The sequence below is a fragment of the Bubalus bubalis genome, chromosome 2 (genome assembly GCF_019923935.1).
Source record: "Bubalus bubalis isolate 160015118507 breed Murrah chromosome 2, NDDB_SH_1, whole genome shotgun sequence".
NCBI classification, from domain to species: Eukaryota; Metazoa; Chordata; class Mammalia; order Artiodactyla; family Bovidae; genus Bubalus; species Bubalus bubalis.
Genome location: NC_059158.1, coordinates 50,158,966 through 50,231,054, shown reverse-complemented (window position 1 = coordinate 50,231,054; position 72,089 = coordinate 50,158,966).

Here is a 72,089-nt window from a genome sequence, read left to right as displayed (position 1 = left end):
CAAAAAACTTTCTAAAACTTTTACTCATTAGTACAATATCAGATTTAATTTCAAGAAGAATTTATATTTCAAAAGAGATTTACTGGAGTAATAGCAGCAGCATAGTGGAGTAGGAAGCCTCAGGCCCACATTTCCCTATAGAAACACTGACTTCACAACAATATATGCCCATAGTGCCTTCATGAGAACCCAGAAGCCAGCTAAGTGGCTGCAGCACCCCAGGTGAGTGTAAAGCCAGAGAGAACTGAACAGAATCCAGTAAGGGGTTCCTGGCATTTGCCCACCTGGTCCTGCACAGTATAGACTGATGTAGAGAAAGCTCCTACATTCCAGGCTCCTCTCCCTACTCAAGAGGGAAGGAGAAGGGTCAGCTGTGAGCCTATTGCTCTGGCTTTCAGAGGGCTGCCCAAGGAAAAGATTTCGTCCAGCCTGACTCTGAGCACCAAGCATGGACTTGATTGGCAGTTAGGTGCCAGACTGAGGGTTTCTGTGACACCATCAAAGAGACTATCTTATTGCAGAAAGACCCAAGGCAGAGAAAAAGTTTACAGGACCCAGAGGAAGGGGTGAACTTTCACTGGGAAATTACTTGCACAAGCCCAGAAAAAATATAGCTTTAGAAGGCTTTAAACACTCCCCAAATCTCCAGCTGGGCTCATTAGTGAACATTTTCCTAGTATAAAAGTAGTAAAGGCTGAGAGGTGTGACTGTTTTATTTGTTTGTAATTGAAAAAAAACAAAAATTTAAATATTTTTATTTCTTTTAGAGCAGATTTAGGTTCACAGCAAAATTGAAGGGAAAGTGGAGAGATTCCCCAGATTGCTCCTCTCCTGAAAATGCACAGCCTCCCCTATCATTCACATCCCCTACCAGAGGGGCACATTTATTAAAACTGATGAACCTATATTGAGAAATCATAGTCACTCAAAGTCCATTATTTACATTATAATTCACTCTGGCTGTTGTGTGGGCTTCCCTGGTGGCTCAGCTGGTAAAGAATCCTCCTCCAATGCAAGAGACCTGGGTTCAATCCCTGGGTTGGGAAGATCCTCTGGAGAAGGGAAAGGCTACCCACTCTAGTATTCTGGCCTGGAGAATTTCATGGACTGTATAGTCCCTGGGGTTGCAAAGAGTTGGACATGACTGAGTGACTTTCACTCACTTTTCACTCACTCTGGCTGTTGTACATTCAGTAGGTTTGGACAAATATATGACAAGTATGAATAACTACAGTATCCTACAGATATTTTCATTACCCTAAAAATTACCTGTGCTCTATCCGTCCTTTCCTCCAACCTATGAAAACCACTATTTTTTTTTTTTTTTGTCTCTGTAGCTTGCTTTTTCCAGAATGACATATAGGAATCTTATAGTACATAGCTGTTTCAGATTAGCTTCTTTAACTTATGAATATGCATTTAAAGTTCCTCCATGTCTCTTCATAGTTTGATAGCTCATTACTCATTAGTGCTGAATAATATTCTACTGTCTGGATATACCACAGTTTGTTTATCATTCAAGGACATCTTGGTTGCTTCCAAGTTTTAGCAATTATGAATAATACTTCCCTGGCTCAAATGGTAAAAGAATCTGCCTACAATGTGGGAGACCCGAGTTCGATCCCTGGGTAGGAAAGATCCCCTGGAGAAGGAGATGGCAATCCACTCCAGTACTCTTGCCTGGAAAATCCCATGGACTGAGAAGCCTGGTAGGCTACAGTCCGTGAGGTCACAAAGAGTCGGACACAAAGAGTCTGGATATACCACAGTTTGTTTATCATTCAAGGACATCTTGGTTGCTTCCAAGTTTTGGCAATTATGAATAAATATACTATAAATATCTTGGTGTGAGTTTTTGTGTGGACATAAGTTTTCACATCTTTTGGATAAATACCAAGAAGTGTGATTGCTTGATAATATGGTAAGAGTATGTTCATTTTTCTTAGAAACTACCAAATTGCCTCTAAAGTGACTGTACCATTTTGCAGTCCTACCAGTGGAGAATGAGAGTTCCTGATGCTTCACACCAATGTCAGCATTTAGTGTTGTCAGTGCTCTGGATTTGGGCCATTCTAATAGGTGCAGAATGATAGCTCATTATTTTGATTTGCACTTCCCTGATGACACATGACAGGCAGCATCCTTTCACATGCTTATTTTCCATTTGTATATCTTCTTTGGTGAGGTGTCTGCTAAATGCCTTGGCCCATTCTTTAATTGGTCTGTTTGTGTTCTTACTGGCTTTTAAGAGTTCTTTGAATATTTTGGATTACAGTCTTTTGTCAGAATGTCTTTGCAAATACTTTCTCCTGGTATATGGCCTATTTTCTCATTCTCTCAACATTGTCTTTCACAGAGCAGTTTCAATTTTAATGATATCCAACTTATCAGTTATTCATTTTATAGATAATGCCATAGACATTGTGTTGCCATACCCAAGGTCATTTATATTTTCTCATCTGTTATATTTAGAACTTTTATTTTATATTTGCATATTACAAGGGTTACTGTACATTTAGGACTATGATCCATTTTAAGTTATTTTTTGTGAAGGTTGTAAGGTCTAGATTCATTTTTTAAATTGTGGATGTCCAACTTTTCTAGCATCATTTGTTGAAAAGACTATCTTTTCTCAATGACCTTTGCTTCTTATTGAAGATCAGTTCACTATATTTATATGAATCTATTTCTGGGCTCTCTATTGTGTTCCATTGCTTTACTTATCTATTACTTTACCCATACTACACTGTCTTGATTACTATAGCCTTATAATAAGTCTCAAAGTCAAATAGCATCAGTCTCCCAACTTTATTTTTCTCCAATATTGTGTTAGTTATTCTGGATCTTATACCTCACCATATATATTTTAGAATCAATTTGTAAATAAAATAGCTTGCTGAGATTTTGATTGGAAGGAAGAACTAACATTTTGACAATACTGAGTTTTCCTATTCATTAATTTAGGTCTTTTTTGATTTATTTTATCAGTGTTTTATAGCTTTTCTCATCTAGATCTTATGTGTATATATATATATTTTGTTAGACTTGTAGCTAAGTATTTTATTTTGAGGATTGTAAATGTCAATGATACTGTGCTTTTAATTTCAAATTCTACTTGTTCATTGCTGATATACAGGAAAGAAATTGACTTTATTATATCAACCTTGTGTATTGCAACTTTGTTAAAATTACATTTTTTTTTTCAAATGCCCAAATATCAACAAAAGATCACAGGTACACAAAGAAACTGGGGAAATGGCCCAATCAAATTAACAAAATAAATGTCCAGAAACTGACCATAAGGAAGCAGAAATCTCTGAATACTTTACAATGAATTCAATTAAGTATCTTAAATGTGTTTAATATGTTAAGTAGAATATAGACAACTAAATAAAATCAGGATAGCAGTTTGTAAAAAATGGAAATATCAGAAGAGATATTTTACATAAAAGTCATTAAAAAGAACCAAATAGAAATTCCAGAGCTAAGGAATACAATAACTTAATTGGCATGTTCACTAGAGAAAGTCAGCAAGATTTTATCAAGCAGAACTTAAAAATAGATCACTTGAAATTAATGAATCAGAGATGCTAAAAGAAAACATGTATACCTGTGGCAGATTCATTTTGATATTTGGCAAAACTAATACAGTTATGTAAATTTAAAAATAAAATAAAATTAAAAAAAAAAAGAAAATAAATGAAGTCAAGAGAGCATAAGCACTATGAGATATCATCAGGGAAACCAATATATGCATTATACAAGTCTCAAGAGAAGAGAATTAGCAAGGAGCTGAAAGTCCATTGAATATATAATGATCAAAAACTTTACAAATTTGAGGAAGGAAGGACATGCAAATTCAAAAAGCTCTATGAATTTCCACTAATATAAATCTAAACAGACTCACACCAACACATTATAATCAAGCTGACAAATCACAGACAAATAGATAATATTGAAAACAGCAAGAGAAAAATGATTAATTACATACAAAGAGCATCTATAAGGTTATCAAAGTAGAAACTACAGAACAGAAGGGTATGCATTGATATATTCAAAATGCTGAGAGAAAAAACATAAAAACAAAAATTCCAACCAAGAATACTGTACTCAGCAAATTACTCTTCAAATATGAAGGATATTTGCATTTCCCTGGTGATTTGTGATGTTGAGCCCTTTTTCTATAACTGTTATCTATGTGTATGTCTTGTTTGGAGAAACGTCTGTTTAGGTACCTTGTTCATTATTAAATCAGATTATGTATTTATTTTTGTTATTGAGTTGTAAGCATTGCTTATATATTTGGATTGTAACATCTTATCAGATGAGGTGCTGTGTTTAGTCGCTCAGTCATGCCCCACTCTTTGTGACCCTATGGACTGTAACCCACCAGGCTCCTCTGTCCATGGAATTCTCAAGAAAAGAATACTAGAGTGGGTTGCCATACCCTCCTCCAGTGATCTTCCCCACACAGGGATTGAACCTACGCATCTTATGCCTCCTTCATTGGCAAGCAGGTTCTTTACCACTAGGGCTATCTGGGAAGCCCTTTTTACTGTAGAGAAGATTTTTAATTTGGTACAATGCCACTTGTTTATTTTTATCTTGTGGCATGTGTTTATGGGGTCATATAAAACATATATCATTGCCAAGATCAATGCCAAGAACCCTTTACTCAATGTTTTATTCTTGTAGTTTTACAGTTTCACATCTTATATTTAAGTTGCTAATCCATTTTGAGTTGATTTTTATAAGTGGTGTGAGATAAGGATCCAATGTGGGCTTCTCTGGTAGCACAGCTGGTAAAGAATAACCTGCAATGCAGGAGACCCTGGTTCTATTCCTGGGTTGGGAAGATCCCCTGGAGAAAAGAATGGTATTCTGGCCTGGAGAGTTCCATGGACCGTATAGTCAGATGGGGTCCCAAAGAGTTGGACATGACTGAGTGACTTTCACACAAGGATCCAATTTAATTGTTTTGCATGTAGTTTTGCCAACACTGTTTATTGAAAAGGCTATTCTTTTCTCATTGTATAGTCTTGGCAACCTTGTTAATGGCTATTATCAGAAAGACAAAAGATAACAAGTGTTAGTGAGGATTTACAGAAAAGGAAATCCTTGTACCCTGTTGATAGGAAAGTAAATTGGTATAACAATTACAAAAGCAGAATGGAAGTTCTTTTAAAAAATTAAAAAGAGAACCTTCTGATCCAGCAATCTATTTTGGTTATATATATGTGTGTGTGTGTATATATATATATATATTTAATGAAATTATTATCTGAAGAGACATTTACACTCCCACTTTCAATCCAGCATTATTCACAATAGCTAAGGTATGGAAACAACCTAAATATGTATCAATGAACAAATCAATATTGATAAACAAATATCTGTTAATGGAGAAACACCTTTAATATATGTTGATGGAGGTTTATATTTACATCTCATATATATATATATAACTATATATATATGTACATGATATACACTCAGATAAATCCCATTCCGTCATAAAAAGAAGGAAATCTAGCCATTTGTGACAACATAGAAGAACCTGGAAGACATAATGCTAAGTGAAATACACCAAACACAGACAGACAAATACTGCATGATCTTAGTCATATCTGGAAACTAAAATAGTCAACGTCACAGAAGCAGAGACCAAAATTTGCCAGGGTCCAGGGAATGAAGGAAATAAGAAGATATAGATGAAAGGGTATAAAGTTTCAGTTATGCAGAATGAATAAGTTCTGAGCATCTAATGTAAAGCAATGTAACTATGGTTAACAATACTTTATTTTATACTTCACCAAACTGTTTTGCCAAAAGTTTTCATTTTCATCTCAAGTTCAAAGGATTTGTTAACAAAATAAGTAATACCAATATTTATTAGAGAATTATCTAGCAGGAGACCCTGGTTCAATTCCTGGATTGGGAAGATCTGCTGGAGAAGGGATAGGATACCCACTCCAGTATTCTTAGGCTTCCCTTGTGGCTCAGCTGGTAAAGAATCTGCCCACAATGCGGGTGACCTGGGTTCAGTCCCTGGGTTGGAAAGATCTCCTGGAGAAGGAGAAGGTTACCCACTCCAGTATTCTGGCCTGGAGAATTCCATAAACTGTATAGTCCATGGGGTCACAAAGAGTCAGAAATAACTGAGGGACTTTCACTTTCACTTTATTTAGCTTAGTTTCAATATACTAATGCTAAAAGAAACAGAAACAGAAAAGGACACATTACCAAATTGGGTTTTGACAAACATCCAGACTCAAATAGTGCTGGGAAGTCCCAGATCACAGCACTTCTGGAGTGCCAATTGGGAAAAGATCCCAGACGTCAATCACATGTGCTCTGTGGGTGAGACTTCGAGATCACAGAACTCAATATAATCCCAGGATGCAAACTGATATCATCATCAATCTGTGAGCAAATTGCAGCTCGGGCTTCATGGTAATGCTGTTTGCTTTGTCACATAAAATTTGGAATGTTATTAAGCCTGGGGTTTGGGTGGCCAGGTTCCCTCCAGGTCTGTTCAGTTCAGTTCAGTCACTCAGTCCTGTCCGACTCTTTGCGAACCCATGAATCACAGTACACCAGGCCTCCCTGTCCATCACAAACTCCCGGAGTTCACTCAGACTCACATCCATCGAGTCAGTGATGCCATCCAGCCATCTCATCCTCTTTCCCCTTCTCCTCCTACCCCCAATCCCTCCCAGCATCAGAGTCTTTTCCAATGAGTCAACTCTTCGCATGAGGTGGCCAAAGTACTGGAGTTTCAGCTTCAGCATCATTCCCTCCAAAGAAATCCCAGGGCTGATTTCCTTCAGAATGGACTGGTTGAATCTCCTTGCAGTCCAAGGGACTCTCAAGACTCCTATCCAACACCACAGTTCAAAAGCATCAATTATTTGGTGCTCAGCCTTCTTCACAGTCCAACTCTCACGTCCATACATGACAACAGGAAAAACCACAGCCTTGACTAGACGAACTTTTGTTGGCAAAGTAATGTCTCTGCTTTTGAATATGCTATCTAGGTTGGTCATAACTTTCCTTCCAAGGAGTAAGCGTCTTTTAATTTCATGGCTGCAGTCACCATCTGCAGTGATTTTGGAGCCCAAAACAAATAAAGTCTGACACTGTTTCCACTGTTTCCCCATCTATTTCCCATGAAGAGATGGGACGGGATACCATGATCTTCATTTTCTGAATGTTGAGCTTTAAGCTAACTTTTTCACTCTCCTCTTTCACTTTCATCAAGAGGCTTTTGAGTTCCTCTTCACTTTCTGCCATAAGGGTGGTGTCATCTGCACATCTGAGGTTATTGATATTTCTCTCGGTAATCTTGATTCCAGCTTGTGTTTCTTCCAGTCCAGCGTTTCTCATGATGTACTCTGCATATAAGTTAAATAAGCAGGGTGACAGTATACAGCCTTGACGTACTCCTTTTCCTATTTGGAACCAGTCTGTTGTTCCATGTCCATTGAGTTGGTGATGCCATCAAACCATCTCATCCTCTGTCATCCCCTTCTTCTCTTCCCTTCAATCTTGCCCAGCATCAGGGTCTTTTTGTAATGAGTCAGTTCTCCGCCTCAGGTGGCTACAGTATTGGACTTTCAGCTTCAGCATCAGTCCTTCCAATGAATATTCAGGATTGATTTCCTTTAGGATTGACTGGTTGGATCTTCTTGCAGTCCAAGGGACTCACAAGTGTCTTCTCCAACACCACAGTTCAAAAACATCAATTCTTCTGTGCTCAGCTCTCTTTGTAGTCCAACTCTCACATCCTTACATGACTCCTGGAAAAACCATAGCTTTGACTAGACAAACCTTTGTTGGCAATATAATGTCTCTGTTTTTTAATATGCTATCCAGGATGGTCATAGCTTTTCCTTCAAGGAGCAAGCATCTTTTAATTTCATGGCTGTAGGAACCATCTGCAGTGAATTTGAAGCCCCCAAATATAAATTCTGCCAATGTTTCCATCATTTCCCCATCTCTGCCATGAAGTGGTGGGACTGGATGCCATGATCTTAGTTTTTTGAATGTTGAGTTTTAAGCCAACTTTTTTACTTTCCTCTTTCACTTTCATCAAGAGTCTCTTTAGTTCTTCTTCACTTTCTGCCATAAGGTTGGTGTCATCTGCATATCTGAGGTTATTGATATTTCTCCTGGCAATCTTGATTCCAGCTTGTGCTTCATCCAGCCTGGCATTTCACATGATGTACTCTGCATATAAGTTAAATAAGCAGAGTGACAATATACAGCCTTGACATACTCCTTTCCTGATTTGAAACCAGTCTGTTGTTCCATGTCCACTTCTAGCTGTTGCTTCTTGATCTACACACAGATTTCTCAGGAGACAGGTAAGGTGCTCTGGTATTCCCATCTCTTTAAGTATTTTTCAAAGTTTGTTGTGATCCACACAGTCGAAGGCTTTGGTATAGTCAATAAAGCAGAGGTAGATGTTTTTCTGGAACTCTCTTGCTTTTTCAACAATCCAATGACCACAAGTCTTGCACTCACAGCAGACAGTAAACCACAGTCAGGGAGGTGTCCAGACACGTTAGATACAATGTTCTGCTCTACTCTGTCTCTGAAGCCAGAACTCTGTCTCTGAAGCCTAAACAAGACTATTTATTTAATTTCCCTCACACACACACACACACGTCCTGACCTGGGGGACTCATCTTTTGGTGGCATATCTTTTTGGCCTTTTAACCAGTTTATGAGGTTCTCATGACATGTATACTGGGGTGGTTTGCCATTCCCTCCCCAACTTGATCATGTTTTGTCAGAATTCTCTGCTATGACCCATCCATCTTGGGTGGCCCTGCATAGCCTGGCTCATAGTTTCCTTGAGTTACAGAAGCCCCTTCGCCTCAACAAGGCAGTGATCCATGAAGAAGAATACAGCATCAGAGATGAGATGGCTGTATGGCATCCCCAGTGTAACAGACATGAACTTGGGCAAACTTCAGTAGATGATGGGGGAAAGGGAGGCCTGGCATGCTGCAGTCCTCGGGGTTGCAAAGAGTCACATATGACTGGGTGACTGAACAACAGCAACACACACACCCTACAATGATAACTATGTAACATGAAGGACATATTTATTAACTTGAGTGTGGTGGTTATCTCACAATGTATATGTATGAATTTTACATGCTAAATACATACAATTTTTATTTGTCAGCTATAATAAAACTTGAAAAAAAATGAAAGATACATTAATACTTTCCCAGATAAACAAAAGCTGAGGTTATACATCTCCATATAAGGAGTTCCTTCAAGTAGGAACAAAAAGAAACTGGATAGCAACACGAAACATATGAAATTATAAGGTCATCTGGTAAAGATAAATATCTAGACAGGTGAATAATCCTGAAGTATTGTAATGTTGGTATTTAAATCATTCTTTATTCTGTATATAATTTAAAAGATAAAAACACAAAAGTCACCATCAATTTATGTTAATGCTATACAATATAAATAGATATAATTTATAAAATCAGTAAATAAAGCAGGGGGCAGAGAAATAAAAGGGAATAAAGTTTTTATGTCATCAAAGTTAAGTTGCTATCAATTTAAAATAGATTGTATAACTTTAAGATATTCTATGTAATCTTCACAGTAAACACAAAGAAAATACAGAACATGCAGCAAAGGAAATGGGAAAAGAATCAAAGCATTTTAAAAAATCAATGAATAGGGGAAAAAAATCAGAAAGAGAGGAAAATGAAGAACACAAAAATTACAGAAATAAAACAGAAACAAAATGGGATTAATGTAAATGGATAGACTCCCCTCGCCCCAATCAAAAGGCATAGAGACATAGATTGACTAAATTGATTAAAAACAGATAAAAAAACAAACCTAAAATAAAAATCCAGCTCCAACTATATACTGTCTAATAAAGAGGTTCACTTTAGATTCAAGGCCACACATAGGCTGAGAGTGATAGAATGGATAAAGATACGTCATGCAAATGATGTCCAAAAGATGAGGGATGGCTATATTACATCAGGTGAAATAGACTTTAAGTTGCAAGCTGTCACAAGAGAAAGAAAAGATCAATTCACAGGAGTCATCTGTGTTGTAACCTGTGATAGGATTTCTTTCTTTTTTAAAAGGCTGAATAAAATTACATTGTATATGCATACACATTTTGTTCATCCATTCACCTATGGATGAATATCTGGCTGGCTTCTACTCCCTCTTGACTATTGTGAGCAATGCTGTAATGAACGAGTGGACCAGTATCTCTTAGAGACCTTTTTAATTATTTTGGATATATATCTAGAAATGGGATTGCTGGATCTTGAGGTGATTCTGTCTTATAATTTTGGGAAATACCTTTACTGTTTTCCAAAGTGGCTATAAAATTTTACATTCCCACTTAAAATACACATGACTTCTAATTTCCCCACCTCTCCTCAACATTTGCCGTTTTGTTTATTTTTGGTAATAGCCATCTTCTCAATGGGTGTGAAGTAATACCTCACTGAAGTTTGAACTTGTTTTATCTAATAAAGAGTAATGTTTGGCATCATTTTACATGCTTTTTAGAAAATTGTACATATTCTTTAAGGAAATTCTGTCTATTCAAGCCTTTTGCCCATTATTTAATCAATTTATTTGGCTTTTGGTTGCTTAGTTGTAGGAGTTATTTATATATTCTAGATATCAACTCATCAGAAAAAATGTTTTTTGAATATTTCACACTGTAGCTTGCCTTTTCCTTTCTAGTCTGTTGACTGTTTTCTGTGATTCACATAAGCTTATGTAGTCCTATTTTTTTTTTTTTTTTTTTTTGCCTGTGCCTTATGTTTTACATTGGAGAAGGCAATGGCAACCCACTCCAATACTCTTGCCTGGAAAATCCCATGGACGGAGGAGCCTGGTAGGCTGCAGACCATGGGGTCGCTAAGAGTCGGACACGACCAAACGACTTCACTTTCACTTTTCATTTTCACACATTGGAGAAGGAAATGGCAACCGACTCCAGTGTTCTTGCCTTGAGAATCCCAGGGACTGGGGAGCCTGATGGGCTGCTGTCTATGGGGTCGCACAGAGTCAGACACGACTGAAGCGACTTAGCAGTAACAGCAGCAGTATGTTTTATATTCAAGAAATTGTCTTGAAAACCAACGTCCCATAGATGTTTACCTACATTTTCTTCTATAACTTTTATAGTTGTAGGCCTTTAACTAATGTTAATTTTTCTCTGGTGTAAGGTAAGATTCCAGCTTCCTTCTTGTGCATGTTGAAAATCCAGCTGCCTAGCAGGAGTTTTGCAAGATGAAAAAGTTCTAGAGATTTGTTGCATAACAATGTGAATATAGTTAATACCACTAAACTTTACTGAACTGTACAACTGAAAATGCATAAGATGATAAATTTTATGTGACATGTTTTTCATCACAATTTGTTAAAAAAAAAATTGAATATAGTTTTTGCTACAATGTTTACTATTCACTTTGGGCTTTCCTGGTGGCTCAGAGGATAAAAAACCTCCCTGCAATGCAGGAGACCCAGGTTTGACCCCTGGGTTGGGAACACCCCCTGGAGGTGGAAATGGCAGTCTACTTCAGTATTCTTGCCTGGAGAATTCCATGGACAGAGGAGTCTGGCAAGCCTCAGTCCATGGGCTTGCAAAGAGTCGGACATGGCTGAGTAACTAACACTTTCACTTCTGCTTCCATGAAGTCATATAATTTGCAGAATGATGTACCTACAGTGCTAATTCTATAAAATACATAGGGGTCCTTTTCAGAGGATCTGTGAGGTTAAAATTATTTTTGAGTATACTAAGATGTGATTTGTCTTTTATATTTTTTATTCTGTTTCAGGTACACAGTGAAGGCCACATAATGAATCCACAATTATTTGGAGAGATTATTAGAATATATTAATTTTTTCTAAATTACATATTTATACAAAACCAGAATTTCTTCATACACTTTCACCAAACAATATATTTTATTACAATGAATGCAAAGTTGATATGAGATTTTAACATCTCTTATTAAGCTAGACATTAAAGAAATGTCTAAAAAAATGTAAAACAATGCTACTTTTACTTTAATAGAACTTGGGGGAAATTGCTTTCACTTTTCAAAATAAATGAATACTTATTTTACATTAAAAACACATTGCTTATATCACCATGTATAGTATTTATTATTGTCATCTGAAATGAATTAATGTTATAAACACTGTGACTATAGTTAACAATAGTAAATTGCACATTCAAAAGTAGTTAAGACTGTAAATTTTATTTTGTGTATTTTACCACAGAAATAAATTAAAAAATGAGCTAATAAATATTTTAAAGTGAGTCAGTTTAAATTTCTAGTCGCATTATTGTTGTTCAGTCCCTAAATTGTGTCCAGCTCTTTGTGACACTATAGACTATAGCATGCCAGGCTCTTCTGTCCTACAATATGTCCTACAGAATTTGCTCAAATGCATGTCCTTTGAGCTGGTGATGCTATATAACCATCTGATCCTCTGCTACCCCCTTTTCTTTTGCCTTCAGTCTTTCTCAGCCCCAGGATATTTTCCAATGGATAGGTTCTTTGCATCAGATGGCCAAAGTGTCGGAGCTCCAGCTTCAACATCAGCCTTTACAATGAATATTCAGGGTGATTTTCTTTAGGATTGGCTGGTTTGATGTCCTTGCAGTCCAAGAGACTCTCAAGAGTCTTCTCCAGCACCAAATTCAAAAGCATCATTCTTCAACTCTCAGTCTTCTTTATGGTCCAACTCTCACAGCCTTACATGACTACTGGAAAAACCATGGCTTTGATTATATAGACTTTTGTCAGCAAAGTGATGCCTCTGCTTATTAACATACTGTCTAGGTTTGTCATAGCTTTCCTTCCAAGGAGCAAATATCTTTTCATTTCATGATTACAGTCACCATCCACAGTAATTTTGGATCCCAAGAAAAGAATATCTGTCGCTGCTTCCACTTTTCCCCCAATTATTTGCCATAACATGATGGAACCAGATGCCGTGATCTTAGCTTTTGGAACTTTGAGTTTTACGCCAGCTTCTTTACTCTTCTCTTTCACCTTCATCAAGTGGATTTTTAGTTCCTTTTCACTTTCTGCTGTTAGAGTGGTATCATCTGCATGCCTGAGGTTGATATTTCTCTGGGAAATCTGGATTCCAGTTTGTGATTCATCCAGCTTGGCAGTTTGCATGACATACTCAGCATATAAGCATGATGACAATATACAGCCTTTGTACATTTTCCCCAATTTTGAACCAGTTTCATGTCTGCTTCTGCTTCTTCTTGATCTGCCTACAGGTTTCTCAGAAGGCAGGTAAGGTGGTCTGGTATTCCCATCTTTTTCAGAATTTTCCAGTTTGTTGTGATCCACACAGTCAAAGGCTTTAGTGTAATCAATGAAGCAGAAGCAGATGCTTTTCTGGAACCCCCTTGCTTTCTCCATGATCCAATAAATGTTGGCAATTTAATCTTTTGTTTTTCTGTCTTTTCAAAATATGTGTATTTAGTAGCAAAAACATCAATAATAGATTTAATCCACATAAACAGAACACTCCTTGAAGCCTTCAGTAAGTTTTGAGTGGGAATGTGTCTAGAGATCACAAAGTCTGAGAAATGCTATTCTCAACTCCTGTGCTGTGCTGGCCTATTATTAAATTAGAATTAAATCTATTGAAAAAAATGAAAGGGGCATAATCCATTCAAAAATTTAGGAATAATTGTGTTGAAACAAGTGAAAATTGACTTTTTAAAAACTGATCAGTTCAGCTTTGTAAACAAAAGATGCAACAGCTGTGATAGCAGCAGCAACAATAGCTGGGATGTTCAGTGCCCAGAGTGAGCTCATCTATCACCACACTGCACAACTCAGGTCCTTCTCCTGGGTTTATAAGGTGTGATGCCATGGAGTTTCATGGATGAGACAGAAAGCTCTTCTCCAAAAGAGAGAAAATGGATATCCCCCTAAATAAATGCCACAAATTTCAGTCTCTAAATAAATAATAGTACATGTGGCATGTAATGACCTGAATTTCTCATCCAGTTTGCCTTTATGCTGTGATCTCAGGAAGCAGCAATTTTCTTTCACAGAGCTTCAAAACAATGTGATTATAATAAAAGTGGGTGACAATGAGACAATGACAGCAGCCTATTTCTTACTGCCTTGGTAAAAAAAATTATAGTTATTAACACTTGTTTGTTGTTTTGCTTACTAGTTGTATCTATATTAGTTCAGTGCATAAAAAGAAATATTTCTTTGCAAGGCAACAGCCAAAAACATTACTGCTATAGAATTTAGAAAAGAACAACTTTTTATTTGAAAAAAAGGGAATGCAACATTGAATGATAGCATGTTCAAATAAGCTCTCCATGAACAGTAGAGTTCACAGGCTGTTTGTTTCATGAGGCCCATGAGGTCTTGTTCTGCTGTATCTCTGCCCCTAACTCCTTCTCCCAGATTCATCTGTCCTCTACTCACAGACTATGTATTACCTTCCAGCTGTGCGGTTCCCATGCACAGCAGTGCTCTTAGAACAGGTAGGACAGACTTTTCATTAAAGGCCACACAGTAAATATATTTGACTTTGGGGCAGAGGCCATCTTTGCAGCAACTACTCAGCTCTGTCATTGTACTGTAAAGACAGCCATGTGGTACTGTGTATGTTTCCCTGTTACTATCTCGATTCATTCCCCGCCCCCCCCCCCTTCTTCCCCTTCTGTGTCCACAAGTCTGTTCTCTATGTCTGTGTCTCCACTGCTGGCCTGCAAATAGGTTCATCAGTACCATAAAATAGATCACCAGTGGGGATTTGCTATATGACACCAGGAGCTCAAACCAGTGCTTTGTGATGACCTAGATGGGTGGGATGGGGTGGGAGGTGGGAGGGAGGTTCAAGAGGGAAGGAACATATGTATACCTATGGCTGATTCATGTTGTAATGGCAGAAACCAATGCAATCTTGTAAAGCAATTATCCTCCAATTAAAAATAAATAACTTAAAAAAAAATTTAAAAACCAGCAACAACAGCAGCCATGTGCTCAGTTGCTAAGTCATGTCTGCCTCTTAGCAACCCCATAGATTATAATCCACCAGGGTCCTTTGTCCACGGGATTTCCCAGACAAGAATCCTAGAGTGGGCTGCCATTTCTTTCTCCAAGGGATCTTCCAGACCCAGGGATCAAACCCTTATTGAACCTGGATATCCTGAATCTCTGGCTTGGCAAGTGAATTCTTGTACCACTGAGCCTCCTAGGAAGCCCCCAAACAGCAGTAGGTACCCACAAATTATTGTGTATGGCTGAGTTTCAATAAAATTGTATTTATAGAAAGAGGCTGGAGGGGGATATATTTGGCTCATGAGCCATAGTTCAAGGACCCCAGACTTGGACTTGTGCTCCTATTCTGTCCCCGTCAGTAAGTTTATGTGTGAAGTAATTAAACCATTGGTGTTTCCATGCCAGAATGCATTCATCCCAGGCAGTGACAGCAACACATAAGTGTTGACATGAATTGACCACTAGAAATTCATTAAACATATTTGAAATTTTGTTGTTCTTTATCACTGTTCTTTGAACTCCCTTACTTGTAAATTTCTGATTTTGGCCCAGAAACATGAACATTTCCAGCTCACACTTTCAGGCTGATTTGAATTTCACTTAGTTTAAGCATGCACCAGCATTGACAACCAAAATTAATGGAGATAACTTTGTAAACCAGTCAAGGTTGTAAAGAATTTTTCTCCCATCTTCTATACTTGCTAAAGGTCACATATAGAAAACAGAATGTCCCAAATTCTCAACCCACCGAAAAGTATACCCTGTAGTCAGTGAGCCCCCCACAGTCATAAACACTGTTCTAGTCTTGCCATTTGGAAATTTACTGCATTTCACAGTCCAGTGGCTCAGTAAAAGCAGTTTTTATTTTGACCTGTATAAACCGTATGAAAATCTTTCCATGTCAGAGAGGCAGTAGGAGGTAGACATTAAAGCACTTTTTAATTTTACTGTTAGAAAAATATGCTTTCAAAACACTAATCTCAAAATGTTGACAGCTGAAGAACCAGTGGGAGGTAGTCTAAAGCAGGTTACCCCACTGCAATAAATGCTAACACATTAAAACATTATTAATATCAGATTGCTAGAAATTGTTAACAGAGCTCCAGCTCTTCTAGCTTACCTAGGTATTTATTTACTTCTTTTCCTATCCCTCCAGTTTTTCCCCTCCACCTACTGTTCTTTTCTACCTCAAACTACAATTCTTACATTATTACCAAGGGTCCTGTTCAAACAAAACCACTCAAGTTTATAAACCACGGGTGGAACTTCAAAGTCCACTGAGGGCTAGAATAGAGGTTTGAGTTTTTTAACTGCTATAGAAATCAGTTTTCTTTTCTTTTCTCTATTTCTTTTATCTCTTATCCTGCACTGGTCTTTCTCCAATTTATTCAAGGTTTGGTGGTCAAAAGCTTCCAGACTCCCAGTGTTTCTCTTTTATCACATGTAAGCTATTTTCATGTCTTCCAAGGTCATCAGTAGTTTAGTCCCACCATCATTATCCAGACACAGGATGTTTTTCTACTTAACACCAGGTGCCTTACCATCACGGCCTCTAAAGTAATTCCTACTATGTCTTTGCTGGTATTGTGCTATTATTCTATCCACCCACCTGAACCTGGTGGGAATTTCACATCTTGTATTTATTCTTTCTCATATTCTGAAACAAACAAATGGCCAGATATTTCTCCACTGAAGATGGGTTTATTCAGGATCAGCAGAGAATTACAGTTTGGGTTCTGCAGATGTGGGCAGCCAAGTGCAAGTCCCCATATTGCAAGGGAGGGAGCTGCTTTTATAGTAGGGAAAGGAAGGTGGGAGGGCTATAATTAAAGATTCGATGGCTTTTCATTGTCTGAGCCCTGGTCAGCAAGGAAAGTAAGTCTTCTTTCTTGCTGATGGACTCTACTGTTATTGCAGGGCTCGAGAGCCTCCATGGCTGGATCTATTTAATTGGGGTTTTTGTTTATTCATGTTTTACACTTTCTACCTACTTTTTGATTTCTATCCCTTGTTATCACTCCAGGTGAAAGCCAAAGTTCTCACAATGACCTATATTTAGTAATCTGATTCCCTATTCTGCCTTGAGCATACTTCTGCCTCAGTGCTTTTGCACTTGACAGCCCCTCTGCCTGGAATGTATTTTCCCAGTTATCTGCATGGCTGGTTCATTTCCTTCACTTCCTTCAGATTCCTAGACAGTTCATCTTTCACACTCTATCTAAATTCCTCACCAAACCCCAACGTGTCTTGGGCCCCTCTCCTCCTCATTGTCTATATTTAGCTTTCTTTACTCTTTAGTGTGTCTACTTATTTATCTTGCTGATTGTCTGCTCTGTGGCACCATGGGCGACCTAAGAGCAGGTATGTCATCAGCTCTGTTCAATGCTATATGCTCAGCCCTAGAAGAGCATCTGAGGCAAGGGGCCCCATTGATGTTTGCTGGGTGAAGACATATCATGAGGGTGATTTTCTCTCACATCCCATCTTGTGTGCCTGGCCCTTGTATTTCCCTAAGTGGTGCTAGTCAGTCCCATTTAGATTGTCAGGACTTGAGGTCACGGTCTAGGTTTCACCTTTTTACATTCCCATAACATCTAGAAAGGTGCTGGTAATATGGAAAAAATATATGTATATACACACATACACACACACAAACACACACACACATATATTGATTTTTAAGATCTTGTAAGTGAAAAAAAAAAAGAATATAAATTGTCCAAAAGTAGAGCAAGTTCATTGTTTGGTTGTGAGATGTTCTGGGAAATATATTTCTGGTTGGAATGAAGATTCTAAGAACCCGTTTCAATTTACTACTGTCTCTCCTCAGTAATGATCTATCCCTATTTAAATGCTGAGTTGGGACATTGTAAAGTGCAAAGAAGACAAAGATAAACAGGCCGAGAGAAAACTGAGGAATGGCTGAGGGGAGCTTTGAAAATTCTTTAACAAAATTTCTGTCAATATCCCATCAAGAATGAATATAATGGAAAAACAAGTGTCACCGTCTATCTCCTTGGGCTTCCTAGGTAGCACTAGCTGTAAACAACCTGCCTGCCATTGCAGGAGACAGAAGAGACATGAGCTAAATCCCTGGGTCTGGAAGATCCCCTGGAGTAGAGGATGGCAACCCACCTCAATATTCTTGCCTGGAGAATGCCATGGACAGAAGAACTGGGCAGGCAACAGTCCATACTGTCACAAACAGTGAAGTGGCTAAGCACGCATGTATCATCTATCTCCTTAATCTTGACCTGTTGTGAAGATATTGCAACTCCTGCGGTTGAGTTGAGGTAGAAAATTGGAAAGATGTTGCCCCTAGGTACTGTGAGGGAGAGATGAGTGGCAGCAGGGTGTTTGGTGGTACCTGGGTTCCTAGCTTAGCCTGTAGAGGATGCTGCTGCTTTCACCACTGTTGCTATCTTCCCCACCAACCTTGGAGTTCCAAGCACTACCTAGACCACCACTAAAGAAATGGATCTTAGTTTTATGTTTGAGTGGGATCTTGCTTTATTCTGAATTTTAATTTCTGTTACTTAGCACAGAAGTTTGAGAAATTGGTGTGACATAGTCCTTCAACTCTTAGAGTAAACTGAGTATTTCTTTACAAAATAATGCATGCCCTTAATGTTAAAAATGCAATTTTATTTACAAAACACTCATTAATACATGACTTTCAGAAGCAGTTCATTTCTTTTCCAAGGTTCCTTGCATTATGCCAAATAAATAATAGGCCAGGCATTAATACTTGCGGGCTAATTGAGTTCATCTAGTTTGCAGAGTGAGGTGTGTCTTGTGTCTTCTTTCGCATCAAGTGCACTGTGAGAACAAAAACGCTCCAGGGAGTGGAACAGAAATTGAGTGGATGCTAATTGTGTGTGTCAAGCTTCTAGATGATTCATAATGGCTGACTTTGGGAAAATCACTCTTATCAATGCTTCAGTTTCCTATCTGTCAAATGGGGGTAATAATACTGATCTATTTCACAGGGGTGTTGTGAGGCACTATAAATCATAGTCAACAAAATACATTTAGAGTCCTTGATGGAGGCTGCCTTGAGCTGAAGTCTAGGCCTGCCATTGGCTTTTGTCCTTGCTAAGCTGTCCCAATCTTGGAACTACTTATTGACCTCAGCAAGTTCTTTGGCCCCACCATTCATCAAAGCTGCTCGTTCAGATGTTGACAGTGTTTTCATGAGTTTTGGAATCTTAATAGTCCAGACTTACTTAGGATATAGAGGGGAAGGCACTTAGTATTTTCTATGTCTTTCATCCACAAAGAGAGCCTGTTTGAGATCCAAGATTTCTCTGCAGGTTGAGAGTTGGGGTTTCATTCCCTATGGACTTGGAACAGACTGGAGCTGTCTCAGGAGCAAAGTACACACAGTGTACATGATTTATATAATTGTTTATTGCTCCCTGAACTGATCCCAGAAGAGCTGGATCACTTCACCCATTTGTAATGTCTGTACCCATGCCTCTGCCTCCTCATAGGAACCATCTGGTTCAATCTTCCTCCATCCTCCATCAAAAAAGAGCAACATTAGAAAAAAAAAAAAAAAAAGTTTTTTTTTTTTCTAGAGATAGGTTTAACCCTCAGACTTGGGCACTGATATTCCTGAAAACTTCATCCAGTTCACTGTATTCAGCATCTGTCACTTCTCTGTCAGTGTCCAGAATCTGAACTTGGCTTCAACCATTTTTCCCTCTGGTTTGGGAAACCTTAACAAACTATTTCTATTTGCCCAGGTGTGGACTCAAGAGCCTTTCTCTCCATCCCAGTTCAGGGGCTTGGCCAGATCCTCTTCCCAATAGGATTTGTTCTCCTCTCCTTCTCCTTAGCCTTAGATGTGTAACCCACAAACAGGCACAAAGTCCTGGCCTCTTGTCATAGTCACATTCCAGTTCTCAGTGTTTTATGGATTCTGCTCCTCTGTTTACTGCACTGAGAGCACCAGGAGATTCTAGGGACTCCTGGAGAGAACAGTCAGACATCCTGCCAAGTAGCCAGGAGTTGATTTGCACATGATCCACAGGCCTTCCCACCCCTTTCCACAGGACGGGAGCTGAGAGGAGTCTGAGTCTGGGTTTCTTTCAGCTTTTGGTACCATTCTGAGTAGCAAAACAAATCACACTTTGTTGTCAGATTTCTGAATGTAAAAATGGGAAATTGAATTCTGTATGGATATTTTTGGTTTGTGGGAGAGATTTGATTGTGTTTCTTCTTTTTATTTCAGCCAAATATGTCTACTTTTGATTTATTTGAGGCAAAGTGATATATATATAATCATATATGATTATATTATTATATATAATTATACATATTTATATATTTACATATATTATATATTAATATTATACATTATTATAACACTATATATAATATAATATATAATATATAAAATATAGATAATATAATTATGTATATATGATTATATTGTATACTATATAATTATTTAGTGTATAATACAATATATAATAATACATAAAATATAATAATATATTATATTATAATACAATAATTATATAATATTATATAATAATATTATATACAATAATATAATTATATATTATATAATTATATTATATATTAATTATATAATCACCTCTTCCATTTCTCTTTCTCAAAGAAAACACTCTTTCTCTTGGTCTTTCACAGTATTGTTACCTTTTCTGTAATATTGATATTTACTGCAATGTTATATTAAAGATTTTTGTGTCATTTCACCAAATAAATTATATAATATTATAAAATATAATAATATTATATTAATTATATGTAATTATAACATAATTATAATAATATACCTTAATATGTATGCTATGCTATGCTAAGTCACTTCAGTCGTGTCTGACTCTGTGTGACCCCATAGATGGCAGCCCACCAGGCTCCCCCGTCCCTGGGATTCTCCAGGCAAGAATACTGGAGTGGGTTGCCATTTCCTTCTCCAATGCATGAAAGTGAAAAGCGAAAGTGAAGTCGCTCAGTCGTATCCGACTCTTAGACACCGCATGGACTGCAGCCTACCAGGCTCCTCTGTCCAGGGGATTTTCCAGGCAGGAGTACTGGAGTGGGGTGCCATTGCCTTCTCTGTTAATATGTATAATAATATATAATATAATAAAATATAATATATAGTGTATATATAATATGCATAAATTTATATATAAATACTTAACTTAATCAATAGTATATAATGTTATATTAAATCATATTATGTTATATTATGACATATATAATATATATAGGGCATAGATGTTTCCCCCTTCCAACCTCCTCTCTTCCTACTTTTCATACTCTTGTATTGGTTCTAATAAACAGTTGCTTTTCAAAAAAAAGAGAATGAAAATAACTTCATGCCATATTACATAATCTCTTACCAATTTCAGAACCTATAGATGTAACACTTTAATTGTATGCAAACTTACATTTGGTTTGTGTTTCTAATATTTGCCCCACTTAGGAACAGTATTACCTAGTGGAAGCCCTTCAATTGTATACATTGACCTCAGTATAGCAGTTACAGGAATCTGCGCCTTAAACATGTACAGTAGCTGGTGCAATAATAAATCAACTCCAGTTAGAACAGTAGTGACTACAGAAGTTAGAAATCTGTAGATCCAAACTTAACAAAGCTCACCTGCTGAGAATATTGAATTGTCTACAGTTTAGCTGTTAAGCTCATTTTGTCTTCATCTGCTGCTTAGTGTATGAGAGCTGACCCTCACCTCCTATGCTGAATCAGCTAGAGAGGAAACTGCTGTTTGTCTAAAAGGCCTCCTTACATAAGGTCTGAGAGAAGGTACTACTGGTGTGGAGGATTTGTTTAGGGACAGGGCTCTGAATCTATAAATTATGTATTTGAGCAACAATTTAAATTATGGCACAGAGAAGTAAGATTCAGAATTGTGAAAAAGAAACACTGAAAAGAAGCTAGAGTGCACGTGGGTATGTTTGAGTGTACAAACAGACACACACACACACACACACACTCCCACACCCCCCTACCCTTTCTCATCACTTTAAATTGTTCCAATCAGACATCTAGTTTTATCTCATCATCTGACCACCTCAAGGACTTTGTTTCCTGTTAGGATTTCTTTCTGATCCCATAACTGAGACTCCATCCCTCTCTATTCCTCTTACACATAAAATCATTTTTTGATCATCTTTTTGTCCTCTGCTCTTCTGAAATGTTGTTCACTACACTTTCAATAATCTTATCCTCCTGCTCTTTCACAGGAAACATCTGGCAAACATTGTAATCATGACTCAATTTCAGTCCCTTTCCTTATACCTAAGTGATTTTCTAAGCTCTGCTGTGTAAAACCAAGTGACCATATAGATCAGAACAACAGAATAATGATTTTCACACAGAACTGGGACCTCAAATGTCAGTTATTTGTTTTCAACACCACCTTCTTTCCCCTCACCTACTGTCCCATTTTCAAGCTTATCCCGCCCCACACTCTTTTGCTAATTCTATCTCAACTGGAAAACTGAAGCAATTAAAGGGGGATAACAGACTGGTTCCAAATAGGAAAAGGAGTACATCAAGGCTGTATATTGTCACCCTGCTTATTTAACTTCTATGCAGAATACGTCATGAGAAACGCTGGGCTGGAAGAAACACAAGCTGGAATCAAGATTGCCGGGAGAAATACCAATAACCTCAGCTATGCAGATGACACCACCCTTATGGCAGAAAGTGAAGAGGAACTAAACAGCCTGTTGATGAAAGTGAAAGAGGAGAGTGAAAAAGTTGGCTTAAAGCTCAACATTCAGCAAACAAAGATCATGGCATCTGGTCCCATCACTTCATGGGAAATAGATGGGGAAACAGTGGAAGCAGTGCCAGATTTTATTTTTTGGGGGGGGGCTCCAAAATCACTGCAGATGGTGGTTGCAGTCATGAAATTAAAAGATGCTTACTCCTTGGAAGAAAAGTTATGACCAACTTAGATAGCATATTCAAAAGCAGAGATATTACTTTGCCAACAAAGGTTTGTCTAGTCAAGGCTATGGTTTTTCCAGTGGTCATGTATGGATGTGAGAGTTGGACTGTGAAGAAAGCTGAGCACTGAAGAATTAATGCTTTTAAACTGTGGTATTGGAGAAGACTCTTGAGAGTTTCTTGGACTGCAAGGAGATCCAACCAGTCCATTCTAAAGGAGATCAGTCCTGGGTGTTCATTGGTAGGACTGATGCTAAAGCTGAAACTCCAATACTTTGGCCACCTCATGTGAAAAGTTGACTCATTGGAGAAGACCCTGATGCTGGGAGGGATTGGGGGCAGGAGGAGAAGGGGACGACAGAGGATGAGATGCCTGGATGGCATCACCGACTCAATGGACTTGAGTTTGAGTGAACTCCAGGAGTTGGTGATGGACAGGGAGGCCTGGCGTGCTGCAATTCATGGGTTCGCAAAGAGTCGGACACGACTGAGTGACTGAACTGAACTGATTCCAATTTCCTGTCACTTTTATTTATCAACATATCCTTATCCATCCGTGTGTTCCTTCTTTCTTCTAGACTGAGCTGAAGAAGAATCCCTCTTTCTACTCAAAGCTGGGCCCCCACTCTCCCTGGGCAGAGAAACTCTGCCTCCACTGAGCCAATCCTTCCCCACATTTAGTATTTCTCCTTCCTCCCAGCCCTCCCTCCTGACTCTTCTCCCTCAGCCTTGAGACTCTTTGCTGCTCACCTAAGCATCTCCATCCCATCACAGCAAAGTTTCATAAAGAATATTACCCACCCGCCTCACATCCATCTTCAGTCTATTTTTCATTCATTCATCCACTGAAATTGTCTTATTCTTCCTTCACTTTTCCCTCCATAGGCACTGATTTGGAAATAAACTTCACCTTGAGTGGACACAGAAGAAGTCTACTCTCTCTTCATCCTGGGCTTTGTGTCACTGCTGTGCCCTCAGGTTTTCAAGTCTCAGTCTCCCTGGTGGGACCATCCTGAGCCGACTTTATCAGCCCACCCTAACCCTCTGTCTCACCTCACTCCTTCCTGACATTGCCAGCTGTCCATTCCCTACCTTCATTCTTATCACCTCTTCCATTTTTCCTTCTCAATGGAAACACTCTTTCTTTCTCTTGGTCTTTCACTGTATTGTTACCTTTTCTGTAGTATTGATATTTACCATAATGTTATATTAAAGATCTTTGTGTCATTTCACCAAATAAATTATAAATGCCTAGGTGACAGATATCTGACTGTGTTCATCTCTCTAGCCTATAACATTTGGATCTTTGGACTAACTACTGCTCAATAAATTGAACTAAATGCACTCCTTGTCACTTAGCCTACATTTTTCAAAAGCCAGACCTCAACACTAATTACACTACACAACATTGATATTCTTTGATACTCTCAAGGAAATTCCCCTGCTATTACCAGGCAGTAAATTTTCCTTCTCACAGAAAGATTTTCTCCTCTACACTCAGGAATTATCCAGCATGCCTGTCTTGAAAGGGAAGTTTAATGTCTATAAAATCACTTGTTTAAACATTTTCACTTTTGAAGCCTACCTAGCTTTCCTGCAAAGAATTTGGGGAGAAATTTATCACATTTTTATTTGTATTTCAAAAGAGAAGTAGAGACTGTAGCCTGCCAAGCTCTATCCATGGAATTCTCCAGGCAAGAACACTGGAGTGGAGGCCATTTCCTTCTGAACACTGCTGATCAATTTTCAGTTCTAACTCTTTTTAGCCCTGTGTCTTTAATCAAATTAAATAATGTTTCCAAACTTCATATGCAGCATGGTCACAAAAATAACTACTTTTTGACAAAGAATTTCTTATAACTAAGTGAGATGATGCTCCTAGAAGTATTTTGAAGATATAATACACCACTAGGCTATTTATTATTATTTCTATTTTAAATTTTGCTTCTTTTGTATAGTCTTCCCACTTATCCCTCTAAGCCACCCTGTTGGATCCAGTTAGCGATTTTTTGCTACTACAGAGTGACCAAGGTCACTGATTTAATTTTCCATACATCAGTTCTGATAATGTTTCTCCATACAGACAGTTCCACAGATGTTAAGCTTCTTCTGTTTAGAGTTGGCTAAATATCACCCTGTGACAGATTTATTTTTTTCTTTTTTTTTTTTAATTTTATTTTATTTTTAAACTTTACATAACTGTATTAGTTTTGCCAAATATCAAAATTAATCCACCACAGGTATACATGTGTTCCCCATCCTGAACCCTCCTCCCTCCCCATTCCATCCCTCTGGGTCGTCCCAGTGCACCAGCCCAAGCATCCAGTATCGTGCATCGAACCTGGACTGGCAACTCGTTTCATACATGATATTTTACATGTTTCAATGCCATTCTCCCAAATCTTCCCACCCTCTCCCTCTCCCACAGAGTCCATAAGACTGTTCTATACATCAGTGTCTCTTTTGCTGTCTCGTACACAGGGTTATTGTTACCATCTTTCTAAATTCCATATATATGCGTTAGTATACTGTATTGGTGTTTTTCTTTCTGGCTTACTTCACTCTGTATAATAGGCTCCAGTTTCATCCACCTCATTAGAACTGATTCAAATGTATTCTTTTTAATGGCTGAATAATACTCCATTGTGTATATGTACCACAGCTTTCTTATCCATTCATCTGCTGATGGACATCTAGGTTGCTTCCATGTCCTGGCTATTATAAACAGTGCTGCGATGAACATTGGGGCACTCGTGTCTCTTTCCCTTCTGGTTTCCTCAGTGTGTATGCCCAGCAGTGGGATTGCTGGATCATAAGGCAGGTCTATTTCCAGTTTTTTAAGGGAACCCTCTTACACTGTTGGTGGGAATGCAAACTAGTACAGCCACTATGGAGACAGATTTATTTTTAAGAACCATTTTTGTATCTTCCATATGTTTTTTGCACTATCACTGGAAAATACTGTGGGAAACATCCTTGGAAATTTACTAATGACACCTCCCTGACAGATGTTCAACATAAACCAGTTGAAAATACCGTTTAGTGATATATCATGGAAACCTGTTGCTTTATAATAATGGCTTGGGAGCCACAAGTATCATGTTCATATTTAGTCAAGGTGGACAGATTTCACTACTTAGGCCTCAGATTTTTGGATGATTTCTCCAGTGTCTGTAGTCATTGTCCAAAGGTCTAATATGGAGTTTATCACTTTCATTGCTAACGACTTAATAAAAGCTATAGTTATGGCATTCTGTTATTAATTTTTGTCATTTACAAAGACAGCAATAGCACCTCTGGAAATCTTCAAAACACATTCAGTGCAACCTGGGAATAGCCCGTAGATTTAAGTATTTAATTTTTGGCAACAATTTAAAGAAGTTATCATTCAAGCAAGGTCTTATAAATCCCCCTTATATGCCAAGTACAAAATGTATTTTCTTCAGCATATGCAGAAACACACTTTAAGCAAGTAATCTGTGGATACAGCTATCCGAGCTCTTAAAACACACATACACACAATGTTGCTTTTCTTTCCATTACATGTACCTAACTGTGGCATAGTCTGAGAAAAAACTAAATCTCCTTTGGCAATTTGAACACAGAGGATGCCATGATATCATGATGGATGGATAACTAGATCCAAAGAGTGAAGAGGTCTGTTTTAGATTGGAAAATTGTTTTTGTTTAGATAGATTTAGGAATCTTAAATATATACTGTTAAATATCAGAGTTTAGGTGGCAGGATTCATTTCTTTGTTACTGATTTAATAATACCTACATCCCAAGAAGTTTTATTGAAAAATTAGGTGCTACATCCTCTAGGAGTCAGTCATAACTTGTTTTGTGTTTTCTTCTTAGATATTCCTACAATATCCCCTACATAGCTCCACATTTGCATTGAATGTGTATTCTCTGTTTATGTGACTATGCCTTTAGATATGAACTCTGTGACTGAAAGGTCTTCTTATTCATCTTCAAAACTCTTGCACCCGGTAGGTATACCATTTGGCATGCAGGATATATGAAGAAAACAAGAAGTGTTAAGTGAATAAATTTATAAACTTTAGCTTACCATCTAAAATAAAAGCAATAATATTACTCTTGATTTTCACTCTTTTATCTTATTTCCTTATTCATTCCACTTACAGTTCTGAGAATATCACTGCAATATTTTATAAACCTAAAAAAATACATTTGAATCTTGATCAGAAACTATCATCATACAATCATGATAGGTCAAGACTGATATCATGGCTTGTGAATCTGTAAGAGCCAGCTCTAGATACAGGGAAAGAAAGAAGAGAGAAAGAAAAAGAAAGGCAAGCTTGATTTGTAGCATTTCTGACCTACAATGGCCAATTTCAAACTACCAACATGTCACCAATGTACTATTGGGAAAGAAGGTGAACCCCTGCCTTTTCTCAGTGGTGAATAAACTTCCTTGACTTCACTGGTTGCTTCTATACCCTGTCTTGTTTTACTCACTTCAACCAGTTTTGCTGAATTGCCTTCTTCTACAAGTTTTCAAGAAGGGGTTCCCAGGTGGTGCTAATGGTAAAAAAACATGCCTGCCAATGCAGGAGATGTAAGAGATGCAAGTTCGATTCCTGGATCCCCTGGAGGAGGAAATGGCAACCCACTCCAGTATTCTTGCCTGCAGAATCCCCATGGATAGAAGAGCCTGGTGGGCTACAGTACACAGGATTATAAAGAGTCAGACAAACTGAAGCAACTGAGCATGCAAGCACAAATTATCATTCAAAGATTGATTTATATGCAGAGAGGTAATAAATAAACATTAGAGCAGTTGCCTGCCATATTCCTTAAAAATGTTATCTTTAAACACAATCTTCAGGATCACCAATAAACCACAAGAAAAATTACCTGTACTTTTTTTCAGGAAGCATATTTTAAAACTCATAAAATTATGCAATGGATACTTTTGGAGTTTATTTTGATTTGTATTGGGGAAGGCTATATTATAGTTAAAATTTTTATCCTTTTAGGGGGATAAAAGTTGACCATTATCTCTAAAAACGAGTCTGTGTTGTTTTTCAACTACTTCCTTCCTCCTTTCTCAATTAAGTTAAGCTTAGTTTGTCTTCTCAGGTAAAGCTCCAGAGCTTTAAACATTTGAGGTGAACCATGTGTTTCGATATTTATGTATTTTAAGTATGTTGATTTCTGTCTCACAGTTGTTAGAATCAAATGAGAAAAGACTGCTCAGTAATTCTTTACATATCTTACTGACTGAGGCTTTGAAATAAACCAAAAGTAATGAGAGTTGCTCAATCCATAACCTGGCCGCTGGTAATTTACTATTTCCTTTTTTTAAACATATGGGCTAAATGGAAAAATTCTAAGATATTTTATTAGTGAAATCATGATAATCATTTATATACAGGGAAGAAAAGATATTTCAAGTAGACATTTGTTAATGTCTTCACTACCCAATCTCTCAAAAGTAATTTGAAATAGTTGTTTGAAATCTTGAATTATGAGGACCTCCCTGGTGGTCAAGTACTTAAGACCTCACCTTCCCATGCAGGGGGTACGGGTTTGATCACTCAGGAAGCTAAGATTCCACAAACCTCACAGCTAAAAAACCAAAACTTAAAGCATAAACAATACTGTAAGAAATTTAATAAAGACTTTAAAAGTGGTCCATATCAAGTATCTTAAAAAAATAAAATAAAAATAAATAAAATCTTGAAATATGTAAAACTTTCAATAGTCAAAATACATACTGATAGCAATGTGTTTGTAATTTTGATACCTACAAGGCACCTATGGAGTTCAGTAAACAGTCTCATTTTCTTCTAATACTTAAAACTCAGTATATTTTTAGCAGAAATAGGATAATTCATTGATTTCTGGGTGTTCATACTAAGTTGAGAAGACATACCTCTCTGACAAAGTAGTAAACATACCCAAGTAAGCCTTGGGTATGAGGTATCATACTGCATCAAACTATAGGTAAATTAAAAATAAAACAGTATGATTTTAGTTGGTTTGTACCAGATTACACAAGATAAAAATTGGAAATATCATATTAAAATAAATAAATAATCAGAATATCCCAAGACCCTTCAGTGCAAGTTTAATAGCCATGCTTGTGTTGTAGGATGATGACTTATCAGGGAAAGGTTGATTATGAACAACATATCTGTTTATGATGGCCTTTCAGCCCTCTGAGAATACCAAGAGTAGTCTGATCCTGGGAGAGGGCCCTCAGATGACCAAGATGACACCCTGATCTCAGACTTCCAGCCTCTAGAACTAGAGTTAGAGAGGGGCCTCCCAAGCTGGGGACCTGACAAAGAGACTGAGAATTCTCAGGGAATCTGACCTGGGAGACCAGCAGGATTTGATTATAGGACTTCCACAGGACTGGGGGAAACAGAGACTTTAGTATTGAAGTGCACAAACAAAATCTTGCACACACCAAGAGAGAGGGGAAAGGCACAGAGACTCCACAGAAGACTAAACCAAAACTACCTGCTACTGTTGGAGGGTGTCCTGGTGGAGGTGTGGGATGGCAGGGTCTCATCACAGGGACAGGGGCACTGGCTGCAGCAGTCTGGAAATGTTCCCCTACGCGTAAGCCCTCTTGGAGGTTGTCATTAACTACAGTTAATGCCCATAGACATAGTGCCTATAGACACCAGGGCTAGGTCACCTCAGGCCAAATAACTATCAGGGTGGGATCACAACCCTAATAATCAGCAGATAATTGGGTTAAAGCTTTACTGAGCAAGGCCCTAACCACCAGAGCAAGACTCAGTTTTTCCCATCACCAGTCCCTACCACGAGGAAGCTTACACAAGCCCCTTAGCCTCCTCCATCAGAGGGCAGACAGAAGAAGAAAGAAGAACCCCAGTCCCACAGTGACTGAAACAAAAACCACATACCAGAAATTTAATCAGGATGAAAAAGCAGAAAGCTATGTCACAGATGAAGAGACAAGATAAAACCCCAGGGTGGGGGAGACTAAAGAAAATGGAGACAGGCAAACTTCCAGAATAAGAATTCAGAATAATGATAGTGAAGATGATCCAGGATCTTCAGAAAACAATGGAGAAGATACAAGAAATGTTTTCCAAAGACCTAGAAGAACCAAAGAACAAACAAACAGAGATGAATAATACATTAGAAAGAATCAGTAGCAGAATAACTGAGGCAGAGCAAATAAATGACTTGGAGTACAGAATGGTAGAAATCACTGCTGCAGAATGGAATATAGAAAAAAGAATGAAAAAAAAAAAAATGAAGACAGTCTGAGAGACTTCTAGGACAACATTAAATGTACCTACATTCACATTACAGAGGTCCCAATGAGAAGAGAGAGAGAAAGGACCTGGGACAATATTTTTAGAGATAATAGCTGAAATCTTCCCTAATAAGGGGCTTCCCTTGTCGCTCAGCTGGTAAAGAATCTGCCTGCAATGTGGGAGACACGGGTTTGATCTCTGGGTTGGGAAGATCCCCTGGAGAAGGGAACAGCTACCCACTCTAGTATTCTGGCCTGGAGAATTCCATGAACTGTACAGTCCAGGGGTTTCAAAGTGTTGGGCATGACTGAGTGACTTTCACTTTCTTTCCCTAACAAAGAAAAGGAAACAGAAAACCAAGTCCAGAAAGCACAGAGTGTCCCAGGCAGGACAAACCCAAGGAGGAACACACTAAGATACATAGTAATCAAGCTGACAAAAATTGAAGACAAAGATAAAATATTAAAAGCGGCAAGGTAAAAATGACAAATAACATACATGGGAACCCCCATCAGGTTGTCAGCTGATTTTTCAGCAGAAACCCTACAAGTCAGAAGGGAATGGCATGATATATTCAAAGTGATGAAATGGAAGAGCCTACAACCAAGAATATTACACTTAGGAAGACTTTCATTCAAATTTGATGGAGAAATCAAAAGCTTTCCAGACAAGCAAAAGTTAAGAGAATTCAGCACCACCAAACCAACTTTACAACAAATGCTAAAATAACTTCTTTAGGCAGGAAACACAAGAGAAGAAAAAGACCTATCTACAGAAAATAAACCCAAAACAATTAAGAAAATGATAACAGGATCACCAGTCAATTCTAAAGGAAATTAGTCCTGAATATTCTTTGGAAGGACTGATGCTGAAGCTGAAGCTCCAACACTTTGGCCACCTGCTGCAAAGAACTGACTCATTGGAAAAAAACATTGATGCTGGGAAAGATTGAAGACAGGAAGAGAAGGGGACATAACAGGATGAGGTGGTTTGATGACATCACTGACTTGATGGATATGAGTTTCAGCAAGCTCTGGGAGTTGGTAATGGACAGGGAAACCTGGCATGCTGCAGTCCATGGGGCCACAAAGTGTTGGGGAAGACTGAGCAACTGAACTGAACTGAACTAAGATCACTCATATTGATAATTACCTTAAATGTAAATGGATTAAATTCACCAACCAAAAGACATAGACTGGCTGGGCAGATTAAAACATGTGCATGTACGCATTTCCACATACCACATCACTCTGCTTGATCCCCAAATTATATGTAATTAGTTTATATTGTTAAACTAATCATGTTTGCATTATGGCTTGCAGTTGTAATTATCTTTTTTTTTTTTCTGGATATTGATTCTGAAAACTGATAAACATCTTTTACTATTGTGCTCAGGTGACTAATACTCAATACCATTGTATCATGATTGGTCAACAGAAAACTAATAGAACTCTATATCACCAAAACTACAATTTAATAGAAAAACCTGCAATCACTTTTTAAAATCCAGATGCATATCGGAATTATTTTGGAATTTTTTGAAAAATACAAATGCCTAGGTATTGCTCCCCCCCCCTACCCCCTGCCCCGCCCCAGGACTCCAGATATGTCTCTAATGAGCAGTCACATTAAAAAAAAAAAAAAAAAAAAAACACTGGATTATATGGTTTCCTATATGGTTTTCCAGTTTGTTTCACCTTTTTCTATTTCATATTCAGTGCTCCCAATCATTTAGGTTGTTTTCCAACTTCTCCATCTTTTCTCTTTTTTGATGTTTTTCTTTTTTCAAACCCTTATCAATCGTAGTAAAAAAGCTTTTATATACATATATATATAAATAATATGTATAATATATGTATTTTAGAAAATTTATGAAATTTTGCCTAACTAAAAATTTTATGACATTTAGATTCCATTTGTTTGATTTAGTATGAGTCAAATGCTAGACTTATTAATTAAAAAAAAATAGATATACAGCAAGTGGCAAAGATTTACTATATAGCACAGTCAATATCTTGTAATAAGCTATAATGTAAAATAATTTCAAAAGTAATGTATGTATATATGTATGACTGAATCAGCTTGCTGTGCACCTGAAGCATTGTAACTCAACTGTACTTTAATAAATATATATATTTTAAGAAAAAAATCTCATTGAGGCATAAAAGCATGCAATATATTCAAATAAGTATATAGCCATATATGCATTTATATGAATATGTATATGTATTCATGGAATAAAGGAAAATTTCACTAAGACATTTTTATAACTGTCAATCATATTTTTATTTTATGAAGCCTAGATTTTGCCAATTTGTACTATTTGAAATATCAAAAGCATATATTTCATTTCCCTTACTTTCAACACCAAATTTATTTCTTTATAAGTTTGCTGTTCCATATAACTGGTGATTAACATGTGAAAACCTCTGAGTCACTTGTTTTAATGTGAATATGGGTCAATTAAATTCTGCACATAATCCGGCTTTCTTTAATCTTAATGTGTCTGGACTTTAGCATTACCTGTTTTGTCTGTCCCAAAGTTGTACATATAATTTATTGACTAAGTGAAAATTTAATTAAAGTAGTAAAATTAATTTAAAAATATAAATAAAGTAGTATAATTTGAGTTCTTTGAAGCATTTTAAGTAGCATAACATAGAAGACTAAAGGGGTAGGGGAATCACCAAAGTTGCTGGGCAACAAAAATGTCAAGAACAATTGTTCCTAAATAAATAATATCTGTGTTAGGTTGAATTGAATAAATGACATACCTTATGAATTATGTAATATATAATCTTGGTAAGGAAAAAAACCTACATATTTTATCTATATTACAAAAAATATATAATCTTAGAAAAAAGTAATAATACCACTAAGGTTTATTAACTGCTTTTCATGTGTCAAGTTGGCTTCTGCCAAGTACTTTAGGTGAATTAGTGGGCAATTATTTCAAACCTTTTTACAAAACAGATATTTCCACTAGAGAATTTAAGAATTTGAAATATAGAGAACTAGCTAATCAAGTCATACTGCTGGGAAAGGATTGATTGAATTCCAAAATAACAGTGGGGTTAGCAAATGTAAGCTATTATATGAATATATGCTGCTAAGTCAGTCGTGTCCAACTCTGTGCGACCCCATAGACAGCAGCCCACCAGGCTCCCCTGTCCCTGGGATTCTCCAGGCAAGAACACTGGAGTGGGTTGCTGTTTCCTTCTCCAATGCATGAAAGTGAAAAGTGAAAGTGAAGTCACTCAGTCGTGTCCAACCCTCAGCGACCCCATGGACTGCAGCCTTCCAGGCTCCTCCATCCATGGGATTTTCCAGGCAAGAGTACTGGAGTGGGGTGCCATTGCTTTCTCCTATATCAATATATAGGATGGATAAACAACAATGTCCTAGTCTATAGCACAGGAAACTATATTCAATATCCTGTGATAAACCAAAATGGAAAACAATATGAAAAAGAATGTGCTGGTTAAGTCACTTTGCTGTGAAGCAGAAATTAACACAACATTATAAATCAACTGTGTTTCAAAAAATTCAAAATTAAGACTGAAAATTAAAAAACAAAACAGCACAGTGACAATTCAGTCACAATTAAAGCATATTTGAACACTGAAGTTCAAAGGTTAACAAGCTATGGTTCGAGGGTCAAATCCAGCCTGTTGCCTGCCTTGTAAGTTTCATGGACCATGGCCACACTATTGGCTCCAAGGCTGTCTATTGATGTTTTACTGCAACCGAATTGAGCTGCAGTAGAGACTATGCAGTCTGCAAAGCCTAAAATATTCACTATCTGCTGCTTTACAGGAAAAACTCAGCGACTTGGGTTTTAGATTTCTAATCTGAAATTGGGAATCAATATTGCATGCTTTTAGATATTTACTGCAATTTCTACTTATCTGACTTGAACAGTTCATTTGGTTGAAATAATCATTATATATTTAATTTTTGTTGTTTAGTCACTAAGTCGCATCTGACTCTTTGAGACCCCATGGACTGTGACTTGCTGGGCTTGTCTGTCCATGGGATTCCCCAGGCAAGAACACTGTAGTGGGTTGCCATTTCCTTCTCTGGGGGATCCACCCTACCCAGGGATTGAACCCAGGTCTCCTGCTTTGGCAAACTGATTCTTTACCTCTGAGCTGCCAGGGAAGCATCACATATTTATTACATATATCAATATTATGTGATTAAATCTGAAATTCTGACAGTTCCTCTAAAGAGAAACAAATAGGAAAGAATATAAAATGTAAGCACTTATCACAAAATTAAGATCTTTTCTTATACATCCCATAATGAAAATTGTTGTTTCATATGAATGGATTATTTATTACTATTATAATTCAATCTAAGAATTTTTATGGTTTAAAAGTGAGCATATTGGTGCCAAAACTTAGCTTGTATATGTATTAAAAAATGATAAAACCCTAAATAAATCAATCAAAATAAAAATGACATCTCATTGATATCCTTAAAATAGTATAAAATAAACTATCAACACTGGCTTAAGTTTTATTGAAGAAGTTAGTTACTTATAAGAAACTTAGTTATTAGAAGTAATTTTAGTTATATAGGAAATAATGAACAAAGTACTTTGTTTATTACAAAAGATGCAGTACCATAATCATTCTTGCAGATCTGTTAATTCAAAATTAAATCTGAATTTCTCAACAGATTCTTTTACAGTAGAAGTTTAAAATATTTTGAGCATAATATAGTCTAAAGCAACATCTCACACACACACACACACACAAACCACTAGCTGAGCCCCTGGGCCATTTGCACACATGGCATTCTCTTGGTAAATTCTTCACCATCTTACATCTGGTCTTTAATTTATAAAACTGACTTGACAGTCCACTGAGTGTGTTACCTCTTATGAGTTGGCACACATTAAGTATGCAGAAATGGTTGCATAAACTAAACTGCTATTTTATTTATATTCATTCAAGAAATATAGCTGCTGAGCAGAGGAGGCTCTGACTTCTTTTTAATACTTTAGGAAACTCTTACATGAAATCTTTCTGAAAGTATAGACAGTGCCAATTTCAATGCCTATAGGACATGTAATATCCATTTTTCAGGGCCTTACATAAATATGCAAGATACTTAAGAACCCAATTGAGTGATACAATTCTTCTAATCAAGTGTACTGAAAGGACAGATCTTAAACAGACGTCTTAACACAATGCATGATATAAAAGAGAAAAATAAGTGTGTTAAGTTCTTTGTAAGATGACTGACCAGAATAATGCATTTAAAAATTAATTTAAAAAAACAAGATTAAACTGGTCAACCACTTGTAAAAGAATGAAAGTAGAACACTTTCTAACACCATACACAAAAATAAACTCAAAATGGATTAAAGATCTCAACGTAAGACCAGAAACTATAAAACTCCTAGAGGAGAACATAGGCAAAACACTCTCCGACATACATCATAGCAGGATCCTCTGTGACCCACCTCCCAGAATATTGGAAATAAAAGCAAAAATAAACAAATGGGACCTAATTAACCTTAAAAGCTTCTGCACAACAAAGGAAACTATTAGCAAGGTGAAAAGGCAGCCTTCAGAATGGGAGAAAATAATAGCAAATGAAGCAACTGACAAACAACTAATCTCAAAAATATACAAGCAACTCCTACGGCTCAACTCCAGAAAAATAAATGACCCAATCAAAAAATGGGCCAAAGAACTAAACAGACATTTCTCCAAAGAAGACATACAGATGGCTCACAAACATGAAAAGATGCTCAACATCACTCATTATCAGAGAAATGCAAATCAAAACCATTATGAGGTACCATTTCACACCAGTCAGAATGGCTGTGATCCAAAAGTCTACAAGTAATAAATGCTGGAGAGGGTGTGGAGAAAAGGGAACCCTCTTACACTGTTGGTGGGAATGCAAACTAGTACAGCCACTATGGAGAACAGTGTGGAGATTCCTTAAAAAACTGGAAATAGAACTGCCTTATGATCCAGCAATCCCACTGCTGGGCATACACACTGAGGAAACCAGAAGGGAAAGAGACACGTGTACCCCAATGTTCATCACAGCACTGTTTATAATAGCCAGGACATGGAAGCAAGCTAGATGTCCATCAGCAGATGAATGGATAAGAAAGCTATGGTACATATATACAATGGAGTATTACTCAGCCATTAAAAAAGAATACATTTGAATCAGTTCTAATGAGGTGGATGAAACTGGAGCCTATTATACAGAGTGAAGTAAGCCAGAAAGAAAAACACCAATACAGTATACTACCGCATATATATGGAATTTAGAAAGATGGTAACAATAACCCTGTGTACGAGACAGCAAAAGAGACACTGATGTATAGATCAGTCTTATGGACTCTGGGAGAGGGAGAGGGTGGGGAGATTTGGGAGAATGGCATTGAAACATCTATAATATCATGTATGAAACGAGTCGCCAGTCCAGGTTCGATGCACCATACTGGATGCTTGGGGCTGGTGCACTGGGACGACCCAGAGGGAGGGTATGGGGAGGGAGGAGGGAGGAGGGAGGAGGGTTCAGGATGGGCAACACAGGTATACCTGTGGCGGATTAATTTCGATATTTGGCAAAACTAATACAATATTGTGACTTTACACTGTGAGTAGAGGGTAACCTTGAAGGGATAAGCAAGAGATATAATTAGATCTTCTTTTTAGGAAAATGTGTTTCATTGGATGCATCTTATCCATATGTGGAGGTAGGATAGCTAAATAATGTGCATTCTATATGGTGAAATAGGATGGACTAAAAGGGTACAAACCAAGAGATCATTCTAACCTAGAAAAAATACATGCTACTTTGAACAAGTTGAGTTATAGATGCCTTCATTTAAAGTTTCTTAAGCAAAATTCTGGTTCTCATTCTACTTGATTTTAGCAGCATTTGATATTTTAACTCTCCTTCAGGAAACTGATTTTTCCTGGTTTCTATGACATTTTGCTTCCCAGATTCTATCAAGTCTTATCTGTTTTTTTCTGTCTTACTTCTCTTTCTATCCTCTCAGTGAAATAGAAGGTTTAATTCCGTTTCTCTCACATGCTCACCTCCACCTTACATTCTCGATCAGAGTCGAGTTCCTGTGTGGCCTGGTGTGTTGTGTGTGTTGGGATGATGGGATGCAGGGGGCCATCTCACTTGTCCCCCTCTCACTGGTGATTAACAGATGAGGCGCTGGAGCCAGACTGGGGAAATCCTCTGAGTGCCAACCGGACTTTGACATTATGGCACTTTGGGCATAAGCAGTGGCTCAGTCCTGTTATCACACATGGTTGAAAGGTCAACATTATGTGATTTAACTCCGTAGCCCTCTGATGCTTCCCTCTTCTGCTCACTCAGAGCTTCTGAGGAATCTTCTTCCCAGTGGCCCAGCTTCCTTAAGATTGGCTGGTTTCTTGTCTCCAAACTCCCTTCTATATATCAGGTCAGGAAGGGCATAAATTGCCTTCCCAAGATTGCATTCCATTCTTCCTGAGTAGCAAGGAGAAGGAAAAAAAGAGGAAAGAAAACAAAATGGCTTCTAGACTTAAGTAGCCTCAATGTTTATAATTCTTCAGTTCAGTCGCTCAGTCATGTCCGACTCTTTGCTACCCCATGGACTGCAGGCCAGGCTTCCCTGTCCATCACCAACTCCCAGAGTTTGCTCAAACTCATGTGGATCGAGTTAGTGATGCCATCCAACCATCTCATCCTCTGTCAACTCCTCCTCCCACCTTCAATCTTTCCTAGCATCAGGGTCTTTTCAAATGAGTCAGTTCTTCACATCAGGTGGCCAAAGTATTGGAGTTTCAGTTTCAGCATCAGTCCTTCCAATGAATGTTCAGGACTGATTTCCTTTAGGATTGACTTGTTTGATCTCCTTGCAGTCCAAGGGGCTCACATAGTTCAAAAGCATCAATTCTTCAGCACTCAGCTTCATTTATAGTCCAACTCTCACATCCATACATGACTACTGGAAAAACCATAGCTTTGACTAGATGAACCTTTGTTGGCAAAGTAATGTCTCTGCTTTTTAATATGCTGTCTAGGTTGGTCATAGCTTTTCTTCCAAGGAGCAGGCATCTTTTAATTTGATTGCTGCAATCACCATCCACAGTGACTTTGGAGCCCAAGAAAACAAAAGTCTGTTATTGTTTCCCCATCTATTTGCCATGAAGTGACGGGGCCGGATGCCATGATCTTAGTTTCTTGAATGTTGAGTTTTAAGCCAACTTTTTCACTCTCCTCTTTCACTTTCACCAAGAGGCTCTTTAGTCTCTCTTTGCTTTCTGCCATAAGGGTGCTGTCCTTTGCATATCTGAGATTATTGATATTTCGCTTGGCAATTTTGTTTTCAGCTTATGCTTCATCCAGCCAGGCATTCCCAATGATGTATTCTGCATATAAATTAAATAAGCAGGGTGACAATATACAGCCTTTCCCAATTTGGAACCAGTCTGCTGTTCCATGTCTGGTTCTAACTATTGCTTCCTGACCTGCATACAGATTCCTCAAAAGGCAGGTAAGGTGGTTGGTATTCCCAACTCTTTAAAAATTTTCCACAGTAATTATAATTTTGCCCTTATTTTCCCTTATCATGTGTGTGTGTGTGTGTGTATGTATATATATATATATATATATATAATCTCAGCCCTAGCTTCCCTGATAGCCCACTTGGTAAAGAATTCACCTGCAATGAAGGAGACTTTGTTCAATTCCTGTGTTGGGAAGATCCCCTGGAGAAAGGCTAGGCTACCCACTCCAGTATTCTTGGACTTCCATTGTGGCTCAGCTGGTAAAGAATCCACCTGCAATGTGGGAGACCTGGGTTCAATCCCTGGGTTGGGAAGATCCCCTGGAGAAGGGGAAGGCTACCTACCTCAGTATTCTGGCATGGAGACTTCCATGGACTACAGTCCATGGGGTCGCAAAGAGTTGGACATGACTGAGTTACTTTCAATTTTCATATATATATTCTCAAATATATGTATGTGTATATATTTTCTCACATATATGTGTGTGTGTGTATATACATATTATTTTTCAGATTTTTTACTCTTACAGATTATTGAAAATATTGAGTATATTTCCCTGTGCTACAGAGTAGGTCCTACAACAAATCTGTTTTGATAAAAGACACCATTTCTGTAGTGATTTAGGCTCCAGTGGCACACCAAGCAAGCATCAGTCATTTGCAGCATTAGGGAATAATATTCATGATTGTTAAGTTACTCTTCTATTTAAAAAACAAAAAATTCTAAAATTACTTTATAATCAGGAAGTTTTGCAAAACAACTTTTACAAAGTATTGTCTATCAGGAATAATATATATCTATCACAACTTGTTGTTAGAAATTAATGTTGTCCAAGCAAAACTGTTTTACAGAATCAGCTAGAAAATATAAATTACTCTATAAATTCATTGAAATTTCAATTAAAAATCTGGATAGGGTTTATTAAGCTATTTGGAATGCTGACTTTAAAATTTACAAAGAGACACGTGTACCCCAATGTTCATCGCAGCACTGTTTATAATAGCCAGGACGTGGAAGCAACCTAGATGTCCATCAGCAGATGAATGGATAAGAAAGCTGTGGTACATATACACAATGGAGTATTATTCAGCCATTAAAAAGAATACATTTGAATTAGTTCTAATGAGGTGGATGAAACTGGAGCTGATTATACACAGTGAAGTAAGCCAGAAAGAAAAACACCAATATAGTATACTAAGGCATATACATGGAATTTAGAAAGATGGTAACGATAACCCTGTATGCGAGACAGCAAAAGACACACAGATGTTTAAAACAGTCTTTTGGACTCTGTGGGAGAGGTGGTGGTGGGGGAAATGATTTGGGAGAATGGCATTGAAACATGTATAATATCATATAAGAAATGAATCGCCAGTCCAGGTTCGATGCAGGATACAGGATGCTTGGGGCTGGTGGACTGGGATGACCCAGAGGGAAGGTATGGGGAAGGAGGTGGGAGGGAGGCTCAGGATTGGGAACACATGTACACCCGTGGGGGATTCGTGTTGATGTATGGCAAAACCAATACAATATTGTAAAGTAATTAGCTTCTAATTAAAATAAATACATTTAAATTAAAAATAAATAGATAAATAAAATTAACAAAGAGTGAAAGACCAAGATAAATCAAGACAATTTTGAATAATGACCAATTGTTAAGTATTTTCTAGGAACAATTCTGGTGCTTTATATGAATAAACACATTTGCTTTTTGAAAGAACACTATAGCACAGGAACCATTAATACCTTTACCTTGTAGATGAGAAATTAAGACACAGAAAGTGTAAGTAACTTGCTAGTGTCATACTGTTAAACAAGGATGATATTGAGAGCTGAATTCTGATTTGCAAACTCTAAATATTACATGGTAAACCAATACATTATACAGCCCATACAGAAAAGTGAAACGAGAACACTTGATGTAGTAAGTAGCCAAATAGGTAGAAATTAAAATACACAAATATAGAAATGGGAATGAAGAGGTGGCACCAGAAGCAAACACATATAGATATATGGATTCAGAATATACAAGAGGTAGAGGTTTTACAACCACATCACTCAAAAGAGGAATGCAATAAGTATGTAATGTATAATGTAATGTATAATGTTGGAAACATTGGCTGTCTAAATGGAAAAAAAAAACTATAAAAGAATACTTACCTTATATTTTGTAAAAACATAATCAAGATGTAATTTAAAAGAATATATGACCTCATGATAATTTTTTAAATAATTATGCAAACACAAAAACACACATATCTATATACACAAAACAGCAAATGAAAAACACAATTAATTTCAACACATTTGAAATGTAGAATCTTTGTGTTATACAAAAAAAGCTAAAACAAAGCTGTGAGCTGCAAAATTACATTCACCTTGCCTATAACTAGGCAAGATTTACTGTCTGAATGCATTAAAGTTTCTAAAAGTAAAAAACAAAGAATAACTAAAAGGAGTCAAGGATTTGAACAGGTAAATGACCAATGAAAACTCTGAGTTGTCAATTAACATTTTGCAAGGTCAATATTACTAGAAGATAAGGAAATATTTATTAAGTCAATGAGATATAATTTCAAATCTATCAAATGGTAAAAATATAAATATATATGGTGTAAAAGTAAAACAGCCTATATTTGAGATAATACCAAATAGGCATAGATTCAGAGAAGCAGAGTCTTGTTACCTTGCTAGTAAGCAAGTATGCAAGAATATTACTAGAGCTATTCATCCACATGCAATAAGAATCAGCTGAAATATATCGAAAGATATCAACTGAAGAATGATTTTAATATTAAAAGAAGCAAACTAAATTTGGTGTAATAGAGAAATGAATTAATAGTCAATTATTCTATATTTTTCTATATTTATGTATAAAATATAGCTACTAAAACATACTATATTTATTAACATAGATGAATATTGAAAAATAGAACAAAATGGAAAAGTAGTAAGCATACCATAATGTCATTTACATAAATATGAAAACAATGTTTGTGAAAATATGATTATAGCTTTGGATAATAATTTGAATATACACTATTTTAAAAGGGTCTTCAATTTTAGTTCTTTTTGAGGAATTTAGTTTTCTTTTAAAAAATCATTTTGCAAAAATGACCAAGCTATGTGGTAAAGTGGGTGGTGGATGCATTGTGTTACTATAGTGTACCTATGCTGTATCTTTCAAGTATTTTACAATTTAGACATTAAAATTGAAGTTACATTATGTCAATTGGAAGCAATGTAAATTTTATGATTTTAACTTTCCTCTGGCTATCTGAAAGATGCAAAATGAACTTTAACAACATCATTATTATTTCAACTATAAGATCTGATTTCTGCAAAGATATTTTGGAATTTATATATTTAAAATTGAGATTACATATACTTTCAATAGTACATCTAAGGAAGTTACTTGACTTGGAAATAAAATGTAAAGCAAAGGGATAAAGCAATGCAGTTATTAAGAGAGTTGTAACAAAATATCACATTTTAATTTATATTTTTGTATATTATGCATATGCACACAATGATTTTTCCTTTTAAAATGCAATGCACAGATTTTGATTTCTGAATATGTAGTGAGATGAGTGGTGTCATTCTAAATTCATTTCTACCCAGAACCTCAACCACTTTATTTGGAAATAGGGTCTTTGCAGATGCCATTAATTAAAATGGGGTCATATTGAATTAGTTGTTGCTGTTGTTAAGTCACTAAGTCCTGTCTGACTTTTTGTGACCCATGAACTGCAGCACACCAGATTCCTCTGTCTCCACTATCTCCCAGTTTGTTCAAATTCATGTCCATTGAGCCATTGATGCTAGGTAATCATCTCATTCTTCTTCTTTTCCCTTCAGTCTTTCCCAGGATCAGTCTTTTCCAATTAGTCAATTCTGCATCAAGTGGCTAAAGTAATGGAAGTTCAGCTTCAGCATCAGTCCTTCCATTGAATATTCAGGACTGATTTCCTTTAGGATTTAGGATTTATTGGTATGATCTCCTTGCAGTCTAAGGGACTCTCAAGAGTATTCTCCAACACCACAATTTGAAAGCATCAATATTTTGGCGTTCAACCTTCTTTATGGTCCAACTGTCACGTTTATATATGATTACTGGGAAAACCATTGCTTTGACTATACAGAGCCTTTTTGGCAAAGTGATATCTCTGTTGTGCTGCTTAGGTTTGTCATAGCTTTCCTTCCAAGGAGCAAGTGTCTTTTAATTTCATGGCTGCACTCATCTTCCAGTGTCATATCTTTTTGCCTTTTCATATTATTCATAGGGTTCTCCAGGCAAGAATACTGGAGTGGGTTGCCATTTCCTCCTCCAGTGGACTACATTTTGCCAGAACTCTTCACTGTGACCCATCCATCTTGAGTGGCCCTGCACGGCATGGGTCATAGTTTCATTGAACTATGCAAGCTCCTTTGCCATGGCAAGGCTATGATCCATGATTTAGAGTGAACCCTAAATCCAATGACTGGTGCCCCTTCATTGAAATGAGAATAGGAGAGGACATAGAAAGACATGTAGAAGGAAGGGTCATGGGGTGACACAGGCAGAAACCAGAGTAAGTGGCTGCAAACCATGGAAAGCAGAATGGCTGGCAACTGCCCAAAGTGGGAAGAGAAGCATGTAGCTGGCAAGGACACAGTCCTTCAATTTCAGCATTCTGAACTGTGCAAGAATAATTTCTATTGTCTTTAAGCCACTTAGTTTGTGGGATCATACTATAGAAGTCCCAAGAAACTAATATGAGCATCATTGTCATGAAGAAGTGGTTGATTCTAGCACTGAAGCAGGGAAAATACAAGACGAGCTAGCACCATTGTCTGACAGTGATACAAAGTGTGGAAGTGAACACATATGCAAAGCATAAGGCCTAAAGGGTTATGTCAAATGGCCACAGAAGTCGATTTGAGAGGGCTTCTAACTGCAGAAGTTGGAACAGCTGAAACAATGTGATCATCATAATAGAAGATTATAATGCAAAAAAAAAAAAAAAAAAAAAAAGGAAATTTTCATGAGGCTTGAGTGATATCATGAATAAAACAGTGGGAGAGAAGGAACAAATCTTTCTTATGGAAGAATTCCAGTTAAACTCTGTAGAAGTAATCACATCAGGTAAGATCCACTGGTAAATATCAGAATCCCTAGACAAAATCTTAAGGAGAAATAGAGTATTTGTGTACCCTCAAATTTGCTCTGATTTTAGCATAAGAACACAAACTCTTGGATGCATTTCCCTCTGGGAAGTTTGCCTTCATTTCCTTCCCCTTCAGTGTAGGCTGAACTTAGTGGCTTTGCTTCTAGGAGTAGGAAAGAGAAGTAGTAACTTTAGGGTAGAGAAGCCCATAGACCCCTCAACCAGTGATCAAAGGAAGTGTCCCTAGTGCTCTCAATTTGATACCATGTCACTGTGACGTGATGCAATGAGAAGAGTATGTAACACCTGTGACACTCTTCTTCAGAATCTAAAAGTTCCATATGTTCATGGCACTCAGATCAGATCAGTCACTCAGTCGTGTCCGACTCTTTGCGACCCCATGAATCACAGCACGCCAGGCCTCCCTGTCCATCACCAACTCCCAGAGTTCACTCAGACTCACATCCATTGAGTCAGTTATGCCATCCAGCCATCTCATCCTCTGTCATCCCCTTCTCCTCTCGCCTCCAATCCCTCCCAGCATCAGAGTCTTTTCCAATGATTCAACTCTTTGCATGAGGTGGCCAAATACTGGAGTTTCAGCTTTAGCATCATTCCTTCCAAAGAAATCCCAGGGCTGATCTCCTTCAGAATGGACTGGTTGGATCTCCTTGCAGTCCAAGGGACTCTCAAGAGTCTTCTCCAACACCACAGTTCAAAAGCATCAATTCTTCTGCGCTCAGCCTTCTTCACAGTCCAACTCTCACATCTATATATGACCACAGGAAAAACCATAGCCTTGACTAGACGAACTTTTGTTGGCAAAGTAATGTCTCTAGATATTGCCAAAGGAGGGACATTCAACAAATACTCAAGAAGTATTTTTCAAAGATCATGAAGACAAGGAAAGATTAAGAAACTGTCACAGATTGAAGAGACCAAGGGGACATGAGCACCAGATACAAGGTGGAATTTGGAGATTTGATCCTGAGAGAGGAAAAAAAGATGGTGGAAAAATTGGTGAAACCCAGCCAAAACTGAAGGCTTAATTATTAATGTTGTACTAGTGTTAATTTCTTAATTTTGACAATTCTATGATCCCAAAGTAAAATATTAACATTAAGGAAGTTGAATGAAGACTACACAGGAACTCTGTACTGTCTTTATAGCTCTTCTACAGATCTAAAATTATTCCAAAAGTAAAAGTTTAAAAAAACACATTGCATCAGAATTTTTATATTTAATTAATTTGACAATAAATATCAAACTGTTTTCTTAATTATACATGGGGTTAATCAAAAGGCTAGCTGGGCAAGTAAATTGCTCAAAATCACAGAGCATATTAGCAATAGAGGAAATAAATTACCAAAGATCAAATTCTTATTCCTGGAAGAGTTCCTTAAAAAAAAAAAGTGACTAATAATATATATGTAGCAACACATCAGGAAGTCTTAATCAAATTTTTTTCTGCAAGTGTCTTACTAGTTTCCCAAAGGATTGTGGATGTGATACTCAATTTTGTGTTTAATTTAAAAAAATAGCAAAGTTTAATTTCAAGACTTTAAAAGATATTGTTGTATTTTACATTTCTCTACCATAGGACATAGAAGACTTATGGATAATTTCAGAGGAAATGGCCCTTAGAGTTGAGTGAATGAATTCATGCTGAAATGTTTGATTAAAGTGAGAAAAAGACTAGCTACTCATTCAGTTGTTAAAGTTCTGAAAAGGTTTGGAATGGTCTATAAATATTCAAAATGGATTAACTTAGCCAGGTTCTTCACTTTGAAAAAATATTTTCTTTAGAAACAATTTGCTTTTGTACATAATATGTCTTTATTCATTTTTGATATTTTTTAATATTCCCTCCTAGTCTTACTGTCTAGTTACTATATTTTGGGTGATAGAAAGCATCAAAATAAAAATGTAGTGATTTTTTTCAATAAGGAAAATTGAGCTCTAATCAGGTTAATATGTCAAGTCATAACTGGAATTCTCAGAGCTTAATCTGTATACAGAAAGGATTGAAAATATTTCTTTACAGCTTAATCTTCTCTAAGATTTATTTAGAAAAATATATCATTAGTCAAAAGATGAAGGTAATTCTGTTTTAATGCACACTAATTTTAGGCTCTGAACTCCATACTCATCCATAAAATTTTGTGATTTTTATCTCTGGACTCCTTATAAACATTTTGTAGATGACGTCCATGATTTGTTATTGAAAGTGCTGTATTAGAATTTATTGGGTTGGCCAAAAAGTTTTTTTTCAGTTTTTAAATAGAAAGAAAAAAAACATTTTTCATTTTCACCGATAATTTTATTGAACAGCGTATTCATGGTGTTATTACACTACCTTCTGCCATTTTCCAAGCAACTTCATAATTCCATCTTCCTAAAACATATTATCTTTTGAGTAAAGAATGGGTCCATGTACTTTTTAGTCTTCCAGGGAACTGAAATATTTTCCATTAAGAAATTTTAGGAAGACCAAAATAAATGGACATCCAAAGGTGCAAAATCTGATGAATATGGCAGATGAATCAGAACTTCCTGGCCAAGCTGTAACAGTTTTTGCCTGGTCATCAAAAAAACATGCTTTATTCTGATGGAAAATTATGCATTTTCTGTTGACTAATTCCTGGTGGTTTTTGTTGAGTGCTGTGAGTGCTGCTTTCAGTTGGCCTAATTGGGAGCAGCATTTGTTCAAATTAATTGTTTAGTTTTCCAGAAGAAGCTTATAATAAAGTAATCCTTTCCAATCCCAACACATAACCACATCACTTCTTTGGATGAAGACCAGCCTTTGGTATGTTTAGTGGTGGTTCATTTCACTTGCTCCATGATCTCTTCTATTCCACATTATTGTACAATATCCACTTTTCATCACCTGTCACAAATTAGTTGTAATATGGAGCATTTTCATTACATTTAAGTAGAGAATTGCATGTAGAAATATGGTCAAGAAGATTTTTTTTTCCCCCTTAAAATTTACGTGAAACCTAAACATCAAAGTGATTAACATAACCAATTTGGTGCAAGTGATTTTCAATGCTTGGTTTGGATACTTTGAGTATGTCAGCTATCTCCAGTATGGTAAAATGTTGATTGTGCTCAATCAATGAGTACTCAGTTTGATCACTATCAATTTCAACTTGTCTACTCATCATGAATTATTGTCCAGTGAGAAATCTTTGGCACTAAACTTCACAAACCACTTTTGACATATTCAATCAGTCACAGCACTTTCTCCATATACTGCTCAAATCTTTCCTTTTGAGTTTCAGTTATGTTTTTACCTTTCTTGAAATAACAAAGCACGATGCTGAAAATGTTGCTTTTCTCTTCCATCTTCAATATTAAAATGACCACAAAAAAATTCATCAACTTTGATGACTTTTTTAAAATGCACACTGATATGACAATTATCACAATACAGTTTAACAAAATTCTTTCAAATGAAGTTAAAGACAACTAAGTGCTACTAGAGCCATTTTACAGAAAAACTGAATGAACATTATGGCAATTATCTTTGTTCACGTTCCCTTCTTGTTCATCTCCAGATACACACAGTTAAGCAACTCTAGGATCATGTCATAAACTGTTTCCCAGCACACAGGGTCTGACTTATTAGAGTTATGAAAAAAAAATGTGTTAAATAAAAAAAGAATATGTGTACATTTTCATTATGTTGTTACTAAACTTAGGTCTGGTTGCTCACCACTCAGAATGCTTGAGAAGCAAGGGTTGGTTGAAAGAAAAGTTGCCTTAGTCAGAAAAGTTGGCAATCTGGGGAGAGGGCAGACTCCTGTCTCCAAAACCAACTCTGGAGATTCTGTCCAGCCATGACAGTTTTTAAAGGGAAAATGGGGAACAAACCTCAGTGACTCATGGAGACAGGAAGTCAAACTCTGTGTCATTTACCATTGCATGAGGCTAGCTGACTCTCCATGGTATTTCTTCAGATATTGTTTTGTCCATGTAGTCTGCCTGCAGGATTGCTAAGGAGGATACCCTGGGTGACTAGTCATACTTAAACTACTTAATCCCCCATTCCTATTTTTTTTAATCTAGAGGGAAAAAATCAACAGGTTAGGCAAGGTTTTATGTATGTATGATAGAGCAGAAGTCAGGAATTAGGTTATATGTTACCTAGTGATCTCATTTTTATGATTGAGATTTAAGAGGAACTGAAATAAGATTCTTGGAAAACTAAGCAGTGGCCACAGGATTGGAAAAGATCAGTTTTCATTCCAATCCCAAAGAAAGGCAATGTCAAAGAATGCTCAAACTACAGCACAATTGCACTCATTTCACGTGCTAGTAAAGTAATGCTCAAAATTCTCCAAGCCAGGCTTCAGCAATACGTGAACAGTGAATTTCCAGATGTCCAAGCTGGTTTTAGAAAAGGCAGAAGAACCAGAGATCAAATTGCTAACATCTGCTGGATCATCGAAAAAGGAAGAGAGTTCCAGAAAAACATCTATTTCTGCTTTATTGACTATGCCAAAGCCTTTGACTGTGTGGTTCACAATAAACTGTGGAAAATTCTGAAAGAGATGGGAATACCAGACCACCTGACCTCCCTCTTGAGAAACCTATATGCAGGTTAGGAAGCAACAGTTAGAACTGGACATGGAATAACAGACTGGTTCCAAATAGGAAAAGGAGTACGCCAAGGCTGTATATTGTCACTCTGCTTATTTAACTTCTATGCAGAGAAATGCTGCGCTGGAAGAAGCACAAGCTGGAATCAAGATTGCCAGGAGAAATATCAATAACCTCAGATATGCAGATGACACCACCCTTATGGCAGAAAGTGAAGAGGAACTAAAAAGCCTCTTGATGAAAGTGAAAGAGGATAGTGAAAAAGTTGGCTTAAAGCTCAACATTCAGAAAACTAAGATCATGGCATGTGGTCCCATTACTTCCTGGGAAATAGATGGAGAAACAGTGGGAACAGTGTCAGACTTTATTTTTTTTGGGCTCCAAAATCACTGCAGATGGTGATTGCAGTCATGAAATTAAAAGATGCTTACTCCTTGGCAGGAAAGTTATGACCAACCTAGATAGCATATTCAAAAGCAGAGACATTACTTTTCCAACAAAGGTCCATCTAGTCAAGGCTATGGTTTTTCCAGTGGTCATGTATGGATGTGAAAGTTGGACTGTGAAGAAGGCTTAGCACTGAAGAATTGATGCTTTTGAACTGTGGTGTTGGAGAAGACTCTTGAGAGTCCCTTGGACTGCAAGGAGATCCAAACAGATCCACCCTAAAGGAGATCAGTCCTGGGTGTTCTTTGGAAGGACTGATGCTAAAGCTGAAACTCCAATACTTTGGCCACCTCATGCGAAGAGTTGACTCATTGGAAAAGACTCTGATGCTGGGAGGGATTGGGGGCAGGAGGAGAAGGGGACGACAGAAGATAAGATAGCTGGATAGCATCATCGACTTGATGGACATGGGTTTGTGTGAACTCCGGGAGTTGGTGATGGACAGGGATGCCTGGCGTGCTGTGATTCATGGGGTCGCAAAGAGTAGGACACAAATGAGCGACTGAACTGACTGACTGAAATAAGATAACAGGAAAGGGACAGAGCTGCTTACACTGTTCTCTGCCATTATGCAACATAAAGAGAACATATTTTTAAAAACTTTGTAGTGCTGCTGAATTTTTTTTTCCTTACAATGCTTTGATACTCTCTTCTTACTTATCAGGTGTTTGATTGGTTGAAGTGGGTGTCATATTAGAAATTTGACATATTTATAATACTGTTCATTGTCTAGAAAGTGGAAACTGTGCCTTTATTTACTCATTGTCTCTACAAGGCTATGAACTTAGCTTCATATATTTTTCTGTTTTGAATCTTTCCCATTTTTTGACAGGAGACTCATGTTTAGGAACAAACTGAAGGTCAATTGCCATGAAATCAGGGACCATAAACTCCAGGGGCCAGGGAGGTAATGTCTCCAGGGGCCAGGCAGGTAATGGAAGGGTTGGAAGGCAGCAGAGGCTCTGTTCAGCTCTCCTTCTGTACAAGGCAGCAAGACTTAGCAACCACCCAGTGTTGCCATGAGGGAGGCATTCCTAACATCCTAAATGTTCCAGTTTATCCTGTAGTGCCAGAAATGAGTATTTTTGTTTGGAATCTCTTGATTTTTCAAGACTGGGTCAATGTTTCTTTAAAGCTGCTTAAGCCAAACTGTAATATGTCTACAGGTTGGAATTGGACAAGCACCAGTTTGAGCCCACCAACAGTTCATAATTACATTTTATAGTGATTCTCTGACTAAATATTGGATGTTGAAGCTGAAATTATTCCTAAATCCTTTTTTTTTTAAAGTTAAAAGGGAGCTTGTTAAGAACCAATCCAAGCTGAGGGAAAAACATCTGAAAATCTAGAAACAGGTAAAACCTATTGTAGTTTTCTTCAAATTATGTTTTGAGAACCCTAATAGTTCAGAGGGATATTAACAGGTGTTAAAGAATATGAATTATGAAGAACAGCCTTGTGGAGATGATGTAATCAACCATGATTTTGTTATCACTCAGCCTCTCAAAATCTTTACAGTGCTAATATTAAGATATTTTCCCTGAATTCCAAATGGTCATATGAGTTAAGAAATCACTCAAAGAATGTTTCACTTCACTTTACATAAGCAGAGCCAATTACATTAAGAATTAGATAAAGAAGAAAATGACTTTTTCATATACCCATCAGAAAATAGACTGTTAGCAATAAGACTGATTACATTAAAAATAAGCTCACAAGCTCTTCCTCACAAATTTCATTTTTTTATATGATTAATTCTCACTCAGTTGATTTGGGGTTAGCTAGTAGCCTACTTTTGCAAAGTATCTGCCTCAGGACTAAAAGTTCTGAAAATTCCGACTCAGTTCCTCATCTACACTTGTGGGGTGCTCTTGGTGGTGGCAGCATCCAGGGGAGCTGATACTGCAGCTCTGGGTCCCCAAAGGTTCCTGGTAGTCCTTTCTTGAGGTTTCTACCAAGCAGAACCCCATGGGACCTTTCCAGGACAGACCTCTCCCTCATGTTCTTTGATGTAGCTCTTCTATCAAGTATCCAGATAACAATATCTGGTGCACATTCCCTGAGTTATTTTAAGGATGTGGAAACTTCCACCAAATGGAAGACGTTAACTCCTAATGACCTTGAACACTAAACCCCAGGCCACCTGGAGACTAAGGATTGGTACCCTAAGGATGTGAACTCCTGTGCAAGGAGATCAAATCAGTCCATCATAAAGGAAATCAGTCCTAAATGTTCATTGGAAGGACTGATGCTGAAGCTGAATCTCCAATACTTTGGCCACCTGATGGGAAGGACTAACTCATTGGAAAAGACCCTGAAGTTGGGAAAGGTTGAAGGCAGGAGGATAAGGGGATGACAGAGGATAAGATGGTTGAATGGCATCACCAACTCAATGTACATGAGTTTGAGCAAGCTCCAGGAGTTGGTGATGGACAGGGAAGCCTGGTGTGCTGCAGTCCATGGGATCACAAAGAGTCGGACATAACTGAGTGACTGAACTGAACTGAACTCTGACACCTCCCTGTTACCTCACCATCAGCCAATCAGAGAATTGTGCATGAGTTGGGATGCCCCTCCTCACCTAGCCTTTAAAAATGCCTTCCTGAAACCTGTGACATATTTGACTTTTTCACCACTTACTGTCCTGGACCTCTTGTACGTGTGTCACCTTATAGTAAGCACTGTACTTTCCTTCACCACAACCTAACCTAGGGTCAGTAGACTGTTTCTACTGCACATAGGGGAGCAGATCCTGGTTTGATTTTGTGAGGCCATCACTCTCCAACTCTAAATGATTCTGGTTAATTTGTTATGGTAACAAACAGTATTTAGAATGGAAGGTTAGAGAATCATTTTATGGATTATTGTGATACTATACTATTGAATAAATCTTTAGATTACTCTGACAACAATAATGTATCACAGTGAGGATATTAATAAATTATAGAACCTTCTGACTCACCAAGTAAACTGAACATCACAAAGGCCATCGGTCCACACAGGCATTTTATTTGTTTATTTGTAAATATCTACTTATTTATTTGTCTGTGTCGGGTCTTGACTGTGGCATGTGGAATCTCTGTTACAGCACACAGGCTTCTCTAGTTGTGCTGCATGGTCTCCTGAGCCTGGGATTAGTTGCCCTGCTGCATGTGGGATTTTAGCTCCCCAACCTGGAATCAAATCCGTGATCCCTGCATTGGAAGTGATTCTTAATCATTGGACCACCAGTGAAGTCCCCCAAGACATTTTAAACCATGAAACAGCATATACTATGTAAATTTAGTCACCACACCAGGCTACACATGAACATATGTATGCATCCACTAATCTTAAAAATATATGAAATTTTTCATCTATGTATTCAAATAAATTTTATATTTACATAATAGACCCAGAGAAAATTTGGTTTCCTTATTTGACATGACTGGCTTTCCCATAGATCATAATAGCAATGAACTTATTTAAAATATAATAAATACCACAAAAATCAGATTGATTATATTTTTTGCAGCCAAAGATGGAGAAGCTCTATACAGTCAACAAAAACAAGACCAGGAGTTGACTGTGGCTCAGATCATGAACTCCTTATTGCCAAATTCAGACTTAAATTGAAGAAAGTAGGGAAAACCACTAGACCATTCAGGTATGACCTAAATCAAATCCCTTATGATTATACAGTGGAAGTGAGAAATAGATTTAAGGGCCTAGATCTGATAGATAGAGTGTCTGATGAACTATGGAATGAGGTTCATGACATTGTACAGGAGACAGGGATCAAGACCATCCCCATGGAAAAGAAATGCAAAAAGCAAAATGGCTGTCTGAGGAGGCCTTACAAATAGCTGTGAAAAAAAGAGAAGCGAAAAGCAAAGGAGAAAAGGAAAGATATAAGCATCTGAATGCAGAGTTCCAAAGAATAGCAAGAAGAGATAAGAAAGCCTTCCTCAACAATCAATGCAAAGAAATAGAGGAAAACAACAGAATGGGAAACACTAGAGATCTCTTCAAGAAAATTAGAGATAACCAAGGGAACATTTCATGCAAAGATGGGCTTGATAAAGGACAGAAATTGTATGGACCTAACAGAAGCAGAAGATATCAAGAAGATGTGGCAAGAATACACAGAAGAACTGTACAAAAAAGATCTTCACATCCCAGATAATCACGATGGTGTGATCACTGACCTAGAGCCAGACCTCCTGGAATGTGAAGTCAAGTGGGCCTTAGAAAGCATCACTATGAACAAAGCTAGTGGAGGTAATGGAATTCCAGTGGAGCTATTTCAAATCCTGAAAGATGATGCTGTGAAAGTGCTACACTCAATATGCCAGCAAATTGGGAAAACTCAGCAGTGGCCACAGGACTGGAAAAGGTCAGTTTTCATTCTGACCCCAAAGAAAGGCAACGCCAAAGAATGTTCAAACTACCACACAATTGCACTCATCACACACTAGTAAAGTAATACTCAAAATTCTCCAAGCCAGGCTTCAGCAATATGTGAACCATGAACTTCCTGATGTTCAAGATGGTTTTAGAAAGGCAGAGGAGCCAGAGATCAAATTGCCAACATCTGCTGGATCATGGAAAAAGGAAGAGAGTTCCAGAAAAACATCTATTTCTGCTTTATTGACTATGCCAAGGCCTTTGACTGTGTGGATCACAATAAACTGTGGAACATTATGAAAGAAATGGGAATACCAGACCACCTGACCTGCCTCTTGAGAAATCTGTATGCAGATCAGGAAGCAACAGTTAGAACTGGACATGGAACAACAGACTGGTTCCAAATAGGAAAAGGAGTACGTCAAGGCTGTATAATGTCACCCTGCTTATTTAACTTATATGCAGAGTACATCATGAGAAACGCTGGACTGGAAGAAACACAAGCTGGAATCAAGATTGCCCGGAGAAATATCAATAACCTCAGATATACAGATGACACCACCGTTATGGCAGAAAGTGAAGAGGAACTCAAAAGCCTCTAGATGAAAGTGAAAGTGGAGAGTGAAAAAGTTGGCTTAAAGCTCAACATTCAGAAAATGAAGATCATGGCATCTGATCCCATCACTTCACGGCAAATAGATGGGGAAACAGTGGAAACAGTGTCAGACTTTATTTTTCTGGGCTCCAAAATCACTACAGATGGTGACTGCAGCCATGAAATTAAAAGATGCTTACTCCTTGGAAGGAAAGTTATGTCCAACCTAGGTAACATATTCAAAAGCAGAGCCATTACTTTGCCAACAAAGGTTCGTCTAGTCAAGGCTATGTTTTTTCCTGTGGTCATGTATGGATGTGAGAGTTGGGCTGTGAAGAAGGCTGAGTGCCGAAGAATTGATGCTTTTGAACTGTGGTGTTGGAGAAGACTCTTGAGAGTCCCTTGGACTGCAAGGAGATCCAACCAGTTCATTCTGAAGGAGATCAGCACTGGGATTTCTTTGGAAAAAATGATGCTAAAGATGAAACTCCAGTACTTTGGCCACCTTATGCAAGGAGTTGAATCATTGGAAAAGACTCTGATGCTGGGAGGGATTGGGGGCAGGAGGAGAAGGGGACAACAGAGGATGAGATGGCTGGATGGCATCAATGGCTCGATGGACATGAGTCTGAGTGAACTCCAGGAGTTGGTGATGGACAGGGAGGCCTGGCGTGCTGCGATTCATAGGGTCACAAAGAGTCGGACACGACTGAGAGACTGAACTGAACTGAACTGAACTGAAATACCAAACATATCCAGCTACATCTAGCTTCCCTCCCTGTGAAGCTGAAAGAGTAAAACTCATTGCTACCCAATGGCCAAATGGTAATCTCCTAAAATAGCTTGCAGGTAAAAAGTCAATCAGGTGTATTATTCCGAATTGGTAGACAGAATGTCATTGTGATATAAACTATGAATATAACTCATAGAAACTCACCTGAATAGAAATAAGAAATTGTTCCAATCTTTGTTAGTCTATGAATATTCAAAATGAGCACAGTGGCATGTGATAATTATTAAAAATTCCTGCTCTTTTCCGAAGTAGGGAGCTTTTGTTAGAAACAGCAAAATAAGAAGTCAGTAGCCATACAGAACTAAGCATGTTCTGGTCCTAAACGCAACCTGTGCTCTCTGGGCAACCAAGCAGGCCATGAGTGCATGTCCAGCTTCTTTTAAACCAGATTGATATCCATTTTCTTCTAACTATTGAACTTTTATCATTTAAAAACTTTGTTAACTAATAGTGGCCTGCATTTATATGTTCATGTTTAAATATGCACATTATTAAACACAAGCACGAATTTACAAATCTTGTCAGCATAAGATAATACATGAACCACATTAAAACATTTGTGATCTTAATTGGAGTTTACATATTCATAAAAATCTCTGATGGCTCAGACAGTAAATAATTTACCTGCAGTGCAGGCGACCTGGGTTCGACCCCTGGGTAGGGAAGATTCCCTGGAGGAGCACATGGCAACCCACTCCAGTATTCTTGCCTGGAGAATTCCATGGACAGAGGAACCTGGCGGGCCACAGTCAATGGGGTCACAAAGAGTTGGGCATGACTTAGTGACTAAGAACAGCACATAGGTAAATAGATTTGTATACCAGAATCTCTCATTGTTAAGAGAGATTCTCCAGGAAAACTTTTGAGAGATTCAGAGGGATAATGATTACAAGTAAATTATTCCTTACTTAATTTTTATGTTAAGTGTAAGCATGTATCCTTGTAGCCAGTCAAATCGAATGTTTATTCATAACAAAGTGATCACACTGAAAAAAAAAAAGCAAACGCATCATTCCTTGTAGTTAATGACATTTCTTTTATAAAGTGAAAGAGGAGACTTTTTTCACAGAACAGGACAGAGAGATCTGGTGTCATCTAGCAATCCAGCTATAAGTCAAAAGTTAATACATTCACAAACATGTGTGCAAACGACTTCTGTGGGAAAGGCAAACATGTTGAGTTACTTCCATAGCCAAATGCAAATAAGGTCAGTGACATTAGACATGACACGGAGCAACATTTTCACTCATGCAGTGGAGATTTGTCCATGATTTTTGTAAAATGGCTTTTTCCATTATGCAGTTTGAAGAACCAAGTGTTTCAATGACAGGAGATACTGCAGAGTGTCATAAACACCCACCACAGAGCAGAAGCAGGTACCAGCTTCTCTGCACATGTCACTATTAGAAAGAAGCAGGCAGCCACTAAGAAAGACATGATCCAGATTGGCCTTAAAACAGATCTACTCCAGACAACAAGATGACCATGAGATAGGCTCAAAGGGGATAAAAATTCTGTTGTTGCAAAGTGAAAATAATCCTTATCAAAATCAGAACCAAGGAATGAAAGACTAGCAAAAAGGGTCAGTAAAATTTACTTCTTGAGTAACACAATTCATTTATTTATAACTATGTTGGAGGGTTTTCTGTGGATATTGCACCAGGACTCCCCCAGACAAATTGTGTTTTGTGTGTGTTTGTGTATGTGTGCATGAAATATATAGAAATTCAATAGAAAGGTGTTTAGAAACTAAGTATAGTTTTACTCATAATAATAAAATATAATGCAAATGACTTCCATTTTTGGAATAACTACCATTTCAGAATAATTTTAAGAAGGTTCTATCTATCTTTCAAACTCTAATATGACAGTAGATAATTCTGATGGAATAATGCATGGATAGATCTGGATTAAAAAGCAAAAAATTTGGTCTTGGGTAATGGGAAAAAAGGATCCAGGTTTATTTTAGGATGTAAAGCTTTTGTGATGACACTGAAATTCTCATTATCTTGAAGTGCTAGGCTTTTGGGAAATGGAAATCTTTTTCCGGGTCATGATAATTGAAATGTTTGAAATAAGAGAAGGGGGAAAGTAAAAGACAAATGCCAGATCACTATTTCAATTCAAGATCACTATTTCAACTTCAAATTCAAGAGAATTTATTTAAGAATTTGGAGTTTGTGAAATTGCTAAGTCTCATCTCTTAGGTTAATTTAAAAATACAACACATGTACACCCATATTCATAGCAGTATTATTCATAATACCCAAAAAGTGGAAATAACTCAAGTGTCCATGGACAGATGAATGGATAAACAAAATCTTGTACATGCACACAATGAAATATTATTCAGCCTTTAAAAAGAATGGGAATTCTGACAAATGCAACAACACTGTATGAACCCTGGGGACATTATGCTCTGTGAAGTAAACCGATGACAAAAAGACACATACTGTGTGATTCCATTAATATAAGGAATCTAGATATTCCTCACTGAGACAGAAATTAGGGTGGTGGCTGCCATGAAAGGCAGCAAATGGAAGTGGGGAACTGTTTAAGATGTACAAAGCTTTAATTTTGCCAAATGATAACATTCTGGCACAGCAGTATGAATATACTTGTTTGCTGCTAAGTCACTTCAGTCGTGTCCGACTCTGTGCAACCCCAGAGACAGCAGCCCACCAGGCTCCCCCGCCCCTGGGATTCTCCAGGCAAGAACACTGGAGTGGGTTGCCATTTCCTTCTCCAATGCATGAAAGTGAAAAGTGAAAGTGAAGTCGTTCAGTCGTGTCTGACTCTAAGCGACCCCACGGACTGCAGCCTGCCAGGTTCCTCCGTCCATGGGATTTTCCAGGCAAGAGTACTGGAGTGGGTTGCCATTGCCTTCTCGGATGAATATATTTAACACCACTGAATTGAACACTTAAATAAATATAGTGATAATTTCATATTTTGTATATTTTACCAGAGTTAAGAAAAAAATAGACACCCCCACTGCAAAATTGAGTCTTTTTGGTTACTGATTTTTTTTAATATTATGCAGACACTACTACTATGTTTGGTAAAGAATCCGCCTGCAATGCAGGAGACCTGGGTTTGATCCCTGCCTTGGGAAGATCCCTTAGAGAAGGGAAAGTCTACCCACTCCAGTATTCTGGCTTGGAGAATTCCATGGGATTGCAAAGAGTCAAACATGACTGAGAGATTTTCATTTTCATTTTCATACACCATATATACTACATGGGTTAAATGAACTGAATAATTTATGTTGTTGGATTAGGGGCAGGAAGGTTAAGGGAGATTTGTTGAGCTTTTACAAGGCTCCCAGTCCATTTTTATGCATAGACTAACTTTCAGTTTTATCAAAAGTTCCTGTACTTAACCATCCTTGTTATGTTCCACTGTAGCCCTTGTTAACTTATCCTCCATGTATAGTACAAATTACTTCATGAACTTGCTTGTTTTTCGGAAAGGTAGGAAAATGAATTTTATTTGAAGAAAGAGAAATAATTGCCACTACATAATACAATCACATCACTTTTCACCCACCTAACTTCTAAGAAATGAAATTAGCAATCTAACATTTATACATGCATGTGATAGCTTACGGTGAATGGTGTCAGATTCTTGATCTCTAAAGAAGAAGATTTAGCTTTGGGACCGGGGACCAGGCTTGATCACTCAAGAGCTTTTGTGTAGCAGAGTTTTATCAAAGTATGAAAAAGGGCAGAGAAAGCTTCTGACATAAACATCAGAAAGGGGATGGAGAGTGCCCCTCTTTGCTAGTTTAGCAAGCTGTTTTATGTCTGTTAGAAAGCTATTAATTAAATAAGAGAGACATCTCAAGGCTGATGGAATTTCACCAGGCCCCTCTCCCACAATATGCACTTTTGTGATAGGATGGCACCAAGTATGTCATCCCTCAACCATAAAACAATTGATATGAATACTAGTTTGTTAAGCTATTATCAGCCCAAGGTTTGACAAAAGAAAAAAGTTAGTCTTAGGTGGAACCATTTCGAAGAAAGGAAAATTCCAAAGCAAATACATAGTTTCATTAACATAGTAAGAAAACCATTTCCATAGAGGAAACTTACTTTTAATTTTTTATGGAGAAGGAAAAAATATCTGACACTTGTAGTTTGTTTCCTCCTGCTGCTTAAAGGAGAGATAAAAAATGTCTGACACTTGCAGCCTATTTCCTCTGTCTGGAGAACCCTGATCTTCCTGCCTGTTACCCTCTCACATGCATGCACACACACGTGCATATAGACACACACACACACACACACACAATTACCTTTTTAACAACAAAGAGAAACCAAAGGAAGTCAAAGGACCTCTGATGTATGTTATGCATTTCCCTCATAGGGTTTCAGAATGACAAATTTTTTTACAGCTTTGAGATATAGACATATAGCATTGTATAGGATTATGATGTTGATTTGATACACTTGATAACTGCAACGTGATTACAACCAAAGAGTTAGTTAGCTAACACTTACATCTTCATATAATTAGCATTTATTTTGTGCATTGAGAATATTTAAGATCTATTCTTTAAGCAAATTTCAATTCTTATACAGTATTTTTAACTATAATCATTATACTATATATTAGATCCCCAGAATTTATTCATCATATAATGAACTGCATACCCTTTGATCAACATTTCCCTATTTCTTGCAGCCCCTGGTAAGTACCACTCTTGTCTCTGTTTCTATGAGGTTGGTCTTTTTGCCTCCACATATAAATGAGACCATAGGGTATTTCTCTTTCTCTGTCTGGCTTATTTCATGTAGCACAATACTCTCAAAGTTCACCTGTGCTGATGCAAATGGCAAGATATTCTTCATTTTCAAGGATTAAATTTATGCACATATATATATACATATACATATTCATGGTGTTGCAAAGAGTTGGACACGACTGAGTGACTGAACTGAACTGAACTGATATATACATACTTACATTTTGCACATCTTTTTTAAAAATCTTTTTTGTCCATTCATCTTTAGATGGACCATCCTTAGATGGAACATTAGGTTATTTCCATATGTTGGCTGTTGTGAATTATGTTGAGGTGATCGTGGGAGTGCAGATATCTTTTCAAGAACATCATTTTATCTCCTTTGGTTCACACCCAGGAGTGGGATTGCTGGATCATGTAGTAATTCTTTTTTTTTTTAATTTTTGAGGAACTTCTGTACAGTTTTCCATAATGACTATAACCAACAATATACAAATTTCCCCTTTTTTCATATCCCCTTGAATAGTTGTTAACTTTTGCCTTTTTGATAATAGCCATTCCAATGGATATGAGGTGATATCTCACTGTGGTTCTGATTTGCATTTCTCTTGGTAATTAGTGATTTTGAGCATCTTGTCATGTACCTGTTTGTCATTTGTATGTCTTTTTTGGAAAAATGTTTATTCCCTTGCCCTGCCCATTCTTTAAATCCAATTGGTGTACTTTTTTGTTTGTTTGTTTTTGTTTTTGCTCTTGAGTTGTATGAATTCCTTATACATTTTGGATATTAACCCTTTTCAGATATTTGAATTGCAAATATTTGAAATAGCTAAAGAGCCTCTTGATGAAAGTGAAAGAGGAGAGTGAAAAAGTTGGCTTAAAACTCAACATTCAAAGCACTAAGTTCATGGCATCCAGTCCCATCATTTCATGGCAAATAGCTGGGGAAACAATGGAAACAGTGACAGACTTTATTTTCTTGAATTCTAAAATCACTGCAGATGGTGACTGCAGCCATGAAATTAAAAGATGCTTGCTCCTTGGAAGAAAAGCTATGAACAACCTAGACAGCATATTAAAAAGCAGATACATTACTCTGCCAACAAACGTCCATCTAATCAAAGCTATGTTTTTTCCAGTAGTCATGTATGGATGTGAGAGTTGGACTATAAAGAAAGCTGAGCACTGAAGAATTGATGCTTTTGAACTGTGGTGTTGGAGAAGTCTCTTGAGAGTCCTTTGTGCTGCAAGGAGATCCAATCAATCCATTCTAAAGGAAATCAGTCCTGAATATTCATTGAAAGGATTGATGCTGAAGCTGAAACCCCAATTCTTTGGCCACCTGATGAGAAGAACTGACTCTTTGGAAAAGACCCTGATATTGGGAAAGATTGAAAGAAGGAGAAGGGGACAACTGAGTTCAAGATGGTTGGATGGCATTACCGATTTGATGGACATGAGTTTGAGCAAGCTCAGGGAGTTGGTAATGGACAAAGAAGCCTGGCATGCTGCAGTCCGTGGGACTGCAAAAAGTTGGACACACCTGAGCAACTAAACTGATAAGTTTAAAGTGCCTGGTATGAGAAATGCATGTAAATATCTCAATAAGAATGTTTATATTAGATATATTCAAATGAGAGTTTGGATATATTGGGTTAAATAAAATATAATATTAGTATTAATTTATATATTTCTTTCAAAATTATTTTAATATAGTAAATTTTAAATTTTTTAGATTTCTAATTTTAGTCACTTGGATATTATTTTTATTGAACAGTCCAGATTATTCTGTAGTGTAGTGGGCATAATGTTCCCCATAATTATCCATATTCTAATCCCTGAAAACTGGGAATACGACTTTGCAAAAGACATTATGAAGTTTACAGACCATAAACTGTGAGATTATAGAATTTTATTCAGGTACTTCATATATTATCATACAAGTCTTTTTAAAGAGCACACTTTCTGCTGCTGCAGTCAGTGAATTGGGCTGAAATAGAAGCTGGAGTCAGAACTGCACTCCCTGCCCCCTTCCCCAACCCTGTTTTAACAAGGCTGTGCTTCCTGGTAACTGTCCACAGTAACATCCAATGGCCAATATTAGTAAGGGAACATGCTTATGCTCCCAAATAGGGAGGTTTCCGCAGAAGCTTAATAGTGAGTCAGAATTCCTACTCAGGCTGCAATAACAACAACAACAAAAAAGCCCCTCCTCTTCCTGTATCAGTGAAGCTCAGATGGGGGAATCTGGATTCCACTTCCACATGACAAGAAAGTAGCATTCTTTTCCTTTTCCCACTGGGATGGTATCAGAGAAAATTAGCTAACATAGAATATTTAAAGAAGATCAACTGTCTTAAAACATAATGTCCATATTGTCTAGGATTCAATAAAAAATCCCTTATTGTACAAGAAACTGAAAAATTTTACTTGAATGAGAAAAGACAGTCAACATATGTCAACACAAAATGCCATAGATATTAAGAGTTATTAGTAAACAAAGGAGAAAGAGCATATGGCTGAAAAAGTATTTGAATATCTGATAGCTTAAATTATCCTAAATTGGCAAAGGCATAAACCTACAGATTCCAGAAGCTGAGCAAGTCCCAAACAGGATAAACCCAAAGAAACCCAAGCCAAGGCACATAATAATCAAATGACTGAAAACGGAAGAAAAAGAATGTGAAAACAGAAACAACCTATAGGGGAAAAGCAATTCACAGAACAGTGAATTTCATACTGGAAACTATGGAAGTAAGAAGGAAGTGGGACACTTTTCAAGCTTTGAGAGAAAAGCATTGTCAACTCTGAATTATCTACCAAAAATATCCTTCCAAAATGAAGCAGAAATCAAGACAGAATCAGAGAAATCAGATGAAGGGAAAACCAAGATAATTTTTCACCTGCTCTAAAAGAATGGCTAAAGTAAGTACTTAAAGCAGAAAGCAAATAATATTTTAAAATCTTAGAATAACAGGAAGGAACAGTGGATAAAATAAAAAGATGGGTAAATATAATGACCGTCCCTTCTCCTGGGTTTTCTAAGTCATACATGAATCTTGAAACACACCAATAAATAAATACAATTCCACATAGATTAAAGACATAAATGTAAAAAGTAAACATTAAAGCATTTGAAAAGAAAACACAAAATGTGAAAGCAGGCACTTATTTCTTAAATAAAACCTCAAAAGCAAAGATATCAGAAGAAAATGATAAATATGAGTACATTTAAATATCTTCAAGAAGCAGCAATATAACAAAAATTAAAGTGAATCTTCTGATTTGCATAACCTATTTGCATATGTTTAAACAATAAAGAATTTATATCAAGATAGTATAAAGATCCCATACACATCAAGATTTTAAAAACTGGATAAGTCAATAAAAATGATATAGAATAGGAACAGGAAAATTCTTGAAATGGGAGGCCAAATTACCAATAAACAAAATTTGCTCAATCTAGTTAGTAATCAGCAAAGTGAAAATAGCATTGCTCTTGTTCCCTCCCTTAAGATTGGGAAACATTAAAGAGCAACATAATATCAAGTGTTAGTGATGTAAGATAAAATGAAAACTCTAATACATTTCTCATATAAATGTAGATTGGTACATTTGGGGAAACATTTGGGAATGCCTGATAGAGCTGAAGCTTCACTTAACCCATGACCCAGCAATTGTACCCTAAGACAGGTAGAGGAACATTTGCCTAAAGGAGAAACTCGCACACAATCACCCCCAAAATAAAGTTTACATTTATATGGATATAATGGTGAAGAGTAAGGGAAAAAAAAATGAAGAGAGAAACTAGCAAAACTCTGAATAGGGAAATGGAGAATCTGGGTGAAGTATCCATATAAATTCACACAATTAGAAAGAGATCCAAGAACAGAACTCTGCTTCAATTGGTCCTGGGACCCCTGTGGCACAGCAGAGAAACTATGCTTCATGAAATATTCACAAAAAGCTGAACTGTGGACATAGAGATCATGCCAAGGGATTCCTCAGCTGGAAGGGAATTAATAAAACCACAGTGTATAGCTAAAACTCAGCCTCAGACACAGTAAGATTAAATAGCATGCACTCTTTTTTGCCTTTCTGTTTTCTGCTCGCAACTCATTAATTCAATATGTATTTATTGAATTCCTTGAACATTCCTTGAAACACATCTGTTTCATCTTGTCTAAAAAAGCATTAACCAAGTAAACTGTTTGTTGATTCACAGTCTTAGTAGATTTCCTGCTGAAGTCTGAAACTAGTTCCCTTACCAGAGTGGGGACAGACCAGAGAAAGAAGTGGACACTCTATGTTAGTACGTGGTAGTTTTGATGAGCAAAGGAACATGAGATTTGTCTCTAGTGGCTGCAACACAAGTAGATCTCCACATTCATCTGCCAGTATCTCAAAGTTTGTGCATGCCTGCATGCCCAGTCACTTCAGTCACATACGACTCATTGTGACTCTATGGGCTGTAGCCTGCCAGGCTCCCTGGCCATGGGATTCTTCAAACAAGAATACTGGAGTGGGTTGTCATGCCCTGCTCCAGGGGATCTTCCCCACCCAGGGATCAAACTTGCGTCTTCCTGCATCTCCTGCATTGCAGAAGGATTCTTTACCCACTGAGCCACCTAGTAAATCCATCTCAAAATTTACAGAGGCTGTAATGGGGCTCAGCACTTGCTCCTTCCAGACAGTCTCAGTATCACTTTCCTCTCAAGGCTGCATCCTTGAAATAGCTCATACTGTGGGGACAGGGCACAGAATCTACACTCCCAGGACAAGGGAGGGGTGAGGAACTTCAGATTCCCAGGTCCAGGTCAAGGGTTATCCAAAACCACATCCTCTCTGTGACATAGGTATGTATTTCTTCTCAAAAGTAACACATGTAGGTAACTTGTAGAGTGATACTGATGATGGCCTTCTAGACATTGTGCAGAGGAGCTGGGTGTCCAGGCTAGTGATAGGTGAAGCATTTTCTTCTGGGGAAGCTGCTATCTTTCTTAGATTTTACTATTGTAGTATTTTACCTCACATCTGCCTGTAGCAAGCCGTTTGTGCGGGGGGTTTCCTGTTGACTTGTTTTCTATGGAAACCAAGGACTCTGTGTTTCTATGGAAGCATTGACTGTAGTCCAACTGTAGTAATATACTACATCCAAATGTAGTAATACATTTTTATTCTGATATGATCTTGGTCAGACTATTTTTCTACTTATACATATTGATTCATTCAAGGTATACTCCATTCAGGAATGCCTACTAGCAAACTATTCATTATAAAAGTAGTGATTGCCCTGCTGGGCATACACACCAAAGAAACCAGAATTGAAAGAGATACATGTACCCCAATGTTCATTGCAGCACTGTTTACAATATCTAGGACATGTAAGTAACCTAGATGTCCATCAGTAGACAAATGGATAAGAATGCTGTGGTGTGTGTGTGTGTGTGTGTGTGTGTATATATATATATATATATATTGGAATATTACTTAGCTATAAAAAAAGAACACACTTGAGTCAGTTCTAATGAAGTGGATGAAACTGGCGCCTATTATACAGAGTGAAATAAGTCAGAAAGAGAAATACCAATACAGTATATTAACATATATATATGGAAGTTAGAAAGATGATAATGATGATTCTATATACAAGGCAGAAAAAGAGACCCAGATGTAAAGAACAGACTTTTGCACTATGTGGGAGAAGGCAAATGTGAGAGAATAGCATTGAAATGTATATTACTATATGAATAATATATGACCAGTGTAAGTTCGATGTTTGAAGTGGGGCACTCAAAACTGGTGCTCTGGGACCACCCAGAGGGACAGGGTGGGGAGGAAGGTGGGAAGGGGTTCAGGATTGTGGGACACATGTGCACCCATGGCTGATTCAGGTCAATGTATGGCAAAAACCACCATAATATTTTAAAGTAGTTAGCCTCCAATTAAAATAATAATTATTTTTTTAAGTGGTTGGATTCTTTATGTTTCTCACTGTTTCCAACCATATCTGCAGTCAGGACTGGATCAGGAAGCCCACTACATGTTAATTTATTTTCCCACATAGAAAGGAAAATTTTCTCTTTGCTTCTTTGAAATTCTTGATGTTCATAGGCATTTCAAAAACTGAGAAAGATTTTCCCTTTGTTTAAAGTTTTACTTGTAGGAGTTAACAGCTTTATGAATATCAACCATCAGTGTTATGATACTATCCTAATTTAGAAACAGATGACCCTTATTTCACTATAAGGCATTTTCCAGATTTATGGAGTCATAAACCTGATGGCATTTGGGGATGTTTAGAATGGATAGTAGTAATGAGCACCAGTATAATTGTAACAAATAGAAATGTTATTTTGCCTCACAATTGTTTTATGTTTTAGCAGGTTGATTTTTTTTTCTTTCAGTAAATTCACCAAAAGGCAGAATTATCTTGGATATTCTGCCTTAAATACTAAGTAACCCTTGATGATTAGATGAGCTCAAAAAATTTGAACCACCAGCTCTCAGTCAAAAGGTAAAAGAGCAATTTCTTCCTACTTCAGAGTGTTTCTTGTAAGCCCTACAATGAGTCATTAATAAAAGCTCAGTTTATTTTAAAAGTATTATAAAAGATAAATAGTGATCCTCTTCACATTCAAATTGCTTTTCTCTTTTTCCTGCTTAAATATTGATTCCTAAAATTCAATAACCAATCTCTCAACTGAATGTCATTGATTATCAAGGGGCAAATCAGTATAAATGTATAACCTCCTTTAAGAAAAAAAAATCATACTCATGAAGAATCAGTGATATGATCTCTTTTAAAAACAGAAATTTATTATTTTGCTATTATTATTTCAAGCTAAAAACAAATATTTTTACTCATGCCAACATTTTCATGTTTAAATCCTAGAAACAATATGAGCACATCAATGTATCATATTAGTCTTTTTTCATTTGAAATACAGTCATCTTTGCATTATTCACAAAAGTAGAAGAGAACAATATGGGCCTTCAATAGCAAGTCAACAAAATTCCTCTGTGGAATTTTATAATAAGTGGTATAGCATATTTTATTTTCTAGTTAGTTTGATTAAACTAAAATGAATGGATTATTTTATACCCAAAGCACACATACTCACCAGATTTAGAAGATGAAAAAAAGAATTGAAAACCAAACAACAATTAAACAGTGAAGGCACACTTGACAGTTACATTCAAGTTCTGCTTGGAAGTTTTACCTTGTACATAACCAAAAATGAATCTGGACCCAGCCTTTCTTCAGATAATGTTCAAATATATTACTTTTCAGAGAGTATTTCTTAAGATCTTGTAGGCATAACCCTCTGTTTGTCAGGGGAAATACAGAAAGACATACAATTCTCACAAATGAATATGGCATAGATGAGGAGCTAAGATATCTCCACTTTGAAGTGCTCTCTCCCAAGGCTCCACATCAGTATTTAATCATATTCACTCTCTCACACTATTAATTACAAACACGTCCTTAACCCTTGTTGCTATTCAGTCGCTAAGTTGTGTCCAACTCTTCTGTTGTTGTTCAGTTGCCCTGTCATGTCTGACTCTTTGTGACCGATGGACTGCAGCATGACAGGCCTCCCTGTCCCTCACCATCTCCTGGAGTTCACCCAAGTTCAAGTCAATTGCATCGGTGATGCCATCCAGCCATCTCATCCTCTGATGCCCTCTTCTGCTCTCAATCTTTCCAAGCATCAGGGACTCTTCCAATGAGCACCTCTTTGCACCAAATGACCAAAATACTGGAGTTTCAACTTCAGCATCAGTTCTTCCAACCAGTATTCAGGGTTGATTTCCCTTAAGATTAACTGGTTTGATCTCCTTGCTGTCCAACAGACTCTCAGGAGTCTTCTCCAGCACCACAGTTCTAAGGCGTCAATTTTTTGGCACTCTACTTTCTTTACAGTCCATTTCTCACAAACATACATGACCATATGGAAAGACCATAGTCTTAACTATACAGACCTTTGTTGGCAGAGTGATGTCTCTGCTTTTCAACACACTAAGTTTCTCATAGCTTTCCTGCCAAGAAGCAAATGTCTGGCTCTTTGCAACTCCAAGAACTGCAGCATGCCAGGCTTCCCTGTCATGAGTTTGCTCAAATTCATATCCATTGAGTCAGTAATGCTATCTAACCATCTCATCCTCTGCCACCCTTTTCTCCTTTTGCCTTCAATCTTTCCCAGTATCAGGGTCTTTCCTAATGAGTTGGCTTTTCATGTCAGGTGGCCAAAGTATTGGCCTTGACCCTAATATCTCCTTTTATCCTTACACCCATCTTGCTCCCGACTTGACAATCCATGATGTAAGAAGCTATTTACCCACTGTCTCCATCTCATATTTGGGCTTTATTCCATGCCAATATCCCATCCACATTGTTAAATCAAAGAAAAGCTGTCACTTGCTTGGACACTCAATCTTTTTACACAAACATTCTCTTTACTCAAAGGTCAACTCTTGGCTTCCTAATTCCACACTGTGGTACTTTCATCTCTGTTAACCCAACTTGTGCCCTTTAAAAACTGGTTAGCTTTTTTCTGGCCCTCTTCTTATTTGATCTCTTTAGACAACTCATCAATGAAATGGCCTCGATAAATGTTTATACCAGTGACTCCCAACTCTCCAGCCAGGGATTCCTCCTGAGTTTCTGGCCCAAATATCCAATGGCCTGCTGAAAACTTCCCTTTTACCTTTTCTAATCACTTTAAGCTTGGGATATCTAAAACTGACCCTATTCCATTCCTTTTCTAATGTTTACTTAAATCAGCTAATGGCCCTATTATACCTCTTGTTCAAATATTGCAGATATTTTACTCCTATATTGAATTAATTACCAACTCCATTGACTCTGACTCATAAGCAATTCTTGCATCTGGGTCCTTCTCTTGGACACCACTATAGGATGCCCTATTTCACAGTATACCCACCATTCCAGAAGCTTGAAACAGGACTTTCTGTCAATAATCTTCTCTTTCTTTAACCTATCTTCCATATTTATCATATGGTCAACATATCAGGCTTAAAATCTTTTAATCTTTTGTCATTGTTTTCATGTTAAATCCAAAGCCTATAACATATTTTGTAAATGTAAAGGAAAGAATTAACCATATGCTTATCATACATTCTAACTTTATCATGAAATGCTCTAAAAATAGAAAAGATTATCTAGTCAAATCTTATAAATGTGTTATTGACAGTCCTGTTGTCTAGCATTAGATATTACTGGTATTTACTAGTTTTGGAGAGTCATTATCTGTACAATACTTTTAGAAGAATATACCAAGTATGTTCAGGGTTGTTTATGGCAAACAAACATGAAATCAGGATTTATGGGGCATGATTCAAGGGAAAATGTTATATAAGCAATGGTCAAAGTAGTCTCTTTTTATATAAGTTATGAGCCCATGCATCGTTTAGGTAGTTTGTCTTCAAATATGGGCCAAAGAATACACTTTCATGTTGCCAAAAGGACTGTGGAGTTGTATTTGTTGTCTCAAACTTTTCTCTTTTAGCTAGTTCTTGAGGTTAATTCTATCCTTAATATTATTACTAAAGCTTGATATTAGATAAGATTGCTGATTCATTTTTTAATTGCAATATTGCTGATTTATAATGTTGTGTTAGTTTCTGGTATACAACAAAATGATTCAGATATTCTTTTCTATTGTGGTTTATCACAAGATATTGAGTATAGTTCTCTGTGCTATACAATAGGGCCTTGATAGTAGTTTGTATCTGTTAACCTCAAACTCCTAACTCATTCTCCTTTTCTCATTTGGTAACCATAAGTTTCTTTTTTTATGTCTGCAACTCTGTTTCTGTTTAGATAAGTTCATTTGTGTCATATTTTAAATTCCACATACAAATGGTATCATAGGATATCTGTCCTTTTCTGTGTAACTTACTTCACTTAGTATGATAATTTCTAGGTCCATACATATGGCTGCAGATGGCATTATCTCATTCTTTTTTATGGCTGAGTAATATTTCATTGTACATATATATGGTCCATATCTTTATCCATTCATATATTGATGGACATTTAGGTTGTTTCCATGTCTTGACTATAGTGAATAGTGCTACAATGAACACAGGGGTGAATGTATCTTTTCAAATTACATTTTTTTTGTTGTTATATGCCCAGGCATGGAATTACAGGATCTATTTTTAATTTTTAAGGAAATTTCATACTGTTTTTATAGTTTTTATACCAATTTACCAGTTGCTGTACCAATTTACATCCCCACCAACACTGTAAGAGGGTTCCCTTCTCTGAACATACTCTCTAGCATTTATGATTTGCAGACATTTTAATGATAGTCATCTAGATTTAACTACATCATCTTTTCTATGTTTAGGTTATTTCATGGTAAAGTTAGAATGTATGATAAGCATATGGTTAATTCTTTCCTTTCTGTTTACAAAATATATTAAAGGTTTTGGATTTAACATGAAAACCATGACAAAAGAGTAAAAGATTTTAAGCCTGATATGTGATGTGAGGTGATACCTCAACATACTTTTGATTTGAGTTTCTCTAATAATTAACAAAATGCAACATTTGTTTCATGTGTCTATTGGTATCTGTATGTCTTCTTTGGAGAAATTTCTATTTGGGTCTTCTATCCATTTCTTGATTACATTGCTTGTTTTTTGTTGTTGAGGTATATGAGATTTGGGTATATTTTGGAAATTAATCTCTTGTTGATTGCATCATTTGCAAATATTTTCTCCCAGTCTTTTCATTTTGTTTATAATGTCCTCTGGTGTGCAATGCTTTTAAATTTGATTTTATCCCATTTGTTTATCTTTGCTCTTATTTCTGTAGCCTTGGGAGACTGGCCTAAGAAAACATTGCTAAAATTTAAGTCAGAGAATGTTTTTCATGAGTTCCCTTCTAGGAGTTTTATGGTGTCATGTCTTATATTTAAGTATAAACCATCAAGAGCTTATTTTTGCGTATAGCATAAGGATGTGTTCTAATTTCATTGATTCATATGAGGCTGTCCAGCCTTCCCAATACCACTTAAGATTCCTGATTCTTATGAATCTGATTTGACTATATGATCCTTTGAGTAAATTCAAATAGGTGTTAATGCAAGTTTTTCTAATTTAAGTCCTTGAAACCCATCTTTCATTCATCATAATCCCTATACTCCAGTCTTATTGGACTTCTTGAACTTATTTTGGTCAAGAACTTATTTTGGTCAAGTGTATTATTTTTTTTCTCTGTCTCACTGAGTTTTTGAATAAGTTATTTTCTTACCTGGAATGCTATTCTTCTCACTTATCCCTTCCCCTTTTCTCTCTTTAGCAACCAGTCACTTACTCTCATTGTCTGTTAATCTTTAATTTTCTTTAATTTTCAATTTAATACAGTTTCCTCACTGAAGACTTTCTGACTCCTTTTTATAAATTAGGGTAGTATTCCTAATGCTTTCTCAGTATCATCAACTATACTTAAAATGACCTGGAAGACTGAACTCCGTGAAGGAAAGACTCTTGCCTTTCTTAGTCACTATTCTATTCCATAGCTTATGAAGGCTTGTTACATAACAGGTACAGAAATATATTTGGAAAATATCATAATTGTTGGTCTAAAATAGCTCCTGTTTTAGTGGATTTCAGAAAGATATGTATTATATTTTCAGCAGTATGAAAACTTAAACAAGTCTAAAGAAGAAGTTTGAGAACACACCTTTCTATTTTACTTTATTTTTTTGCTTCATATTATCTAAGAACAAACTTTTTTCCTACCCAGTATGGGACTTCTGAAAGTCACATAATTATTTAAATTTCTCATTATAAATGACAGTAGTAATAATGCTCTTTTAAAATTGCTTAACTTTCTTAAAAGAGTATGAAGTAAGTGTATTAAGATATTCACTTTAAATATAAGTATTTTCAAATCAATAAGAACCCATTTTCTTACATTTTTTCATTATGCCTTTATGTTATTAAAAGGATACATAGAATGTATTCTAACCATCAATAGCAAACAGAAGCTACACTTGATTCTGTATAAGCTTCTGTCTGCTTTAAATGTACTATTTTTGGAACTACAGTATTCTAGAGGCATGACAGCAAGTTTGATAATCTGTAGATGTGTTTTTTTTTTTTCAAAGTTTTAAACAATACAGAAGGACCTTTGAATATATTATTGTTCATACATAAAAAAGCTAGGAAGTATACTAGAAATGCAAAATGTTTCAACCAAATGATGATAACAATTTTTCTAGCCTCCAAAAGGCATTGCTTCCACTGTAAAAGAGCCCTCATGTATTATAAATTCCTTCCTGCATTACCAAACTTACTCTGTCACCATTGATACCTGTATCTGATTATTTGACTGCCTAAATGTATATGGTGGACATCAGTCAATACTCCTGGAAAAATGCAATGCGTGGTGGGCTTTATGATTTTAGAAATAAGATAAAAGCCTTATGACTCAAAGAAAGCAATGAAGTGCATTTTTGTAGCCACAAGCATTATAT